Here is a 72,089-nt window from a genome sequence, read left to right on the forward strand (position 1 = left end):
AATATAGTCCAGAAGTAATCAATGAAGCTAAACAAGAGGTAGATAAGAAAGTAAGGAGGGACCTCTTAGAATATAAAACAAAAGATATCAAAGAAAATCGAGATGAAATTAATGTGCCCTTTATAACTGAGTTCAGTCATGACAACCTAAACATCCAAAGAGTTTTAAAAAAACATTGGCACTTAGTACAAACTGATCCCATCATAGGGGGAAAAGTGGGGGAAAACCCAAAAATAATATATAGGAAAGCACAGAATTTGAAGAGCCTACTAGCTCCCAGTCAATTGAAAAGCATAAAGAAGAAAGACACTCAAAGGTGCCTAGACGGAAATCCTTTAAATGGTTTTTTCCCCTGTTTTAGATGCCGGGCCTGTAAATTTAGTAGTAAACAAAAGATTTTAAAATCAAAAAGTGGAAACTTTACTTTCAAAATAAGAGACACAATTAGATGTCAAGATAAAGGCGTTATTTACGCCATTCAATGTTCATGTAAAAAAATTTACATAGGAGAAACAACCAGAATGCTCCGTGAAAGGATAAGGGAGCACCTCTCTTGCATAGATAGGGGTAACCTTGACCCTTATATCTATCGCCACTTTAGGGAAGTACACAACAACAACCTTAAAGATTTTAAATATTGGGGAATTAAAAAAGTTCACCCCGACTGGAGAGGGGGAAACTGGGAAAATAAACTCCTAAAGGCAGAAGCTGAAATTATATACCTAATGAATACCCTCCAACCTGGAGGCTTGAACTCTGAGATAGACATTTCCCCCTTCTTATAAAAGTCTCTTACAATATGCGAACATTTTCCAGGTTAAATCAGCCACTTATATAGAAAATACTCACATACATTAAATAAGCAATAACATTTCAATTTATCTTGGGCAAAGATAGTACAAGCCCTATATAAATTCATTTTTCTAGTAATTAAAAAGGAATTTTTATCCCCCTAAAATAAATAAATTAATTGAATAAGCCATATTTTTACCCACTAGCAATAACTCTAGTTATGGGATTGATAATTTCTGATTTAATTGTACATCCATTTTTAAATTGTTAATTTATAAATTGTTGAACTTACCATCCTTTGTTGAAAAGGAATATGTATATATTGTTAATTTTTACCCACTAACAATAATTCTAGATATGGGAATGATGATTCTGATTCTTATATTTTCGTTTCGTACATTTTTAAATTGTTACAAATTTATAAATTGTTGAACTTACTATCCTTTGTTGAAAAGGAATATGTATATATCGTTAATTTTTACCCACTAACAATAATTCTAGATATGGGAATGATGATTCTGATTCTTATATTTTCGTTTCGTCCATTTTTAAATTGTTACAAATGTATAAATTGTTGAACTTACTATCCTTTGTTGAAAAGGAATATGTATATATCGTTAACATTTACCCACTAACAATAATTCTAGATATGGGAATGATGATTCTGATTCTTATATTTTCGTTTCGTCCATTTTTAAATTGTTACAAATTTATAAATTGTTGAACTTACTATCCTTTGTTGAAAAGGAATATATATATATCATTAATTTTTACCCACTTACAATAATTCTAGATATGGGAATGGTAATTCTGATTCTTATATTTTCGTTTCAGTTTAGGTAATTTTAAGTTTGCACGATCTAAATGTATATTATCTAATAAAGGCACTTTAGAATTGAAATATATAAGTTGAATTGTGTGAATGCTAATAAAGCAGAAATGATAAGTTCTCTTCCTTGTGTATCATGTAACTAAATAACAACACAGAAACAATCATTACCAACTTAAATAAAGTCCACCTTTACATTGGAAGCCACACAGGTGTTGATAGAAATCAAAAGGAAATGAAGGAACCAATCAAAACACATTCATACCTTTAAAAAGCCAGAAGCTAGCAGGATAAGCATTCTTGATAAAGCCCAGAAGGGTGAAACGCGTTGAATGGGACCTGCTACACTCTACTAAACTTCATTTACTACTGTCACAAAGCTGTGTGACCCTGCAACTTTAAACTTTTCTCCTGACCCTGCAAGTTAAAATCTACCTTTGGTAACTTCAGGGAATACGGTGTTACTGCTAAACACTGACCAAAGATTTCTTCAAACCTTAAGAAGTCTGAGGGAACCCAGATGAAAACAATATTTGGGCTATAAGAAGAAAGGAAAACAAAAAAAAGGATAACTACATCACCAGAACGGATCATCACCCCTGACCTCTGAATCAAAGAGAAGGTCAGGTGACTTATCAGAAGCACCAGGAACAAACAGTCTGTGAATCCCTCACAGTGAAGATAATCAGGGGTTGCAACCAGGACAGATTAAGGTACCTCTACACTAATTTGCACTACGTTTTTTAAAACACGCAAACTGAACTTTAAAGACATCAAGGTATTCATCTGTTAAATTAACCATTTCCATTAACCACGATTGCTTTGGCACCTAAATCAGAATATTGGCTGTTTTTTGCCTTTTTAACTATCCAGCACACCTGAGCCAATTATATGTCCAAGGAAAGTAACTGTGTAACTTTATAACTGAATTTGTTACTGAAGAACTGTAAAGCTATTAGGATTGATACATTTGTGCCTTTTAAATATTTAATTCACCATTTATCTTAGAAATTTGTTGCTTGCCATATGTTATCTATAGAATTAATTCCTTTATACCTGAAATTCTAGGATTATATGGTTCTAGTCTGTTTTTATAAGTGTTGTATAAGGGAGACGTCCCTTTATTAATTAGGAAAAGCATTTGCTGTTGTTTTTATGTGTTATAAGAATTTTTAAATAAAATAGATTGTATTAAACATAAATTAGATTGGTATCATCATTTCCTAGCTTTTTTTAGCGCTGCTAAATAAACCCCATTTTTTCTTCTGAAACAGGTAGTTCCCCAGGAAATAAGTTCTCCTTTAGACCATGAGAAAACTGGATCATGAAGCTGCAACCAAGGTAACCCCAGAATCAATGGTATGTGGGGAGAAGAGATGACATCAAAACGAATAATTTCAGAATCAAGTATGCCCACAGTCAAAAGAAGAGGAATGGTAGAATGTTGTATGATACCAGTACCTAGAGGCTGTCCACTGACAGTAGTTACCTTAATTAACTGTTTCTTGGCTTGAAGAGGAATCCTGAGAGAGTCAGCAAAGTTTGAATCAATGAATACTCCAGCAGCTCCAGAATCGATGAGAGCTTGAGCTCGAAACTTGGTGTTTCCAAAAGAGATAGTTACAGGAACAAAAAGTTTACAATTGAGGGAAGACATGGGATTCTGGCTTAACTCTGTCCCTCTATCAAAAGTTAAGCCTTGGCTTTTACTGGCCGGATAGGACAGTCCTTCAGTAAATGTCCTTTGGTACCACAATACAGACATAACCCAAGAGTACGCCTTCTATGGCATTCAGCTTTTGACAATTTAATAGCTCCTACTTCCATGGGTTCCACAGATTCAGGAGATTGGGAATTATTATTAGAAAGACTTGAGGTTCAAATAGGAGGACGAAAAGAAGATTTAACAAAGGATCTCCGATTCCTATCTCTCTCCTGAAGACGTTCAGAATGCCGGGCGTCAAGAGTAATACATAAATGGATAAGACCCTCCAATGAATCGGGGAGTTCCCGAAATACAAGTTAATCCTTAAGGCGTTCGCAAAGTCCTTTGCGAAAGGCTGCCCGTAAGGCTCCATGGTTCCAATCAGTTTCTGCGGCTAAAGTCCTGAATTCAATAGCATATTGAGCTACCAAAAGGGATCCCTGTCTCAGATCCAACAATCCTGCCTCAGTAGCTGCAGACCTCCCAGGCTTGTCAAAAACAGAAGAAAAAATGGACACAAATAATTCCACATCCTGTAGTAACGGATCATTCTTCTCTAAAAGAGGGGACACCCAGGCTAGAGCCTTACCCTTCATGAGGGAAATAATAAAGGTGATTTTGGAAGTAGAATTGGAAAAAACTTGAGGATTGTTTCTGAAGTGTAAACGACACTGATTAAGGAATCCACGGCATTCTTCAGGATTACTGTCATATTTATCTGGAAGTGGGATTCGTGGTATATTCTGTCCAACAGTTTGAGGTGGATTAAAGACAGCATTGGTGCTAGGAGCAGTGGCAGCAGGAGTCGCCGTAGCTTGAGAAGGAGCAGAGAGGTTATGTAGCAGAGCAGTAATCTGGTCAAGCTTGGAATCCAAAGATTGCAAATGAGCAGAATGATTTCCTAGAAGTTGCCCTTGTAGAGCCACAGCCCTGGATAACTCATCAGGGTCCATATTATGGCCCCGTTTGTACTGTCAGGTTAGGAAATGTCCAGAAGAAGAGGTGAACTTAAACAACACCCTTGCACTCTGAGTTTAATCCAGGACGTGACCCCACGACAACCTCCAAAAAACAAAGTACTCACGATATGGAGCAGGGTTAGCCTGTTCCAAAGTAATTCAAGATATCAGCCAGATAGACTTCTGAATAAGGAACTGGTTTCAGGAAATGTCTTCCACAGAATCAGGAGAGCAGGGATAGTCCACTTATACTCAGACAGAAGAAGGGTAAAACAGGAAATAGTTAATAATGCAGGAGTAGGTAATTTGTTATCAGGCAGTCTGAGGGTTAACATTGTGTAGACAGTCTTTGCAGAGTATGCAACAGGAAATCAGGCAGTTTGAGGGTTAACACTGAGTAGACAGTCTTTGCAGAATTAACAACATGTAATCAGGTAGTTTGAAGGTTAACACTGTGTTGTCAGAACTTGCAGAGATAGCAACAGGTAATCTGGTAGTTTGAAGGTTAACACAGATTACTAACAGTATTTGAATAGTTTGGCAGTACACAGAGTAGTCAGAATTTGCAGGGTTTGCAGCACGTAAACAGGAAGTTTGAAAGTTTCACAAAACAAACAGTACTTGCATTGTTTGGAGACAGGTAATCAGGAGGTTGAAGGTTAATCCAGCATAGTAAATCCTTGAAGAGATTGGCAACAGAAAAGCAGCAGTTAGAGAGATTCCTCAGCGAATTTCTAACAGAAGCCACAAAGTTAAACAAGCAAACGAGCACTGGAGAAAGAGGAAGCCCAGAATAAAAAGCCTGGTTGTGACATCATCAGGAAGGGGTGGCTCAGACACCTGTCAATCAAGCACACAGAGAGGACTGCAGAGCTTCCCAGCAGCCGAGTGTGACAGTAGCTAGCTTGGGGTTTATTTTATAGGTAAGTATTTAGTTTTAAATAGGAATAATTTAGTTAATGATATTAATTTTATTTAGATTTATTTAAATTATATTTAAGTTAGGGGGTGTTAGGGTTAGGGTTAAACTTAGGTTTAAAGGGGTAATAAATTTAGAATAGTGGCGGCGACGTTTGGGGCGGCAGATTAGGGGTTAATAAGTATAATGTAGGTGGCGGCGATGTTAGGGGCGGCAGATTCGGGGTTAATAATATTTAACTAGTGTTTGCGATGCGGGAGTGAGGCGGTTTAGGGGTTAATATGTAAATTATAGTGGCAGCGATGTCCGGAGCGGAAGATTAGGGGTTAATAATTTTATTTTAGTGTTTGCGATGCGGGAGGGCCTCAGTTTAGGGGTTAATAGGTAGTTTATGGGTGTTAGTTTACTTTTTAGAACTTTAGTTATGAGTTTTATGCTACAGCATAACTACTGACATTAAAATGCGTTAGGAATCTTACCGCTGTACCGCTCACTTTTTTTTTGGTCTCCCAGGACAAACTCGTAATACCGGCGCTATGGAAGTCCCATAGAAAAAAGCCTTTATGGAATTTACGTAAGTAGGTTTGCGGTAAGGCCAAAAAAGTGTGCGGTACACCTATACCTGCAAGACTCGTAATAGCAGCGGGCGTAAAAAAGCAGCGTTAGGACCTGTTAACGCTGCTTTTTTACCTTAACGCAAAACTCGTAATCTAGCCGATAGTTTTTATATTAATATACTTTATAACCTACAACATCTCTGCCTGTTTCTAAGACCCTGCAGGACATCTCATATCTCAGTACATGTTATCAGCTTTTCACTGCCAGACAGTGCTAGTTTATATGTGCCATAAAGATAACATTGTGCTCACTCCTGTGGACTTATGCAGGAACCAGCACTAATCGACTAGAATGTGATATATATTTTTTTTTTTTAAAACATAAGATAAGGTGGCAGTTTGCAGAGGTTTAGATACAAGGTAATCATAGAGGTCTAAAGTAAAAATAAAATATAGGACCAGATTATGAGTGGAGCACAAAATTGCTCTTTCGTGAGACCTGTTGGGTATAAAGCTTTGAATATGAAAATCCTTTCTGCTTCTATATAAAGTAGTTTTTTTTCTAAATTTCCACCCCTTAGGTCTTTTTTAAATTTAATGATGCCCCCAGTATTTCATATCTTTAGCGCTCGGATTATAGTACTCTTTAAAAATGCTTTGAGAGTAATTGTTTTTGGTTTCTGTTTTTTTTATATTGGTCAAATTCGCTCTAATTATTTTACATAGTTCCCTAGTCGTTTCACCTAAGTACTGTTTGTTGCAAGAAAACTCTATTACATAAATTTCATTTTTATCTCTACAGTGAATCATGTCATTAATCAGTTGCTGTCACTTTAACTTCCTTAGTTTTATGGCTATGGTCACATGCCTTACATAGCTGGCAAGGAAAGAAACCTTTAAAAGTGTTCCCTTTCTAAATCAGTATTCCTTATAGTTGTATCTTTTGTCTGAAAAGGAAAAGGTGCAAGGTGATTTTTTTAAATTCTGTGCTCTCCTATATACAATATTTGGCTGAGAATTTTACAAGGTTCCCTAAAATTGGGTCATTTTTCAAAATATGCAGATATTTATGTAGAATCCCTTTTATCTGTCTATGTTGTGTATTATACAATGTTATAAAGAGTATCACTATTTTGTCATCTTTATAATTCTCATTTCTTTTCATTTTTTATTCTGATAAGACAGTAAATCTGCCCTCTCTGTTGTCCTGGGTGGTGAAATTGCATTTTTGACAATATTTGTATTATATCCTTTATGAACCTATTCTATAGAGTCAGAGGTTGTTCTTCGAAAGCTGCATCGTCTGAACTGTTTTTTTTTAACTCTTAAAAATTGCCCTTTAAGTGTGTTGTTTATCCATTTATTTAAATGACAGCATTGAATGGACGTAATTGTTAGTGTCCACCTTTTTGAAATAAGTTTGTGTTTCACTGATTGTTGTTAATATTAATCTCAAAATCTATTTTATTTTAGATATTGAGATTAATATTAACAACAATCAGTTACACACTCAAACATCCAGGAATAATGCCAAACAATTTAAATGTAATTGTTTTAATAATTCTTAGAAGAATATTCTAATAAACACATTTTTATTCTTTTACATTTCATGTTATGACTCATGATGGTTGATGCTAGAATCACAAGCAAGAATAGAGAGGACCATGCTGGCTTGCCACATGCGGCGTGGATTTCTCCTGGATCATATGTTTGCGCATACTGCTGATTGTGCAGAATATGGAGGCAAGGCTGTAAGTTCCAGGTGCAAAAACTAGAGCCCAGGATAGGAGTGAGAAACATGAAAGTGGAGGAGCTAATGGGGGAACCTCAACTCCTCACGTCCTGTTTGCTATGTTTTAAAGTTTTTGGTTTAGAATTGAGGGGGGGGGGTTTGTGGTCTAAAACTGGTTAAAAAATTTAAGTGCACAATGGTACTATTTCACCTTGTCACCTGGGTTAAAGGACTGACCTATACTATTTCCCCTTGTCACCTGGGTTAAAGGACTGAGCTATACTATTTCCCCTTGTCACCTGGGTCAAAGGACTGAGCTATACTATTTCACCTTGTCATCTGGGTTAAAGGACGGAGTTGTACTTTATCACCTTGTCGTCTGGGTCAAAGGACTGAGCTATACTATTTCACCTTGTCACCTGGGTCAAAGGACTGAGCTATACTATTTCACCTTGTCACCTGGGTCAAAGGACTGAGCTATACTATTTCACCTTGTCACCTGGGTCAAAGGACTGAGCTATACTATTTCACCTTGTCACCTGGGTTAAAGGACTGAGCTATACTATTTCCCCTTGTCACCTGGGTCAAAGGACTGAGCTATACTATTTCACCTTGTCATCTGGGTTAAAGGACTGAGTTGCACTTTATCACCTTGTCGTCTGGGTCAAAGGACTGAGCTATACTATTTCACCTTGTCACCTGGGTTAAAGGACTGAGTTGCACTTTATCACCTTGTCGTCTGGGTCAAAGGACTGAGCTATACTATTTCACCTTGTCACCTGGGTTAAAGGACTGAGTTGCACTTTATCACCTTGTCACCTGGGGCAAAGGACTGAGCTATACTATTTCACCTTGTCACCTGGGTTAAAGGACTGAGTTGCACTTTATCACCTTGTCGTCTGGGTCAAAGGACTGAGCTATACTATTTCACCTTGTCACCTGGGTCAAAGGACTGAGCTATACTATTTCACCTTGTTGTCACCTGGGTCAAAGGACTGAGCTATAATATTTCACCTTGCCACCTGGGTCAAAGGACTGAGCTATACTATTTCACCTTGTCACCTGGGTCAAAGGACTGAGCTATACTATTTCACCTTGTCACCTGGGTCAAAGGACTGAGTTGCACTTTATCACCTTGTCGCCTGGGTCAAAGGACTGAGATGCACTATTTCACCTTGTCACCTGAGTTAAAGGACTGAGTTGCACTATTTCACCTTGTCACCTGAGTTAAAGGACTGAGTTGCACTATTTCACCTTTTTACCCTCTCTCCTGGCTCCAAGAATTTAGTTGTACTCTTTCACCCTGTCACATGGGTCAAAGGACTGTGTTACACTTTATCACCTTGTCACCTGTGTCAAAGGACTAAGTTGCCCTATTTCACCTTGTCACCTGGGTCAAAGCCTGAGTTGCACTACTTTACCTTGTCACCTGGGTTAAAGTAATGAGTTGCACTGTATTACCTTGTCACTTTTTTTCTTCTTTATGAGTATTAACACTAACAATATTTAATTAGACTCATCTCTGAAATTGGATATAGTGATTATTAATTAAAAGTGTTACAGTGTTGCATGTATGAAAGCTAACCACAGAATCCCGTGGCAGCAAACCCGGACATAAATAATTCAATATATGTTATAAAAATAAGACTGCCTCTTGTAAATAGTTCTTATTAAAAGGAGAATTGTATTATGTTGTAATATATTAGTTTTAAAACCGGTGAGCATAATTTTATTTGACCAACAGTGGCATTTATAGAAGGGACATTGACAGTATATACATAACAATCCTAATACGTTTGAATATTTAGCTGTGTATAATCATTCAGCTACTTCCCTCTTATAATCCCTAGAACTTTAACAGAGATCTTTCCTGATAAGGGAGTCATAGGTTTATATGGTGTAACAACTTATTAATATCCCAATAAATATTTTCACTCTAAGATAAGAGTGAATCCTAACATGAGCTGTACTAATTTATGTAACAGCAGCTAGACATATTCATAGGGATACTGTGAACATAACCTATTTATTTAAGTGGCTCCACCTTAAAGGGAACATGTAGTGTAAACATAACCAATGTACAAATAAAACACAACACTCAATGATGGTGTCTTTATATCTATTACATGAGATATTGAATGTGGATATTGAACCTACTCAATTGACAGTTTGAAACATTATTATTATTATTATTATTCTTTATTTATAAAGCGCCAACAGATTCCGCAGCGCTGCCCATGGGTACAAGGATAACAGTACAGTGGAGAAACAATACGATAAGACACAAAATTTTACAGACAAATACAGGGGGGATTGAGGGCCCTGTTACCGTGGGAACTTACAATCTAGATGGGTAGGAGGATTGGAAACAGGAGGTGGGGACTGCAGAGGTGAGAATGATATTAGTGAGGAGATAGAGGGCAACTGTTAGTTAATTGGTTAGTTTGTTAATAAGTCGGGAGATAAGCTTCCCTGAACAGAAAGGTCTTTAGGGAACGTTTAAAGGAGGAGAGGTTAGGGGCAAGTCTGACATCTCGAGGAAGTGCGTTCCAGAGGGTTGGTGCCGCACGAGAGAAGTCCTGTAGTCTAGCATGAGAGGAGGTGATGGTAGAGGATGCAAGAAGCAGGTCATTGTTGGATCTTAGGGGATGGGCAGGAGTATATTTGTTGATGAGTGAGGACAGGTAGGGTGGGGCAGCATTGGTGAGGGCTTTGTAGGTCAGGGTGAGAATTTTGAATTTAACTCTGTTGTGAATGGGGAGCCAGTGAAGGGACTCACAGAGAGGCGCAGCAGAAACAGAGCGTCGAGAGAGGTGGATTAGTCTGGCAGATGCATTTAGGACGGATTGGAGGGAGAGAGGCGGGAGAGAGGGATTTAACATATACTATTACTGTTGTGGAACAATATATAATACAATTTGAATCTAACAATGTAGTTGATTCTTGAACCCACTAATAGGGAATCTGATTGTGCACACTCATTAGACATTCATATCTATAAGTTTAGTTATATTGCAGCTGTTAACTCAGATACCTTGATATCTATTTTGGATAATTTCTATTGAGCCATTTCTGTGTTTTTAATTAATTGCTATGTTTTAATTGATTTAATAAAAGTTATGTTTAATTTATGGCCTTTCTCTGCACAGCACTCTAGATTATTAAATCCAACAGATTTTTTTTTATTATAGGGCATTTCCACCCAGATTAGTGTAGTGCCTTTGTATCTCTATTTAGAATGTAAGACACATAAAACTTACATAGTTTATAAAGTACACATATAAACATCATATGCTAACATTAACTATGCTACATATGTATGCAAATTAACTTTTGAATTATTTACATTTAAATCAAATCATGATCATAAAAAAAAATGATAGTACTATTTAAGAAAGAAAACAAAAACATTGTTTACAATTATGGAAATTCTATGTAAATTACATTAAAAATAAGCTGGAATAAAAGCAATAATAATATTTGACAGTACAATTATTATTTAATATTTACCGTAACACATCTCAAATAAAACCATCATTAGAAAAAGTGTATATAGATATATAATGACAACTGAAGCACATGCATATTTAGATATCAGGTTTCTGACATTGAGCTCATATAAAGCATGGACAGCATTTGCTGTGAAGGTAATATTACAGAGGCATGGTCACAAACAGTGCTAGGTATACACTGACAACTGAAGCACATGCAACAAACAAAAAATAACACAACTAAATTAAAACTAATTTGATATAATGTGTTCCCTTGTTTCCAAGACTACAAGGGTGTCTGCCGTATTCTCAGAGGAAACACTAGATACATCCTCATCTGGCACCTGACCCTGTTCTTCAATATTCCGAATTTCCTCTCAATCACTGCCCTGGCTTTTGTGTGAGCTTTGTTGTATCTGATCTGTGATTCTGTCTGTTGGGAACCAGTTAGTTGTGGGAGGGATACGGAAATAGATAGATGATAACATATTTGTTTGAGACATAGAAGCCTTGATCACAACCTATTGGCTCAAGTTTTTTCCGCTCTTGTTCTGGTCAAAAAGGCTACTTTTGTATTCGACACGGTCACAATAGAGCATTTTCAGCTCTTTTTCTGCACTTGAAAGCATGTTTTCAGATACTTGCTAAAAGCCATATTCCTCCTATGGGGCTGAAAACTTCTCAGCAATCACAATCCATTTTCAAGTCACGTTTCCACATCTTTTCAAGGACAGTTTTACCTTCCGAATTTGACACCTCAAGGCACTTGATAAGTCTTTGAAAGGACATTTTGAACATTTTCACATATTTTTCGCCGCTATATGCAAACAGTCTGTTATCTTGCACATGTGTAAAACTCTCTGAAATAGCCAAAGGAGACATTACAAATAGAGGTCTATTAACATACATTGTATAAATTCATTTTAACTTTATTCATCATTATGGTATAGTATACAGCGGACAGGGCACACATTTACATATGAGTACATGATATTCTATACAGCTAAGGGGATTTGCAGGAAAAATCACTTAAGGACCTCAATATCTACAAATGTTGTGTTTTTATTTGTCTTTTAATTATTTGGTTGTAGTACTAACAGTACTGGCATATTTAAAATTGTGGTTTAAAAGGAGATTGCACAATTGCTGCTTTCATAGGAACCTATTGTAATCTGTTTCCATCCGCACCACTGCTAAACCATCTAAATGTATCTTTTATGTTGTCATGATGGGCCGACTTTACACCATTTCTTTCACTATATGATTGCTTTTTAAACAAGCATTGTTTTTAACAAATATTTATTTCTAATGTGTGTTAAATAGCCGTTTCCATTTTGGCGTGAACTGATAACGAGATGATGACTACAGGTTTCTATTAAAAAGACTTATCTTCAACCCACTGCCTTGCAACATTGTATCTGCCAAGGAGACCCTTAAAGGAGACTGTGCCTTTATGACTGGGTCTAATCACGGTCACAAGGGTGCATTTAAAAGTGATTGTGCCTACATTATTGAACTTGTAAACTGGAACGTGACTTAGTGATGTGAGTTTAGAAATATGCAATGTATTAGCCCTAAAGCGGTTGAGAAACATGTATCTTTAGTTTTTAATAAAACTTTTTTATTTTTTGTCACTTTTGCATGTTGTTCATTGGGGCATGGTGAATGCCTGTTTTATGCTGTTCCTGAGGTTCCTGTATTACCTGGATATCAGTCAGCTGGGCGACTGCAAAGTTCCAGTCTGTGCCTAATGCACTTTGAGATGCTATAATGCTGTGTGTGTTCATCAGACAGCAGCGCTAGTCATACAACCTAGCTTTGCAACCTTCTTTGCAGTGGTTAAAAACATAGATTTGCAGGGTCCATAGTGATAAAGACACATGCTCATTCTCTCAAATGAGAGCATGTAATTTTTTTCACTATAAAGGCCCTTTAGCAAAACAAGAGAAAAAAAGCTACAGATATCCTAAATAGAGAGTGTAAGTGAGTTTGACAGCACCTGGCAGAGAGTGGAATTGGAGGATTTCTCGGATTAATTATTTGACTGATCTGTTCAACGTTTGATTGACATTGACTTTGACTCTGGAACTGATCCAAATAACTAGTCCTCAAGGGAGCCGGTAACACATGTAGTTCGCACAATATGCACTTTTATTTATTCTATTTATTGTTTTTATAAAGCACTTTTATTGTTAATCAATTATTCATTTTATTAGGCGATTATTGGTTTATTTTTGTCATATTTTTGTTATAATCTTTTAATTTTCTTGGGGTGACTATATTGTCGTATTGTTATTTTTGTTCTCAACACCCACATCTATTCTTTGCTCTATATCTAACAACTGAAGCCATCAGTTGCGCTGTTAATATTTTGCTGTAGAATAAAGGCCCTTTAGAGTCAACTCTAGAGCAGCAATGCATTAATGGGACCTAGCAAAACACATCTGCTGAGCCAATGACATATGTATGTAGCCACCAATCACCAGCTACATCCCATTAGTGCTTCTGATACCTAGTTATGCTTTTCAACATAAATTAAGACAATTAAGTACATTTAATAATATAAGTAAATTGAAAAGTCTCTTAAAATTCCATCCTCTGTCTGAATCATGAAAGTATAATTTTGACTTTTATTCCTTTAAAACATATATATATATATATATATATATATATATATATATATATATATATATATATATATATATATATATATACACACACACACAGAGACTATATGTGTATTTTTATGTTGTTCTAGACCGTTGCAGTTTGTTTGGTGAGATTTAATAAACTTAGTTCTATAAATCCAAAATCTCTATATTATATGAGCATTAATAATTTAGTACTTGGTGAACAGAGAGTCATAAGGGAAGTTTAAGATAAGAATAAATATGTAACACAATAATGGTGTAAATTGCAAGTGTTGTAATAAAAAGACAAAAACGACAGTTAGAAGTAGTAGTAGATTGCTGCAGCTCATATATTTTTTATATAGATAAGATAAGCTACTGATTCTGTGGCTTTTACTTGTGTAAGAAATGTAATGTTATCTTCTACATATTATAATGTTGTATTGTAAAAGTAAAAAGGAACCCTCAAATATTCTGTTTTATTTATCAAAATCAACAATCTTTAATTTGTTATTTTATAGAAAACCTGTGTTCCCTCTTCATTCTTATTTTCCTACTTCAACACCTCTCTTTACACAAACACAATAGAAAAAAGATGTCGGCTTTCTGGGAAAATAAAATCTTTATTCTTCATTGACAAGGATAAAAATCATCCAAGGTAAAAACAAAACACAAACCTCAGAAGCACCTTCAAGACGCATTTCGGCTGGTAGTTTTAATCATAGACATATGCAAACATCACTTTGTACTTCTCATTAAGGGCTGATATTCCATCTGGTAGTTACAACCCCTTTAAACTACACTTATTTATTTACTCTAATAATAATAAACACACGGACACAGAGAGCTGGGTATAAGACCATATCATGGTCACGTTTATTTAACCTTTAAATAAACCTGACTTCAACTGAAGTGATAACTAAACGTTTAACTCGTGGCGGCATTCGAGGTATAGTAAAGTATTAATAACAGCTCCATATGACTAGAGGTCGCAGCCAGGTGTTATGGAATTGCAAATTGCAAAGGGGGCCACAAAACGTGGCTCCACCCCATTCCTTCTAGGAGGCGCAGACGTCCTAAAGGATCTTCAGCCAGCAGACCCGCGGGGCAGGGGCCGCCCAGGTCCCGACCTGAGGACATCTCCCCCGCCCATTAGCCCGGCTGTCACCCCTACAGACTCTGCCCTCAGGTGTTTATGGCCACGACCTCCCGCCGCTAGGAGATAAAACTTGTCTTTGCTTCTATCTATAAGGCAACTGGTAGGAAAAAGCCTTGCAGCAATTACCACCAGGAAGCAACTAAATTACTGCTAAGGTCTTACATCGATTAGGCCAACTAACCCTATCCCCGCCTTTAGCCTGCTAAAGAGCCAGCAACCAAAAGAAGCCATTCGCCTGAATGACGCCATCCAACTATTATCAGTATAACCAATGAACACAGGGGGTTGGGAGGGAGGGAAACTTTCTTCGTTGAAAATCCCAGGAAGGAATCTTCCAGAACTTTCCTTATAAACTGGTAAGTCTAAGACCTCCCCTAACCTTGCAACATTGTTGCTAACACACTGCACTGGGATTTTCACTACCCTGGCAGGCCCAGGCCCTTAACTCCATTACAGGAGACTTTGCTACCTTACATTCCCCATATAGAGTACTGAACACGTACTGCTATTAAAAACAGCTAGGTGTGTATTATCCCTTTAAGATAAAAAGGAAACATCTGTTAGAAGATACGTACAGAAACTCAAAAGGGACTTTAACATTGTGTCCTCTAACTGTGACCATAGTGAGTTTATAAAAACAAACATTACTTAATAAATGAACATCCATTGAGATGGAAACTTACAATAGAGAATATACTTAATATACACTGAAAAAAACTATTTGATATGCTGGAGAGAAACATTTACAAATATTATGAATTGCTAAACATACTGTTACCTTATATGTACAATATACTATTGCCACCAAAGAGCAAATATTAGCACTGACAGAATAAGCCCTAAACATTAATGTTACATATGAAATAGTTTATATTCTTATCTCCAAGACTAGAACTGTCAGCTCTCTATACACAATAGATTAAACACTTTTGCAGTGGGTAAAATAAAAGTATTACAATAATGTTGGGAGATTCATATGGTGTCCTTTGAAAGATATTGGTTCCCATGACTTGTCAGGATCACTAACCTGTAAGTCAACGGAGGGCCGGACTAACCCTATAGTAACCCACAGAAGAAGAATGACTGTGCTAATACAGAGCTGGGTAACGTCCCAGAGACAGGAAGCTTTGCAGCAAACAGGGGACTGAGGACCACCGTAATCTATCATTCGGCTTCTAGACATATCGCGCTGTGCTAAACTTGAATACCCACAGTTTGTATAACTGTCGTGCAGTAAGAAGTGCGCTATTTCCAATCAACAGGCACAGTGTAAGCACAGGAATATGTACTAGGACTTATATATCTATATATATTTATATATATACAGTATATATATATATATATATATATATATATATATATATATATATAATCTTGGCACGCTAACCTCTGCACGTTTTCTGGATTCCTACTTCCTTCAAACTTCCAAGGTAAAGCCTAACACCACTTCATTAGAAACAGTTATATTAGTGCTTTGTTTGTGGAAGGCAAGCAAAAAATTCCTCTTAATGGTACATGCAATTCAAAATGTGTATATTTAAGAAAGGAAAATAAAAGAGCTTTTCAGTTAACATTCCTTATCTATTTGCTCTGTCTGTGCTGTAAAAACCTCTGTAATCTTAAACAACGTTCCAATTTACCTCTATTATCAATTTGCTTTGTTCTTTTGGTATCCTTTGTTGAAGAGTAAACCTAGGTAGGCTCAGGAGCAGCAATGCTACTTGATGATTGGTGGCTGCTTTTATATGCCTCTTATATTTGGCTCATTCAAATTGCTCAGCTAGCTCTCAGCAATGCATTGCTGCTTTGGAACCGACTTTTCAAGAAAGGATATCAAAAGAGCAAAGCCAAAATAAACAAAGCAAATGTAATAATTAAAGAGAAATGAAAAGTTGTTTAAAATTGTATGCTCTATAAGAAACATGAAAGTTTAATTCTGCTATACTATTGAATACAAATGGCATTATAAAGATATTTTAATATTGAACAGATATGTTTGATTTCAGAAGAAAAAGAGAAATCAATTTTACTGATCATCATAGCTATACCTACAAATGTACCTATTAACAAATGCAATTTCTTAACTGATAGACAATAAGGCGGTTGATTTATTAAATGTTGAGCGGATATGATTCGCTGTAGCGAATCATCTCCGCTCAACTGTGCTAAGTACGAACAGCATATGCTGTCGGCATTTAACATTGCACAAGCAAGCAGGAGCTGTCAATCATTCCGATCGGATCGGGATGATTTCAATCCGCCACCTGAAAGGACGACCTCTGCTTCTTAACTTACGCTTCAGGCAAGCGTGAAATTATGGGACTCCGAAGCAGCATTGATTGTTGAGCCATTGCAACAAAAAGTTTATACTATGAAATTTTATCAGATCAAACTATTTGCATCCTTTTAAAATTTTACACAACTAGGAAATATTTAGTAACATAGTAACAAAGTATAGATGAGGTTAGAAGAAGACAGAAGTCCATCATGTTCAATAAATACAATTCCTACCTGATTTATAATAAAGAAGCTGCCAATTGAACTAACGTTAATACAATTAAAAAGCTGACCCATTTAACTCAAGCAATCATATCCCTAAATTCTGCTTTTATCTGGAAATGTATCTAAGCCATTTTTAAACATATCTATGGTATTGGCATTCTCTAGCTCCTTAGGCAAAGTGTTCCACAATTTTATTGCTTTTATAGAGAAAAAACAATAACATTGCTGGAGATTATGGGGCTGATTTACCAAATGGCGGGTGGACATGATTTGCTGTAGCGAATCATGTCCGCCCGACATTGCTGAATGCTGACAGCATACGCTGTCGGGATTTAACATTGCACAAGCAGTTCTGATGAACTGTTTGTGCAATGCCGCCCCCTGCAGATTCACAGCCAATCGGCCGCTAGCAGGGGGTGTCAATTAACCCAATCATATCCGATCGGGTTGATTGCTCTCTGCCGTCTTAAAGGGACAGTCTACACCAGAATTTTTATTGTTTTAAATGATTGATAATCCCTTTATTACCCATTTCCCAGTTTTGCATAACTAACACAGTTATAATAATATACTTTTAACCTCTGTGATTATCTTCTATTTAAGCCTCTGCAAACTGCCCCTTTTTTCAGTTCTTTTGACAGACTTGCAGTCTAGCCAATCAGTGCCTGCTCCCAGATAACTTCTCGTGCACGAGCACAGTGTTATCTATATGAAATACGTGAACTAACACCCTCTAGTGGTGAAAAACTGTTAAAATGCAATCTGAAAGAGGTGGGCTTCAAGGTCTAAGAAATTAGCATATGAACCTCCTAGGTTAAGCTTTCAACTGAGAATACCAAGAGAACAAAGCAAAATTGGTGATAAAAGTAAATTGGAAAATTGTTTAAAATTACATGCTCTATCTGAATCATGAAAGTTTATTTTGGCCTAGACTGTCCCTTTAACTGCTGTTTCTGGCGAGCCTGAAGGCTCGCGCGGAAACAGGGGCATGAGGGGCCATTTGGCCCTTGATAAATTGGCCCCTAAATCTCCTTTCCTATAGTCTTAAAGTATGACCTCAAACAATTGCCTTGAATAAACAGAATTTCTGCAAACTCTGTGCATGGGCCTTAAATATTTTTGAATATAGTAATCAAATCACCTTTCAAGCACATTTTTTCTAAGGTAAGCAGACATAATTTGGCTAACCTCTCCTCATAGTTTGAAGCCTTCATTCCCATTATTAGGGATTTATATAGCAACAGAATAATGCTTCCTTCCCTTGCATCTATTTCTCATGTAATACTTGCTAGTACCTTATTAGCCTAAGAAACAGTTATTGGTATGGGCTTGTATGTTCTAGTTTGTTTCAACGTCTCTCCCATGGGTTCATCTCTTGTGTATACTGAAGAAAATAAATGGATAAGTACCTCAGCCTTCCCCAGTTACTGTTAATCATGGAATCCTTCTCACATTTAATATACCTTTATATTAATTTTTAGATATTTTTTTTTTACAGTTAAAGGGACAGTCTAGTCAACATTAAACTTTCATAATTCAGAAAGGGCATTCAATTTTAATCAACTTTTCAATTCACTTTTATCAGCAATTTTTTTGTTCTCCTGGTATTCTTAGTTGAAAGCTAAACCTAGCTAGGCTCATATGCTATTTTCTAAGCCATTGAAGGCTGCCTCATTTTTCAATGCATTTGACAGTTCTTCACAGCTAAAGGGCATTAGTTCATGTGTGCCATATAGATAACTTTGTACTCATGCCCATGGGGTTACATATGAGAGGGCACTAAAATGCAAGTCTGTCAAAAGAACTGAAATAAGGGGGCAGTCTGCAGAGGCTTACATACAAGGATAAGGCTATCTTATTGGTCGACACGGAGAAGGCCTTTGATCGGGTCGGTTGGGACCATCTGTTCTTCGCTCTAGACCAATTCGGATTCTCAGGATACTTTACCAATTACATACGGTTAATTTATAGCGCTCCTTCATCTGCGGTTATTATCAATAATACGTCTACTCAATGATTTGACTTATTCAGAGGGACCAGACAAGGCTGCCCACTTTCCCCTTTCCTATTTAACATCAGCGTAGAGCCTTTGGCCATCCGATTAAGGCAAGAACTTGATGGGATCTCATTGGCGGATGAGAAATTGGTCCTGCTTCTTTACGCGGATGATCTTTTATTCTATCCAACCTCAAGGTTACTTTACCTATCTTGCAGGCTATTATTCAAGAGTTTGGGGAGATTTCTGGATTTAAGATTAACACCTTAAAATCAGAACTAATGTGGTTATATAAAAATCCCTCACACTATATCAATCACCCCTTCTTAGAGGTCTCCCAGATCACATGTCTCGGCCTCCGATTATCCAGAAACCCGGAAGAGTGGTATAAGTTAAACTATAGGCCGGGGCTGGATTATTGTAAAAAAAAATTGGAGGAATGGACTATGTTGCCCATATCTCTATCTGCTCGTGTGACTTTGATTAAATCAGTCATTTTTCCAAAACTTCTGTACATTTTTCAAAATATCCCTTGGTTCTTACATAAAAAAGATATCATTATATATAATAGAGCATGTTCCAACTTTCTATGGAAAGGAAAGAGGCCGCGGATTGCCTCCCATAGGCTCATGAACTCCAAGCTGTCAGCTGGCCTTGCACTCCCTAACATCCAGATGTATAACCTGGTTATTATATCTAGATTTGCAATAGATTGGTTAACTGGAAAGGATCAAATCTCCTCAGTTACCTGGGAATCCCAGATAGTGGCCCCTTTTCAGCTGAAGGCCCTCCTGCATTGCCCACTCACCTCACTCCCATCTAATATATTTTACTTGTCTACTTTCAAGAATGTTATTGTGGCTTGGCAGAGACTATGTACGGAAATTGATTGTTCCCCTTACGTTTCACAATATCTACCTATTTGCGGCAACCCTGATTTCGGTCCAGGTCTTTCCAACCAGATATTCAAAGATTGGGAGTCAAAAGGTCTTAAAACTATGAGTCAAATACGGGATGCAGAAGGCCATCCATTATTGTTTGCAGAAATTGCAAACAAATTTGATTTAGGTGCACGCAAGTTCTATGCCTACCTTCAAGTCAGGCACTTTTTTCAAGAGCTGCTTACAAAACATGGGAATAACTGGACTATGGGCAAATTACAGACCAGGATTTCTATTTACGCTTCAGGAATGCACGCAATTTCCCCATTATATTTACTTATAAACCAGTAAGCGTCAAGCCTACAGGTGAGTGACATGATTGCAATGTGGGTCACTCAGTTTCCAGATATAAATGATCATACTATTATTGGAAGCTTTAAAATAACTCAACAGAGTTGGGTTCCGAAATCATGGAGGGAGTCGCAGATAAAAGTCGGTTTACAGAGATACCTCACACCTGCTATTCTTTCAAAGTGGTACAATACAAGGGTTCTCTGTTCTAGATGCTCGTCAACAGAAGCAGATCTATTTCACTGTTTATGAAGCTGCCCTAAAATATGCCAATATTGGAGGAAAATCTCTTATTGGATGACTGTAGTCCTGGAATTGGATCATAAGCTATCCCCAATTGAAATTTTCTTTCTGGTGAAATTCCAAGGAATAATTAAGAATTATAGTCTGATAAATACTATAATTTTAACGGCACGTAACCTCATATTCAAATCTTGGAAGGCCTCTTCAGCACCTACAATGACACAATTTAAAACGGCTTTGATTAATCAATTCACGACAGAGCAGTTTAATATACCATATCCACAAGATAAATATTTGGCCGTATTTTTTAAAAAGTGGGAAACGTTTGTAAGATCTCTGCCCTTAGTACACCTAAAAAAACTGATTAAACCATTTAGAGACTCTGAGTTTGTTTTGATAAATATTCTGGCGGGTCATTTTCCTGGAGACTGGGCAGCTGGCATTGAGTGAACTTCCTGGGGGAGGTGGGGAGGTGAGAGAGAGGGGAATTTTTCTTTTTTTTTTTTTATTGTATTTTTTCTTTGGGGGGGAAAATAATTGTAAAAGAAAAAGAAAAGGGGAAGAACGGTTAGTAATATGATACACTTGTATTTGGTTATTTCATGCACTCGTAGTTGGCCATATATATGGCCGTCCTGTATCATCCTCAGGACATGTATTAATATATGGGGTCTTTTGACTCTTACTCTGACACTTATTGCTATTATTCAAATATGTATGTAATGTTTTATCAATTGTGATGCAATGTTTTACTCCTTGTAATTTATTTTGTTGTAACTCTCCTATCCTTTGCTATAAATAAAGTATAAAAAAAAAAAAAAAAGATACAAGGTAATCACAGACGTTAAAAAAATATATTAATATAACCATGAAACTGTAACCATCAGAAAGATAGTAACAAAAAACAAAGGCGCCCTCCACAGGCTGTCGTAGAGGATAGATGATCACCAGGGTAAGCTCTTCTTAAGAATTGATGGAAAATCTGAGAAAAAAATAAAAGAGAAAAAGGCGCTCCAATGGTGCAGAATGTTAAAACACAGCTAGATCTTCCCCAGAAATGATCCCCTTACAAATAAATGGGTACTCACAAACAGAGCGCACTATAATGCAGTGTTATTCTTGCAAGCTGGAGTATTCAGAGCCCACCAGCTAGCTCCCACCAGATTCGATGTGATCTTGAGTCTGGGATGAAAGAACAAAAATGGGGAGGGAACCAGGGAGACTCCAATGGTGCAGATGGTCACTAATGCTTTCAAAGCCCCCAATATGTGCCCCTTCTGTGATGGAATACTCACATATGCTGCGCACTATAATGCAGTGCAAGTAGTGCAAGCTGGTATATCAGAGTCTACCAGCTGACTCACTCCAAAGAACATGATCCACAGTCCAGCAAAGGATATGAGACCCCAAAATGAAGCTCGCAAACCAATAAAATAAATTAAAATATCCCAAGGCAAGGGATATATTTTATTAAAAAGTAGTATAAAAACAATACAAGAAATTCTGCTACGTGTTTCAAGATGCTGCTGGCACCTTTTCATCAGGCAAAACTGGGGAATGGGTAATAAAGGGATTTTCCATATTTTTAAACAATAAAAATTCTGGTGTAGACTGTCACTTTAAAAAAAAACAAAAAAAAAAACATTTAAGGTTTTTCTTAGAATCTCCTACATTTTAAATTTTGGCTAATCTCATGGCTCCTTTGCATGCTTTGTTACATTGCTTATATAATTTAAATAGCCTACTGTTTTTCCTAATTTCTCTTAACACATTTGTATTTATTTGTATTTTTTTTTTGTACTTTTATAACTATGTGTTATGTGTTTTTTTTTTATCTATTCTACATAGTTAATGTCATGTTTTATCATACAGCTTCTTTCATCAGTACCACTAATATCATCATAGTAAATCATACTCAAACCCACAACTTCCCAAAACTAGAGTATAAATAGAGAGAGAGATATACCTAAAACAGGATGATATAGCTACAACTGAAAGCTCCTAACTTACTGAACTAAACAATTTGCAAATACCTGCTGAGAAGGTAATATACAGCTATCAATGTGAGATTGATATATGTGATAATAGGTATACTGTATGTATATTGATATATATATATATATATATATATATATATATATATATATATATATATATATATATACTATATATATATACTATATATATACTATATATATATATATATATATATATATAAATACATACACAAATATACATTGAGAGAGAGAGGGAATCAGAAAGAGTAAGAGGCAAAGAAAGAAAACCTATTTTTATATTTCTATTATAATATGCTTTTATTTCCCCAACAGGGATGTCTCATCTTTTTTTCCTGCTTCTTGTGGTTGGAGCTATCTCTGCTCAAGAATCTGGTGAGTTGACATAAGAAGCAGAACTTCTGCTATGTGCTATACTTATAGATTGACAATCTCCTTTTGGGGGATTTTTTTTTTTAGAAAGATCTATATGTTTTCCAATAACTTTTAGGTAATGTCTCTCTTTTGTAATTATGTTTAGGAGACTTTTCTTCAGGTGAATCTCCAGATGACTTTATTAGTGATGAAGAACCAACCATCTATGATAATGACCATGAAACACCTGATGAGTTAGACAATGATTCTCCTAATGACTGCCACATGGAGAACTACCACAATGTAACAGTGGAATTTGATGAAGAAGTGGCAGATGCTAAAGTGTGTCCTGGAAAAGCTGACTGCTCTTATCGTTATTTTATATCGGCAAGATCATTCTACCAAGCTCGGGTTAGTAAGCCTTTTCTATATATAGTACCATATAAATATCCTTGTGTCAGCAGGTAACAATGTATATAAATGCTCATTAGGTGATTGTTACAATTGTATTAATTAAAGGGACTCTAAACCCAAATGTTTTCATTCATGATTCAGAAAGAGCATGCAATTTTAAGCAACTTTCTAATTTACTCCTATTATCAAGTTTTCTTCGTTCTCTTGCTATCTTTATTTAAAAAGCAGGAATGTGATGCATAGGAGCCGGCCCATTTTTGGTTGAGAACCTGGGTTATGCTTGCTTATTGGTTTGCTAAATGTAAGCCTCCAATAAGCAAGCGCTATCCATGGTGCTAAACCTAAAATAGGCTGGCTGATTAGATTTACATACCTGCTTTTAAAATAAAGATACCAAGAGAACGAAGAAAAATTTATAATAGGAGTAAATTAGAAAGTTGCTTAAAATGTCATGCTCTATCTGAATCATGAAAGAAAAAAATTAGGTTCAGTGTCCCTTTAAACATTAAATAATGCAATATATCTGCTAAATATAACAATATAATGTTAGTATGGTTGTTGTAATAAAGTGCAATATTGTTTTAAATGAGTTGGAATATTATATATTTGTTAGTGCTGTGGGTTCATTTCTAGCTTGAGGAACCATAATGTCAGATCAAAGTTTACTTAATGTGTAATTCCTGATAAAATCATAGTATTATGGACATAAGTTTATACATAAACAAATAATTTGGAAGTTGCACTCCCAAAACTGAAAAAAAAACTTTCTTATTGAAGCTCAAATATGAGCAACGTTTTGGGCCCTTTTTAAAACTTGATAAAGAAGCATGTGCCCCAAAACGCTGCTGATGTTTGAGCGTCAATAAAGAGGGTTTTTTTCAGTTTTGGGAGTGCAGCTTTCATATTAACTGTTTATGGTTATTAATTGGGTCCATGGAAGAGACCCGGGAGGTTTGCAATACTAATGAAGTCCATATTTATGCTAATCTTCAACCCTTTAGCTCTACCTCGAGGCAGATATTGAAGATGTGTTAGCAATGTACTTAAAATAACACCTTGTGCCAAATGAACATAGGTAATATGTCACACAGTACTTTGCCCAGAGTACTGTGCTGACTTAGTACCTATGTCCAGCACAGAGGTGCATGGTGCAGTCCCCACTCTCAGTTTAGTCAGTGGGGTACTGTTACTAGGGGACTGAAGGCATCTGCCTTCATATTGTAAGGGAGCACTAATCATGCTCCCTTAACATATGAAGCAAGATCCTCGATCTGTATGTGTTATTTTTTTTTTAAATTATCCATTGGTGCCAAGGGGAACTGTGGGAGGGAAGTAGGAAGGTTGGTGGGCAGCCCAGTGGAGGAGGGGGGAGGGAAGGGCAGGGCTCTCTACACAACAGCAAAAGGTTATGAAGGGAGACGAAGGGATGAAGCCCCACAGTGTGGAAAAATATTGGCGGGCGTGAAGACCCTACAGTACAGAAAAACAAACATGGTGGGGAGCATGGCTGCCAGTAACAAACATGGTGGGGAGCAGTGGGAGGGTAAGAGAGCTGTTTGGGAGAAAGGAGGGTGAGGAGGGATCTACACTACAGAAATATTAAAAAATAAAAAAATTATTAAAAAAAGAATAAATAAAAGCCCTGACAGACTGTCTGCCACTGCCCAAGATGGTGGTGACCATTAGGGGGGGAGCAGTTTGGGAGGGATCGGGGTAGGGGGGTAATCCATACACTAGAGTAACGGTACTTGCCGGGAATTTCAGAAGTATAGTGCGCAGCTGCAATTAGCGACCTCCTAATTCCCAAAAACCAATGGCAAAGCCATTTATTTCTGCTGTTTCTAAAAAAAAAGGGGCTCCTAGAGAAGCTTTTACAACCATTGTTTTATGACTGCAGTAATTGTTTGTAAATAATTTCAGTGAGAAACCCAATGTTTGCAAAAAAGTTACCGATTTTTTTATATTCTCATATTTGGCGGCCAAATAGTGGTATCAAATATACAATAATGGGCCTAGATCACTGGTTTTAAAACATGTCCTCAGACCTTCCTAACAAGCCAGATTTTGCAAATATCTGAACTAGAGCACAGGTGAAATATTCAGCTGATTAGTAAACATGGTTATTTTACCTGTTGTCACCTAAGGTAATCCTGAAAATCTGGCCTGTTAGGGAGGCCTGAGTACAGGTTTGAGAACCAGTGGCCTAGATCAATACCTTGGGTTGTCTACTTTAATATATATATATATATATATATATATATATATATATATATATATATATATATATATATATATATATATATATATAATTTTTATAGGTAAATAAAAAAACAAAGGCTCTATTTCTGTTTAAATGATGTGATAGCAAAAATCTAAAAATTCTTTGGTATGTTCGGCAAGTTTTTCTCTGAAATCCCTGGTAGCGAAGGGTTTAATGCTTATTTTGTTGATATATTCACAGAGAGCTTGTCGTTGTAGACGTGGGCAAATGTCATCTATTCACAGACAAAGTACTAATTCGTTGCTGGCTAGAACGGCAAGACGGGCTAACAGGCGTACTACGTTTGCATGGATAGGTGCGAGGAAAGGCTGGTGGGTAAGTAAACTGTATTATATTATCATAATATTAGGATAGTGAGCATTTAAAAGGACATATGTTATGCTATACAGATGTAACATCATTCAGTATTGAATATTTTCCTACAATATTTAAATCATGTCTTTTTTTAATTGTGAAAATATGGATATTTAAATGTGCCTTTAATTATTAAGGGCCAGAGTAAAAATAATGCGCTAATGATAGTGTGCGCCATGATAAACAGTGTAGTGCTGCGCTGCACTTACATTAGCGTGCAACTTGATATTACAAGTCTATGGTAAATTATTTACTAGCACAACATACTTTCAATGGATATCGCGACCGTGCTAAATAGTGCTGGTATTACAAGATGAAAGTTATTATTTGCGCTTGAGTGAAGGCTGAAACTGTGCTACAATATTTAGTGAGGCTTGAAACGTTAAGTAAAGTGTAAAGGTTAAAAAAAAAGTTTCACGAAACACATCACAAGCACATTAAAGTAAAGTATTACACTCTAATATGCACTTTTTAATAAAAAATATATAATTTAAGTATTGCTTAAAAGATTTTTAAAGGTGTAAAAGGGATATGCATATATATAAAACACCACTCATGTCATATATTTGTTGACATGTAAATGGTGCGATAAACAATATGTAGGACGCACTAAACGCCCATTGCGGGATAGAGCCCTCCAACACTTAAGAGACATCAGCAACCCTGACAGTAACACTCTAAGAGCCAAACATTTTAGACATGAACATCAGTCAAACTACATGTTTTTACAAATGCAAGGAATTTATCATGTACCTAGACATATAAGGGGTGGATAAAGGGAACGACTGTTGGAACAGAGAGAGGTTCTATGGATTTTTAAGTTACAATCTAAATACTTAGATGGTTTAAACTCAATTATGGATGTTAATTAATTTTATTGAGGTCATATCACAAACATATTATTTTTCATTTTTTTTTCTAAATTATAGAACTTTTGAGTTAAACCAAAATATGTATATATAGGTATTTATTCAATGATACTGCTATTTCATGTGTGTGTGTGTTTTGTTTGTTTTGTTCTCTTTCTTTTTCTCTCTTTGTTTTTGATGAAATGTTGAAATTTAATTTATATATGTATAAAGTATACAAATAATATACACAAACAAGATTTCAATGTTAACCATGAAATGTAAGAATATGTCCCTTTAAGGATTAATTAAATCAGGTGTCTAGTTGTAGACATTTTGCTTTAAATAGCCGTCTGGTTGGAGTCTGTGTATATGCCAGTGATCAAGGGCTAGGGGAAGGCCCGAAACATGTTTGGCACTCTTTTCCACCAGACTGTGGATTTTTTTCATTGATTATATGGCTTTCTGTACTTTTATTTGTTCATATTAAAAATCCTGTTTTTTAACTTTTTACTTTTGACTTCCTTCATATGAGAGTTGCGGATAATACTCTCTCTCTCTCTCTCTCTCTCTCTCTATAATATTCGTTCTTATCAACATTCTATTAATTAAATCGAATTTCTACAATAACATTCGTTCTAACATTCGAATTCGAATATAAACACATTCGCCCATCTCTAGCCGTGATAAATCGTCTCTGTCTTTTGTATGTTTTTGTTTCTCTTTGGTTGATTGTCTTTTACTCACCAAGTCTTTATCTGATTTTTTTTCTTTTTGACAACAAACTTCTTGCAGAAATGTAGTTATTACTTTGTGGATGGAACTCGATTTGACTATACTAACTGGGCATGTGGATACCCTAAGGCCAATGGAAGATGGTGCATTGCAATAAATGTTAGAAGTGAGTAAACTTAAAAATTCAGAAATGTGAACACAAAGATAAGAGGAAAGGAGAAAGAGGGAAGTAGAATGTTATATACAAAAGGAACAGAAGGGGCTATAATCATGGATTGCTATTTCCATTGGACCATAAATATATAATATTCCAGCCTCTTGTATTTTAAAGCCAGACATTTAGTTTCACTTTTCTTTATTGGGCTCTAACGATCTTGGATAATTTCAGAGACATGGATAACATACATGAAGAGCCCTTAAAATCCCATATACATTGAAAGATTACATAAACAATGTGAACAAATTCCACTGCACCCTAATAGTAAAACGCAATAATACTTAAAGGGACACTAAAGTCAAAATAAACTTTCATAATTCAGAAACATCATGCACTTTTAAGAAACTTACTAATTTACTTCCATTATCAATTTCTACACAGTCTTTTATATTCACACTTTCTGAGACACCATCACTTACTGAGCATGTGCCAGTGGCAGCTCGTGGGTTATTCAAATGGGGGTTCACTATACTGCCTCTCCTCTCACTTGCTCCATACAATGACTTAGTGTATAGTGTCCCTTTAATAAACTGTATTAATGACTTAGTTTATTGTGTCCCTTTAATAAACTATATTAATGACTTAGTGTATAGTGTCCCTTTAATAAACTGAGCAAAGGTGGTTGAGTATTTTGCAAGGTTTAATTTTAATGGGAAATATTATACATAGAAACACATAGGTCATAATTATGTCACATGATCTAGTTTACCACTCAGGATGCTATGTGGGTTATATTTTTGAGCTATGTTTTGTTTGTTGAACCACACTGTATTGTTTATCCTGCTATTCTTGGGCTACCATTTTTTAAATCATTATTTTAATATAGTTGCTTTTTCAGGATTAGGACAACTAACCAGACCATGTATTATTGCATTTGCATCGCTATAACTTAGTTTGGGTTTTTTGTAAACACTGAGACTTTTGTCGGGTCACCATCAGATTCACAACACGACCCCCTCCCAACCAATATCATCAATGGTCAACAAGCTCAACAGTAATATTTTATTTGGTATGGGGTTTGGTCCTGCGTAAAAAATAAAAAAATAACATATGTTTTAAAGTAAAAGTATGATCCAAAAAAATCTTATATACTGTATGTTTCTTTTTCAGACTCACACACTTTCTTCTCAAGTTCCTCCACTCCCTACTCTAATCTGTCTATCTGCTAATTCTAACAAAGTCTTCTCTGGTCACTGTTTGACTCTAATTAATTTTGCACTGCTCACCTCTCTGCTAAATCAATAAGCTCCTCTCCGCTCAATGGCTATCTCCACAATGAGTTTTTTGCGCCGTTGAGGGGGAGGAGCCTCGTCAAGCGTGATGACGTATTGGAGCACAGGCTGAACTGAACACCACCCCACTCGCACAGTATAGCCTGTGCGATTAAGCCTGTATAGGGATGGCTTGGAGGCTGGGAGGGGCAACTGCAGGGAAATGCATAGATCACTATGAAAGGCATGTAGGGCTCTACCGCACGTGCATTTAAAAAAAAAAGTTACAATTTTTTTTTTATTTTTTTTAAAATAAGTCTGGATTTGAATTTTTGGGTTACAAATACAATATCATTTTTCCAATAGGGGGGCTATTGGAAAAATTATATTTTATTCAGCAAAAAAAAAATTATTTTTCTTTTGGATGGGGGTTTACGTGCGGAAGTGCACATATGGAGGAGCATCCACTGGCATGTGCACAAGTTCACAGTGTTTACGTTAACTAGTCTGTGGTTGGCTAATGGATGTCATATGACACAGGGAGCCAGCAAATGGGGAAAATAAATAAATTTGTCAGAAAAAAATCTACTGCTAATTTGAAATTTAGAGTAGTGCATTGTGTTTTTATTATGCACTTTTTAATTATGCAATTCTACTGTATTTAGTGGTCCTTTAAACTCTAATTTGAACCTAATTAACGCTATATATGTTTTTTTGCAGCTGGTAAATGGGTCTCTCTAAGATGTCATACTCGTCTACCCTTTTTCTGTACCATCTAAGCATTTGGATGAATTGCAGATGTGTTTATTTCACAATGACAAATTCGCTACACATAACTTTGATGATTATCTAAACAATAAAGCATATTGAAAAATTATTTGTTCATGTTTCGTGTATTGTCATTTACTGAAACAATTATTTTTATCTTTGTCATAATTAAAGTGACAGTCTAATCTAAAATAAACTTTCTTGATTCAGATAGAGAATGTAATTTTAAACAATTTTCCAATTTACTTTTATCACCAATTTTGCATAGTTCTCTTGGTAATCTTAGTTGAAAGCTAAACCTAGGAGGTTCATATGCAAATTTCTAAGCCCTTGAAGACCGCCTCTTCTCTCAGGGCATTTTGACAGTTTTTTACCACTAGAGGGTGTTAGTTCATGTGTGTCATGCTGTCGGCATTTATCGATGTACAGCGGACATGATACGCTACATCATATCATGTCCGCTCGCACATTAATAAATTGACCCCAAACGGTGTATTTTATATAATTGTGTTGGTTATGCAAAACTAGGGAATGGGTAATAAAGGTATTATCTATCTTTTTAAACAATAAAAATTCTGGTGTAGGCTGTCCCTTTAAGTTATTTTGAGGAAATTACATTATTTTGGTTGCATAGTTGTTAAAAACTTTTATCGCTGAAGCACATGAAAAGCCGTAAAAAACATTGATTATGTTCATGGATATTAGCATCATAAATATGTACTTCTCTTTATTTGATAGCATTATGTATAATATTATTAATCATATTACTGATTATGTCAACTTTTATATTATCAATTAAATCACTTTGAAAATCAAATTAGATGAAGAAACAACAGTAAATTAAAAACAATCACAGTTCCATGAAGGGCGGTTATTGTCCTCCCTTTTCTTATATCAACACTACATATCATCAAAAGCACTTGAGTGAAATAGCTGTATACTGCAAAGTATGTTGTTATCTTGCACCATCATGATCTTGTCTTAATCTCACTACACCGTGAAGCTAGCATTGCAGCATATATCCCAGCATATCTAGGTTGAAAGCATAAAGCATAGCTTTGTCGTCCTGGTGCTAGATGTGAATTATCTATTCAAAGGGCTGTTGAAATCAAGGCTGGGATATGGCAGACTAGGTGGGGTTTGGAGGTCTATAGCTGGGGTTTGGTTTGTCTAGTTAGGTTGGGTATAACTGATATATGGTTCAAATGTAGGAGACAATTTGGAACAGCCAATTACTGTTGCAAGATTTCTGTTCAAAGCCTATAAAATATAGTGAGTGACTGTGGGACATAGGAACCTATTCAGTGGTGGACCCAAGGAATTTGTGACAATTGGCACCTGTTGTAGCAAAACATTCTACCAGATTCACTAAGATTGGAAGACTCTAACCATACTTTTAATATGTAGTTTATTCTATGTAGTCTTTTTATTAAAGCCAATTCATCTTTCCATTTTAGTGATTAGGCTGGAAATAATGATAAAGAAAGAATGAAATTAAAGAATTTGGAGATCCCATGATGTCTTAATAAATCTATGGTACTCTGTTAATTATCCAATAATCAGTCTATTGCTTTTCACAAAAAAATGCATCCAATTTTAACTTAACAGTGAAGTAAAAACTCTGGACTAGATCCTATGGATGTTGCTATAATGGAGCTGCATAATGGCATCATTAACAGTGGCCTTGGTGCTCAGTAGCCACCAGGGGGGAGATCCTTGTGGGTCTGCAGCATAAAACAATAGCTTGCTTCCAAACAGTCGGGTGGGTGCTGGAAGCCATTTTACCACCTTGAATGTCACAGGAGCCCAATAGTCTTTAAAGTATCCTTACTCCACATGCCCAAAACAAACCAAAGGTCCAAAGCACATGAAAGGTCTAATGATGTTATAGTAAATCTATGGTATCATTAACAGTGGCCTTGGTGCTCAGTAGCCACCAGGGGGGAGATCCTTGTGGGTCTGCAGCATAAAACAATAGCTTGCTTCCAAACAGTCGGGTGGGTGCTGGAAGCCATTTTACCACCTTGAATGTCACAGGAGCCAAATAGTCTTTAAGGTATCCTTACTCCACATGCCCAAAACAAACCAAAGGTCCAAAGCACATGAAAGGTCCAATTTTTTTTTAAAAAGTTTAAAAACAGACAATGATATAAAAATATACATCCACAATACATTTTTGGATCTTAATGTGATGCAGTCCTTTGGTTTGTTGTGGGCAAATGGAGGGTGGATGCCTTAAAGACTATTGATCTTCATAATTACCCTGTTTTAAGGATCTGATAAAATATACTATAAGTAGCTCACTAAATAGCAGTTGTCTACAACTGATTTTCTTTGACCAGCTATGAGGAAGTTACTGACCTCAGCCACTGTAATACTGGTACCTATATTATATAGTAGTGCTAGCACATTAAACTTAACCTTGACATCCCCCACCAAAAAGAACCCTAACAGACACTCATCAGATATATCCCCAACCACTATTAACTCCTTAATTACTGCCCATCCAAACTAGTTATAATTTGATAGCTTTTTTTTAGTTTCATAGTTTTTATATAGGCAGCCTCTTAGTAAACAGCTATGTTATGGCTGTTCATTCAGTATTTTTAGAGTTTACATATTTTTTAAACTATCTATAGAATTACACATTTTTATACACTTGACTGACATCTGTATCCTACAGTGAAATGTAACCCTTACTTAAAGGGACAGTCTAGGCCAAAATAAACTTTCATGATTCAGATAGAGCATGCAATTTTAAACAATTTTCCAATTTACTTTTATCACCAATTTTGCTTTGTTCTCTTGGTATTCTTAGTTGAAAGCTTAACCTAAGAGGTTCATATGCTAATTTCTTAGACCTTGAAGGCCACCTCTTTTCAGAATGCATTTTAACAGTTTTTCACCACTAGAGGGTGTTAGTTCACGTATTTCATATAGATAACACTGTGCTCGTGCACGTGAAGTTATCTGGGAGCAGGCACTGATTGGTTAAACTGCAAGTCTGTCAAAAGAACTGAAATAAAGGGGCAGTTTGCACTTTGCAGAGACTTAGATACAAGATAATCACAGAGGTTAAAAGTATATTATTATAACTGTGTTGGTTATGCAAAACTGGGGAATGGGTAATAAAGGGATTTTCTATCTTTTAAAACAATAAAAATTCTCGTGTAGACTGTCCCTTTAAATGATGTCTATTCTAATTACTAATTTATTAATTACATATCATTAATTCAATCAATATGTCATTGTGTATAGCAGCATCTAGAGCCGTGATTATCATTCTTGCTTTTAGGTGACAGACATAATAGAAAATAATGGTTGTCCTGACAAGCATCAGGAATATCAAAGAAGGCGTTTTCCTGGAGCTGTATAAAGGGCTGACATAACAGTGTCCCCCATTACTTTATCAATTGTGATTGTGCTGACTATAACATCTCTGTCACTGATATCTTGTCACATATGTTTGTAACGTAGATATTTCTTAGATGCTGGAGATGGCTTTAAAGAGAAAACCAGCAATGTGCAATGGTTTTTCTCCCCAGATGTGGACTCGATCCCTCAAGGATAGGGAGATGGTGCGATGGTCAGTTTCACCAGGGAATTAATATTGATACTCTACAATGAGGTCAGCAAAGGTCTTGAACTATCAAATATGAGGGCACATGCTATCCCATGAACAGTGAAACTGTTTGTGTTACATTTCTCTGCTACAGGTTCATTCCAGAGGGTATCCAGCATTTTTATTGGAATTAGCCAACCAACATTTTCACTTGACCTTCACACAGTTATAAACACACTCCTTACAGTTTTTAGTCAGTAAGTCAGTTTTCATGACCTTTAAAGTCGTCAATCCCCGGCCCAACATAATAACACTACATTACTTATATAAATAAGACTTGTACACAAAACTTTTGGTATAAAATTGGCCGCAGCCATTTTATTAATAACAATAATTTAAATATTAAATATTAAATATAATAAAACATTTCAAACAGAACATACCTAATGTTCTTAATTAACATTAACATTAAACATATTGCCAATTCCCCACAGCGGTGCTAGTTCCCAAACCCACAAAAAACAACATTGCCGTCATTCAAAAAACTGGACTCAACTATATCCACGTTGAGTCCGTACCAAGCACACCTCCACTTTAATAGGGAACCCCTTGTCCCTATAATAGACCAGTTGCCCGCTCACCCCATGGAGAGGCAACTTCTTAAAATCCTCCAAATCACTTGGCCATATTGCTTAAAATATTTGTCTGGGAACTAGCACCCCCGCCTTGCTGCGACAAACACAAAACAAGGAAGGAACACCACATATTCAGGGAGGGAGGGAGGGAGCACTATTCAAAACAATTTTACTGACAAGCTGATGACAGATTCTCCCGCTCTTTTCTTAAGTACGCCGTGGCGCGTGCTAACCCAGCCCATTACCCCTTAATACCCAATCAGAACAAACCAGGCCTATTCCTCCAAAGGTCAAGGCCCCTTCCCGTTTTCCAAAAGACACTTATCTTGATCCCCACTGCTTCCTGATGTTAACTCTCTATCAATACCTTCCTCTTTTAGAGACTCAGGATAAGCTTCATGATACTTTTGAAAATGTCTTGCTACGCTTGTATCCCTCTGATATGTGATATTGTCTCTGAGTTCTCTAATTCGATCTTTTATTTGTCCCTTCCTTTTTAACCTGGGGCAAGAACAGTGTAAAAGATATACCACCCCAATTTTTTCAGTTTATAAAGTGCATAATATAGTAATTATTTTTTTCCAGGATTAAAGGAGTTTGTTCTTTTCATGAATGGACAGTATACACATTTCTCACATGGGAAGTTTCCTACCACCTTGTGTTTCAATAGCCAATTTCCCTCTGATGGAGAGCTCACATTATTGCTTCTTACTAATGCATGTTTTAAGCTTGGAGCTCTTCTTGCTATTAAAGAGGCGTCCCCTATCAGTTTCCTAATATCATTATCTATAGTAAGATAATGCCAATTGTTTCTCAGTATAGATTGTATATTTTCCTACTGGCAATTACATTTTGTAATGTATCTTTTTATTGAATTTTCTGTCTTTCTTTTCTCCTCTTACAATAATTCACCTATGTCAGTTTTTCTAGCCCTAGCTCTTGATTTTTTAATCATTTTTTTTTTTTGAGTAACCCCTTTGCAGAAAACGTTTTTCCATTAAATCTATCCAATCCATCAAATTTGTCACACAAGGAACAGTTCCTTCTAAGCCAATGGAATTGTTCCTTTTGGATTGGCACTAGATGTCTCTAATATGCTGTTTGAAGCTGTTGGATTCCTATAGTTCTCAGTACTGATTCAATTGCCTTTTTTCTTTATTTTAATAGCCAAAAAAATAGGCTCACTATCATCAGCCTCATAGGTTAAGAAGATGTTGTGATGATTTTTATTTAATTCATTAATTAATTAATTGTTTCAATACTTAAACTGTACCATTCCAGAGGAAGTCAACAACATAACGGACCCATAATTGCACATATTGTTCCACAATGTTCCCATGTTCGTCAAACACCCCCGCCATTTTCCATGCCCACAAATGAAGGCATGCATATGTGGGGGCACAAACTATGCCCCCAAATCTGCTCCTTTTAATTAGTGGTGCAGCTGGTTATCGAATATGAAGACATTGTTCATCATCACAAATTTCAAAAGAGTAAAGGTAAACTCTATGTTTTTCATATTGTGAACCACGGTTCTCCAAAAATGTTATACTGCGTTTAAGCCTACTTCATGAGGAATTGATGCATAAAGGCTTTCCACATCCATGGAAACTAGGAGTGTTGTTTCTAAGACAAATAGACCATCCAATTTTTTTAGACAATCAAAAGTGTCTTTAACATCTGATGGTAATATGACCAAATAAGGCCTTAAAAATTGGTCAACATATTTTCCACCTTTTTCTGTGAGACCACCAATAACTGAGACAATCAGAGGTCCTAGTGGATGAGAAGCATTTTTATTCAATTTGGGAATTATATAGAATACTGGAGTAGTAGGAAACTCTTCAAAAGTATATTTTAGTTCCTTATAGGTTATTAAACCTTCAGTTTTTGCATCATTCAATATTTGAAACAGTTTAGACAGCCTGTTTTATTGGATTATATATTAACTTTTCATACTGTAATTTATCATTTAACTGAAGCTTAGCAGTTTCAGACAGGTTGCTGGCTATATTGAAACATTTTTTGTCTTGTATGTATGTTTTTTGTGTGCACTTTTTACCTTATGAATTTATAATTGTTTTATACTAAATTAAAAAAAGAGTGCTGAATTTTCTATCTTTTGGTTGAGTATACAGTTTCTCTTTTTCTACTATAAAATAAATATAAATTAAATACAAATATATAAATATAAACATATATATATATAAATGAGTATGTGTATTATGTGTGTGTACACATATATGTGTCTGTATGTATGCGTGCAATGTTTTAAACTGATGTCTCAATAGAAAATCATAGTTAAAAAATTTGTAAAAGAAAACTCCACTATGTGACCAGTACTTAGCACGCCTTCAGTTTAATGAACTTTTGGCTTAGTGCTTGAATGATAGCCGAATTAGGGCTCATTTCATTCATAGGGCAAATTTGGTTTGCGTGCACTAGCAAACCAATAAATATGCTGTCGGAAGCCATATCGATTATCGACTGCTTCCAACGGCCCGTTATAACCCGATTTCGACTCTGACTGCCGAAAACATTATTGTTTCCCATCTTTAAATTATACCAGGTTTCCAATGCCCACATAATCTGGCCTTTAGCGCAGGAAGACTATTTACATAGATTCCAATGCCCACGCAAACCGTAAATACACTGTTGGAGGCTGCCAATACACTAACAGAAATTACACCCAGCCCAACTAGGTGTAAAGCAGGAAAAAGGTGCTCTTTGAGACCTTTTTCCCATTGAAATCTAATCTGACACTTCTAAACCCCTCTATCCGCCCCCCCCCCCACATCGCAACTTATAATGAATGTATTAACCACTAAACCGCCATGCCCCCACATCACAAAGTACCTATTTAAACTATTAACCCCTAATCTGCAAACCCCCCACATAGCAACTTATAATAAATGTATTAACCTCTAAACTGCCATGCCCCACAACGCAAACTATCTATTAAATCTATTAACCCCCTAATCGGCTATGCCCCCACAATGCAAACTATCTATTAAATCTATTAACCCCTAATCCGCCATGCCCCCAAAATGCTATCTATATAAACTATTAACCCCTAATCTAAGAACGGCGACCGCGGAACTCTTCAAATCACTTAATATGATTTCAGTAGCTCTCATCCTAATGGCTGATTTGAATTTGAAGAATCAAATCAGCCAATAGGAATGCAAGGGACGCCATATTTAATCGTGTATATTAAAGTCACTATTCAGTGTACGGCGGCGATTGTACGAAGAGGATCCTCCACGCTCCATGGTTCCGCAGTCGCCAGGTCTTCAGTTCTGCGGTCCTGGATGAAGATAGAAGAGGTTGCCTCTTGGAAGAAGACTTCATCGCCGGCCTTCAGAAACCGTGAGTACCTATCTGGGGGTTAGTTAGACTTTTTTCATTTTTTTTTTTTATTTTTTCGATTAGGGATTTGGATGCTGAAAAAGAGCTGAATGCCCTTGTAAGGGCAGTAAAAGAGCAGAATGCTCTTACTGTTTTACTGTTAGATGGGGGACTTAGTATTTTGTAAGGTAAAAGAGCTGTGTAACTAAGGGCAATGCCCTACAAAAGGCCCTTTTAAGGGCTATTGGTAGTTTAGTATTAGATTAGGGGATGTTTTTATTTTTTGGGGGGGGGGTTATTTTCATAGTGATTAGGTTTAAAATTTAAATTTTTGATTATTTTGTTTATTATTTTATGTAATGTTAGACTTTTTTTATTTTCTGTAATTTTAGCTTAATTTAAACTTAGTTTTTTTATTTTTTAAGTAATGTTAGCTTTTTTAATTTAATTGTAATTTAGGATTATTTTAATTTATGTAATGGGGTTAATTTAGGGGGTGTTAGGTTAGGGGGCTTAGTGATTAGTTATTTGCGTAGTGGGATTTGGCGGTTTAGGGGTTAATAGATTTATTAGGTTAATTGTGATGTGGGTTAATTGTGGATTAGGGGTTAATGGTTTAAATAGATAGTTTGCATTGTGGAGGAATGGCGGTTTAGGGGTTAATAACTTTGATAGATACTTTGCGGTATGGGGATTGGCGCATTAGGGGTTAATACTTAGTTATTGCAGTGGGGGGGTTGTGGTTGAGAGGTAGATATCACGCATTCGTTAGGTGTTTGATTTTATTTTAGCAGCGAGCGACGGGTAAAATATACGGAGCCGCCCTTGTATGCGGCACTGTATATGCGTTTGAGTGTAGAGTAAGGTCGGGTTACCATAGTAAGCTATTAATGTTTTAGAAATCTGGCATTGGGTGGAAGCGTTAACACAACGCTAACTGACACCTACACGAAAAGAGCATCGGCTCGCAAAGCGGAAACCTTTATAAAAATGGAGCCGTAAATAACTTTTAGCTGTTGGCCGCTTCAGTAGCTTACGGCTCCATTTTTAATGGCTCAATGGAAGCTAACCCTAAAAATTTTCAGCTGCCCCCATAGAATTCTAATAAATATGGAATTTAGTGTATACAAGCTATCCAACCTACATATGTTAGCGCGCCATAAACTTTTACTCAAGTGCTAATATTTAACTTTTAACTTGTAATATGAGCACATAAATAAAAGCACTATTGATTTAAAGGGACAGTCTACACTATAATGTTTATTGTTTTAAAAGAAAGCTAATCCCTTTATTACCCACTCCCCAGTTTTGCATAACTAACACGATCATATTAAAGGGATATGAAATGCTAAAATGAATAATTTTTCATTGTATAGGTTATTATCCATTGAAAATATGCTCAAATGCCTTGAGTTGTCTTTTTTAAACTGTTTCTCTGCAATCTTCATCTTGAAATAGGCGTGTTTCCAAACCCACCATGATGCTAATTTCCAAACCCACCATGATGCTAATTTCTATTAACCAATCATGGTAAAGCAAATGTCCACAACACTAAATTTGCAACAATGATTTGCTTTATTCTTTACTTAATAAAAGCATCAATGCACACAACAGCAACAAATGCAGGGTTTTGGGTTATTCACCCTTAATCATGCTAATCATGCTAATCAATCCTTTAATATACTTTTTACCTCTATGATTACCTTGTATCTAAGCCTCTGCTGACTGCCCTCTTATCTCAGTTCTGTTTACAGACTTGCATTTTAGCCAATCAGTGCTGACTCCTGCAAAACTCTATGGAGTGAGCACAATGTTATCTATATGCCCCAACTGAACTAGCACTGGCTAGATGTGAAAAGCTATTAAAATGCACTGAGATAAGAGACGGCCTTCAAGGGCTTAGAAATTAGCATATGAGTCGATTTCGGTTTAGCTTTTGCTGGGAAGCATTGCGCTCACAAAAGCGCACTTCCATAGGCTCCTAAGGGAGCCTTATTCTCATGCCAGGAGACACGGCATGAAAACCTTGCGCAGCGAAGGGGGTAAGTAGCGCGGCGATGGCAACAAAGTGTAAATATATATGTATATGATTATATACATATATATTTATGTGAATATATATGTATATACACATATTTACACATACATTTATATGTTTATAAGCATAACACATAAATATATATGTATATAAGCATATACATATATATTTACAGGGAAGACACAGTTCCCATAGACTGCAATGTAAAGTCATTTTTCAGTGACGTTTTTTTCTGTTACCCCCCCCCCCCCCCCAAATTCTGCCTAGTGCAGTTATTTTATTAAAAAATAAAGATGCTGCTATCTTTATTTTTTAATAAAATACACTACACTGTATTTTGGGGGCATTGGGGCACATTTATAAAATTAACCAGAGATCTGATCTCTGGTTAGATTTAAAAGCACTAATTGGTACAGTGAGCTCGCGCTAGCAATAACCAGCCACTTGTAATGGCTGGTTAATTATCACGCAGCTGCAAACGGGCAAATTTGCCCATTTGCAGGTGCGTGATAATTTAGCGCTCCACTTGTCATTGTGCCTATAAAAAATTGGTAACCTACAGCCATAGCTCCCAACCACTGCTGTGTGTTCTCAGTCCTGCTACATCTCTCCAGTGGTCTTGCATCTTGTCCTTTGTCTGTTAGAATTATTCTGCTCTTCACTCTCCATGTCCTTTTAATCCTCCCAAATTGCTATTATTGTCCTACAGATAAGGTCTCACTTCCTGTACACTAGGTCCCTTCCTATGTACAGCGAACAATTCTTAAAGGGACAGTCAAGTCCCAATTAAACATGATTCAGATAGGGAATAAGATTTTAAACAATTTTTTAATGTACTTTTATCATCAAATTTGCTTTGTTTTCTTGGTGCATTTTTTTCAGTTTTTCACAGTTAGACAGTGCTAGTTCATGTGTGTCATATAGATAATGTTGTGCTCACTCCCGTGGAGCATTGATTGGCTAAAATTCAAGCCTGCCAAAGAACTGAGATAAAGTGGCAGTCTGCATAGGCTAAAAAGTGTATTAATATAACAGTGTTGGTTATGGAAAACTGGAGAATTGGTAATAAAAGGATTATATATCTTTTAAAACAATAAATTATTTTCAAGTAGACTAACCCTTTAAAGGGATAGTGTACACTAGATTTTTCTTTGCATAAATGTTTTGTAGATGATCCATTTATACAGCCCATCTGGGAGTGTTTTTGTAACAATGTATAGTTTTACTTATTTATTTTTTTTTTTTTTTTTTAAATATTTTTATTGAGACAAACAAAACAGAGTAAAGTAATACAACTCCACAAGAGTATGTGCATAAGAATTACAAACATATAAAGGTAAACAATTAATCTTAGATATTGGTATGATGAAGATTAGTTTGCTCTTTCCACATACGTAGTTTTTCTTTTGTTGGAGAGCATAGGGGTGGGGTTGTTCGGAAAGAAGTATGGGGTCTCTTTTTAATATTATATAGGATATTATGAGTATAAGTTAACAAAGTTATATCCCTGCTTCGAAACGGGATAGGGCGAAAAAACCACTCCCTGTAGACTGAAGTGGGTTTTGAGTAATATTATGGTGAGAGATCTGCGAGTCCACTTGTGGTAAAAGATACATTTAACTAATAGCTGGTGGGGACCTTTGGATTAATCATGGAATCTGTATCGGTGAAGGGATATAACTTAACACAAATATTGTGAGAGAAGGAAAGATTACAGCGGACAAGAGCCGCTTGAATTAAAGAAAAATGGGTATAGGACCCAATATGGGGGGGGCGGAGCTATGATAAAATTCTCTACATGGAATGTAGCTGGTATAAAAATATAAAAGTATAAGAGGGGAGGCAGATGAACCTGATAAATACTCTGGATATATGTTTGAAGTCTAAAGGGCGAGGGAGGGAGACTTGCTGGTGCATAACTAGGTGTTCCCCACTCTCAGCCATGATGGATTTGCAAAGACTTACAAAATAAGGGATAGTAGGTACATTCAACCAAAACTGAGTCTCTAGGGTGGTAGATATTAATACCTGTAGGCCTAAAAATACATTATTGATAAACAGAGTCCCATGCTAGATGAAGTGGCTTTATAGTGGGCTGTTCTATAATCTCTAATATGAAAAGCCTTAAGTGATTTAGTTGTACAATAAATTAGTTCTAGCATGTAGGTTACAAATAGAACAAAAGTCAGAAGTCTAAACACCTGAGCTAGCCTAGAAAACATATTAGACATTTTAACCAAAATCTCAACAGGAGACCATATGGGGAAACCCTAAAGATCAAATTTAATCGCCTAGGGCTTGCACTAACATCAGGCCCATTTATAGTTGTGAGGTTGAGTTTAATTAGATTAGGCTTTGTATTATTATGATAGAATAAAAGGGCGTAGGCTATAGCATAAGGGCTGCATTTATTTCCTATAAGATTACTACAGACCCTCATGAGTAGTGCCTGGTTTTAGTAGTGTAAATCATCATATTATATGTATGTAAATAGAGGAGCATCATACAATGCAGTGGTGTGGCTGTCAATGTGTGAGGATAGAGCACATTTCCAGGGGAGCATATGTAAACAGAAGGCATCAAATAAGATTGCAAACATGCAGTTGTCATACCATTGATCCCTCGTGTTAATAATGGATATATTATCCACTAGAAACATACCTATATAAACTAGCACTATATGGAGGTATTATCTCTGACTGCAAAGAAATATAATGGATCTCCTTTTTCTCTTGTTACACTCACTCTAACCTAGCACACTTGTCAGACAATAAACTATCAATTATAGCTCTAATGGTCAGCGTAATATTGTCAGATGCACATTTCCTTAACAAATACCATTTTATCACAATGAGTACACATTTTACAGGAATAAACACATATGCGGCCAGACCTAGCTGTGCAAAGATATATGCTGTATATGGACCGCTCTTACACATAACATAGATTTGTGTGGCTGTAAAATAGCAATGATAAGAATGCCTATTTGAATGTGACATTGGTAAAAGTACATTACGTAAGCATAAGCTTTAATTAGCTGAGTAAAAGTTCTGTGCCATTGTGAGCTGCTAAAGGTTGGTCATTGCGTTGTCCTGTGTCAAGCCGGGAAAGGAAATAAGTACATCACCGGTCCGAGTTTATCTGATCCCAAGTCTGTCCACCACTGGTACAGTGTTCATCTGAGGGGCCGGTACAATCTCACCACGGCTTGCGGCTCGATGAGCATAGACATTTGTCCATCTCGGGGACGATTGACCTGACCCCGCTTCACAAATCAGCCCAAGTGATGTCATTCTCTCTTGGTCCTCCAGGCCAGCGCTCAGCACCGGATCCTCAGCTGGCGTAACTGCCGGAACACTAGACTCAGGCCTCAGCTCTCTCAGGTGATCCCGTAGCCTCTCGCAGCTTGTACTGCATTGCTGCTCGCAGACATCGGCCATAATAGCTGTGGTTCTCGGGAGAGCAGCTAGTTCCGGATCACTGAAGGACTGGAAGCAGACCGTGCTAGAAGGTCGGAGTATATTGCCGCCATCTTACCTCTCATGTGGGACAACGAACAGTTCACGGAGCTGCACAAGCAGATCTCTCATTTCCGAGAAGTGATCCTCCAAGATCTCACAGCAGCGGTCCTCAAACTTGCGCAGTGCGGTCTCCAGGTCCATCTTGTCTGTATCAAGGTAAGAGTTCATCTGGATCTTTAGCAGGGATTGTACTCTGACTGCTCCGGCAGATATACCAGGCCCCAAGACCTGATGCGGCTGAAATAATGTGGTATGCCCCCTAGTAGAGCTTTGTGTGCAGGTCAGTAAGCAGGCACAACTGCCCTTTACTTCCAGAGCGTGTGTAGGGTTAAGTTACTTAAGAATAACATTCATACTCATCTTTAATTTTAATTATAGTATGGGAGCTCTATGGACACATGTCTGCTCTTCTTGTCAGTTGGCTCCGCCCCCCCTTTACTTATTTTTTTAATAACATTGTGCAGATTTTCAGACTCCTAACCAAGCCCCAAAGTATCAGATGTAGACCCAGGTCTACAGACTCCTGCTGCTCCTGTTTGTCTAAAGGGTCTTTTTATATTTAGGGAAGGGGGGAGGGTCTACTCTTCCTAATTTCCCAGAACCTTTCACTGGGTGTCCCAGCTTAACCTCATCAAGAGTGCTAAACTTGGAGCTTTTAAAGGGTTAGAAATTGTATCATATAATGACATCAATAAAACACCTTATTATAATTATTATACTATATGGAATAAAATAAAAAGTATTTTTTTTAAAAACAAAGTTTCTAAATCCCTTATTTTTTTTTGTAAACCACCATGAAAGAGCAGTAACGACCACCCACAAAAGGAGGCAGACTATCACCTAGATTACGAGTCTTGCGTTAGCCTTAAAAAGCAGCGTTGAGAGGTCCCAATGCTGCTTTTTAATGCCCGCTGGTGTTACGAGTCTGGCAGGTACAGGTGTACCGCTCACTTTTATTCCGCGACTCGAGCTTACCGCAAATCCCCTTACGTAAATTGCGTATCCTATCTTTTCAATGAGACTTGCATAATGCCAGTATTACGAGTCTTGGAGAAAGTGAGCGGTAGGCCCTATCCTGTCAAGACTCCTACCGCATTTAAAAGTCAGTAGTTAAGAGTTTTATGGGCTAACGCAGTAACATAAAACTCTTAACTAAAGTGCTACAAAGTACACTAACACCCATAAACTACCTAATAACCCCTAAACCGAGCACCCCCCCCCCACATCGCAAACACTTAAATACATTTTTTAACCCCTAATCTGCCGAACGGACATCGCCACCACGTTAATAAATATATTAACCCCTAAACCGCCGCACTCCCGCCTCACAAACACTAGTTACATTTTATTAACCCCTAATCTGCCGTCCCTAACATCGCTGACACCTACCTACATTTATTAACCCCTAATCTGCCGCCCCCAACGTCGCAGCTACTATATTAAATTTATTAACCCCTAAACCTAAGTATAACCCCCTCTAACTTATATATAATTTAAATAAAACGAAATAAAATTACTACAATTAAATAAATTATTCCTATTTAAAACTAAATACTTACCTATAAAATAAACCCTAAGATAGCTACAATATAACTAATTTTTTACAGGCAACTTTGTATTTATTTTAACTAGGTACAATAGTTATTAAATAGTTATTAACTATTTAATAACTTCCTAGTTAAAATAAATACAAAAGTACCTGTAAAATAAATCCCAACCTAAATTACAATTACACCTAACACTACACTATAATTAAATTAATTTACTAAATTACCTACAATTAACTACAATTAAATAAAATAAACTAAAGTACGAAAAAAAACCCCACTAAATTACAGAAAAAAATAAAATAATTACAAGAATTTAAAACTAATTACACCTAATCTAATCCCCCTAATAAAATAAAAAAGCCCCCCAAAATAATAAAAATCCCTACCCTATACTAAATTACAAATAGCCCTTAATAAAACCTAACACTAACCCCTTGAAGATCACCCTACCGGGAGATGTCTTCACCCAGCCGGGCACAAGTGGTCCTCCAGAAGGGCAGAAGTCTTCATCCGATCCGGGCAGAAAAGGACCCCCAGATAGGCAGAAGTCTTCATCCAGGCGGCATCTTCTATCTTCATCCATCCGGAGCAGAGCGGGTCCATCTTGAAGCCAGTCGACGAGGAGCATCCATCCAGACCGATGACTACAGGACAAATGACGGTTCCTTTAAATTACGTCATCCAAGATGGCGTCCCTTGAATTCTGATTGGCTGATAGGATTCTATCAGCCAATCGGAATTAAGGTAGGAAAAATCCTATTGGCTGATCCAATCAGCCAATAGGATTGAGCTTGCATTCTATTGGCTGATTGGAACAGCCAATAGAATGCAAGCTCAATCCTATTGGCTGATTGGATCAGCCAATAGGATTGAACTTCAATCCTATTGGCTGATTGCATCAGCCAATAGGATTTTTCCTACCTTAATTCCGATTGGCTGATAGAATCCTATCAGCCAATCCGAATTCAAGGGACGCCATCTTGGATGATGTCATTTAAAGGAACCGTCATTCGTCGTGTAGTCGTCGGTCTGGATGAATAATCCGCGTCGGCTGGCTTCAAGATGGACCCGCTTCGCCCCAGATGGATGAAGATAGAAGATGCCGTCTGGATGAAGACTTCTGCCCATCTGGAGGTCCTCTTCTGCCCGGATCGGATGAAGACTTCTGCCTCTCTGGAGGACCACTTGTGCTCGGCTGGGTGAAGACGTCTCACGGTAGGGTGATCTTCAAGGGGTTAGTGTTAGGTTTTATTAAGGGGGGATTGGGTGGGTTTTAGAGTAGGGTTGGGTGTGTGGGTGGTGGGTTTTAATGTTGGGGGGGTATTGTATTTTTTTTTTACAGGTAAAAGAGCTGATTACTTTGGGGCAATGCCATGCAAAAAGCCCTTTTAAGGGCTATTTGTAATTTAGTATAGGTTAGGGATTTTTATTATTTTGGGTGGCTTTTTTATTTTATTAGGGGGATTAGATTAGGTGTAATTAGTTTAAAATTCTTGTAATTATTTTATTTTTTTCTGTTATTTAGTGGGGGGGTTTCGTTTAGTTTATTTTATTTAATTGTAGTTAATTGTAGGTAATTTAGTAAATTAATTTAATTATAGTGTAGTGTTAGGTGTAATTATAACTTAGGTTAGGGTTTATTTTACAGGTAAATTTGTACTTATTTTAACTAGGAAGTTATTAAATAGTTAATAACTATTTAGTAACTATTGTACCTAGCTAAAATAAATACAAAGTTGCCTGCAAAATAAAAATAAACCCTAAAATAGCTACAATGTAACTATTAGTTATATTGTAGCTAGCTTAGGGTTTATTTTATAGGTAAGTATTTAGTTTTAAATAGGAATTATTTATTTAAGTGTAGTAATTTTATTTAGATGTATTTAAATTATATTTAAGTTAGGGGCGGTTAGGGTTAGGGTTAGATTTAGATTTAGGGGTTAATAACTTTATCATAGTGGCGGCGACATTGGCGATGGCAGATTAGGGGTTAATAAGTGTAGTTAGGTGGCGGCGACATTGGGGGCGGCAGAGTAGGGGTTAATAAATATAATGTAGGTGTCGGCGATGTTGGGTGCAGCAGATTAGGGGTTCATAGGGATAATGTAGGTTGCGGCGGTGTCCGGAGCGGCAGATTAGGGGTTAATAATATAATGTAGGTGTCGGCGATGTCGGAGGCGGCAGATTAGGGGTTAATAAGTGTAATATTAGGGGTGTTTAGACTCAGGGGTTCATGTTAGGGTGTTAGGTGTAGGCATAACTTTTCTTTCCCCATAGGAATCAATGGGGCTGCGTTAGATGCTGAACGCTGCTTTTTTGCAGGTGTTAGGTTTTTTTTCAGCCGATTCTGCCCCATTGATTCCTATGGGGAAATCGTGCCATCTCACCGCTGCTACCGTAAGCAACGCTGGTATTGAGGTGAGATGTGGAGCTAAATTTTGCTCTACGCTCACTTTTTTGCGGCTAACGCCAGGTTTAAAAAAGAACATAATACCAGCGTTTTCTTAAGTGAGCGGTGAGAAAAAACTGCTTTTTAGCAACTCCACCCTGTTATCGCAAAACTCTTAATCTCGGTGTATGTTAATTCAGCTACTGCACCCCATCCAATGGAGAGGTAGCTGCAAACAGTGATTTAAATATTGTAATTGCTCCACATCGCATGTGCACTTGTATTTATAGGGCATCGCATGCGCAATGTCTCCAAAGATTTACAGACAACATATATTTTTTTTTCCAACCATCACAGGCGCAGATGAAGTCCCACACATAATCCCCATATTAAAAAGAATTCACCTTGATCGTTGGTCTAGGGGCAGTTGGCATACTTACCTGTCTTATTCTTCTGCAGCTGCTGCTCTGCCCCCGCACCTTCAAACATCTCCTCTGTAGCGCGCAACTCCCTCCAGCATCACAGTCACGATCCGGTGCATTGGAGGCGGAGCCTGGATAGTGATGTGACGGAGAGAGCAGATAAGGGTCTGCATATGCGCATGCGTCTGTCAGGAGCCTGCTGAACTGCGCTTGCGGGCCGCCATGATGTTTCTACCTAGGTAGAACATCATTATAATTTGCATAATAATGGCTTTGGCAATATTATATATTCTTATTAGAAATTTCATGAAAACCAAACAAAATGTTTAATAAGTGTTAATTGGAAAGGTTGATATATTATAAAGCAGATTTAAGTGGGGTTAAAAAAGTTTTGTGTTTACTATCCCTTTAAGTAAGCTTTTTAAAGGTTTTATACTGGATTTTTATATCAGCATCTATGCATATTCTTCTTTATAGTAGTGTTTATTAAATGCAGTTATACAAAAATTAGTTTACACTGTCCCTTTAATATAGACTTTTAGAAATTATTTTAAGGGGATATTTAAGTGAAAAAGTAAAAATTCATTATTTAAAATAGTTAAATTACAGATAGTTACTGGAAGTGCATGTGTGTGCCTAACTATTTTTATAGCACAGAAACTTCAGGACTGACTTTGCAGGGGCAGTGTCATTTTTTCATTTGTGGCTGGGTATCAGGGACACTGGAGGAGGTTGATTGGGGCTGTCACTATTTTGTGGGTGGAGTTGTTTTGGGAGGGGTTGGATCATGGGTGGTTAGTGGGTTGGGTTTGTTGATGTGTCTGGCCGGTCGGTGGGTTGCCTGGTCAATTTGTGGGTGTTTCTGAGTGGGGCTAAGGGAAATTATGCAAATTGGGATATTTGGCTCTCTGAAAGGGACAGAAGGACGGATCTCTGAATCAGGGACTGTCCCTCTCAAACAGGGACAGTTGGGAAGTAAGCCACTGGGTACTTGGCAGAGTTATTCCTTATATGATAGCATTATCCTTGTATATATTGAAAACACTAATTTGTTGATCCAGTTATACACTTAGGCCTGCATTTATCAACTGCTGACTAGACAGTGTTTGCTCAAATATTGCAGCAATATGCTGCATGTATTTAACATTGCACAAGCGTTTACTTGTGCAATGCCTCCACCTGACCACTCTAGCCCAATGGCGTGCAATTAGGGGATTTTTAATCCCCCCAGGGCGAATGTACCCAAGGTTATTTAATTCGCCAGTTCATAGCTGGCATACTGGTTAGGAAGATGCGGTCTGATGACCGCTGTTTCCTAACTTTCGGCTGCAGGCTCAGTCATGCCATCCTGCAGCGCTAAGCCCCAGAGCTTCATACACAGCTTAACAAATGGAGGCCTAAGATGTGACTTTGTTGGAGTAAAGTATTCCTGGAATATTTTGTTTATATGCACAAAATCATGATTTAAAAAAGCATGTTCTATGGAATACTAATAACTTTTGTAGTAGCTTTCTTTGCAAATAAATGCACAGTCAATGCACGGAAACAACACACAAATAGAAAAAAATGTCTTGCATAAAACTTTAATTTTTATGAATGATACAAAAGCATAAAAGTTAGACAAAGCAAAGGGCTTGTGAGGAATAACAAACTATATACAGATATCTTTCTCATTATGTGTAGTTTCCAGTCAGCAGCAAATATAGTTTTTTTTTTTTAACTAAAGGACACTGACTTACTAATGGACAAAAAATAACATTTGTAAATATTTCTAAGTATTAAAATATGTTTCAGCATCTGGATAACATTGTAACATGACTTTGCTTTTATATTAGCATTTATCAGTTGACAGAGGACTAATATAAAGAGTCTTAAAGGGACACTGAACCCAAATTTTTTCTTTTGTAATTCAGAAAGAGCATGCAATTTTAAGCAACTTTCTAATTTACTCCTATTATCAATTTTTCTTCGTTCTCTTGTTATCATTATTTGAAAAAGAAGGCATCTAAGCTTTTTTTTGGTTTCAGTACTCTGGACAGCACTTTTTTATTGGTGGATGAATTTATCCACCAATCAGCAAGGACAACCCAGGTTGTTCACCAAAAATGGGCCGGCATCTAAACTTACATTCTTGCATTTCAAATAAAGATACCAAGAGAATGAAGAAAATTTGATAATAGGAGTAAATTAGAAAGTTGAGTAAAATTTCATGCTCAATCTGAATCACGAAAGAAATTTTTTGGGTATAGTGTCCCTTTAACGGGATATAAAACCCATTTTTTTATTTCATGATTCAGATAGAACATTTAATTTTAAACAACTATCCAATTTGCGTCTTTTATTAAATTTGCTTCATTCTCTTGATATCCTTTGCATAAGGAGCAGCAATGCACAACCAGGAACTAGCTGAACACATCTAATCAGCCAATCATATGAGACAAATATGTGCAGGCACCAATCACCACTAGCTCCCACTATTGTAAAATATGTACATATTCTTTTTCAACAACGAATAGCAAGAAGAAAAGGTACATTTGAAATAGAAGTCAATTTAAAAGTGTCTTAAAATTACATGTTCTGTCATAATCATGCAGGTTTAAATTTGACTTTCCTATCCCTTTAAACCGTGTTTTTCTGTTTCATTAAAGGGACACTGAACCCAAATTTTTTCTTTCGTGATTCAGATAGAACATGCAATTTTAAGCAACTTTCTAATTTACTCCTATTATCAATTTTTCTTTGTTCTCTTGCTATCTTTATTTGAAAAAGAAAGTCCAGTACCTTGGACAGCACTTGTTTATTGGTGGATGAATGTATCCACCAATCAGCAAGAACAACCCAGGTTGTTCACCAAAATGGGCCGGCATTTAAACTTACATTCTTGCTTTTCAAATAAAGTTACCAAGAGAATGAAGAACATTTGCTAATAGGAGTAAATTAGAAAGTTGCTTAAAATTGCATGCTCTATCTGAATCACAAAAGAAAAAAAAATGGGTTCAGTTTCCCTTTAATAACTAATAGTAATATATAATGAAATAAAATGTTTAACATTGTTTTAGCCAGTTGTCCATTTTCTAAATAATAAAATATGATTTAAGTTTTCTTATAAAATGTTTGATTTTTTTATCAGGGTACTGCGGCAACAAAAGTGAGTGAGATCAGACATTTAGATGGTACAGATGAAGGGTAAACGGGTCCAACAGTTTACAGAAAACCACTGACCAGCTGTGAAACAGAAAACAATATTACTCAACATTGTATTTATTGTTATAGATAGTCAAAAATAACAATAATGGCTTTTAATTATGATATAAATGAGCAAAGTATCACATAATTTTTAGAAACATATTTTGAGAAACCAGCCACAAAATCTTTGTTTCATTTTTCCATGGATTCTTTCTATTTCATCATCACATACAACCACTAATGGTGAAAGAGGATATACTTTGGAGTTAAAGGGACATGAAACCCCAAATCTTTCTTTAATGGTTTAGAAAGAACATACGATTTTAAACAACTTTCTAATTTACTTCTATTATCTAATTTGCTTTATTCTTGTGATATCCTTTTCTTAAAAGCATATCTAGATAGGCTCAGTTGCTGCTGATTGGTAGCTGCACATAAAGTCCTCATGTGATTGGCTCACCCATGTGCATTGCTATTTCTTCAACAAAAGATATCTAAATAATGAAGCAAATTAGATAATAGAAATAAATTGGAATGTAGTTTAAATTGTATTCTCTATCTGAATCATGAAATACATTTTTGGGTTTAGTGTCCCTTTCAAGGGATATGACCCCCCCCCCCCAAAAAAAAAAATATTTTGTGATTCAGACAGAGCATACAAGTTTAAAAAAGTTTCCAATTTACTTCTATTATCAAATTTGCTTTATTCCCATGTTATTCTTTGTTGAAGTGATACCTAGGTAGTTGTTTGGAGCACTACAAGGCAGGAAATAGTGGTTTGACATTCTTGCAAAACTGCTGCCAGATGACCTCATGTCCATGCTTTTTAAAAACAGATACCAAAAAAAAATTAAGAAAAATTGATAATAGCAGTAAATTAGAAAGTTGTTTTCCATTGTCTGCTCTATTTAAATCGCAAAATTTTTTTGGGGGGTTTCATATTCCTTTAATAGAATAAAAGATTGGTTATTGGGAACAAATCTCTACTGGTTCCCTATAACATTTACATTCTCGTAAATTCCTATGCTATTCTAAGCAGGTTATTTACTGACAAATGGAGTAGTGTTGGATTTGAATGAAATGGCTATGGCCTCAATTTATCAAGGTCTGTCGGACCTGATCCGACAGTGCGGATCAGGTCCGACAGACCTCGCTGAATACGGCGAGCAATACGCTCGCCGTATTCAGCATTGCACCAGCAGCTCACAAGAGCTGCTGGTGCAACGCCGCCCCCTGCAGACTCGCGGCCAATAGGCCGCCAGCAGGGGGGTGTCAATCAACCCGATCGTACTCACCAGAAACACGGGGCATCAAGCTCCATTCGGAGCTTGATAAATATGCCCCTATATATAGATGACACTGATGGATCAGAGAACTTGCTACTGACAAGGTCTGTCTTTTTAATTTTTGATATTTAATAAGCGATAAGTTTTTAACCCTTATATTATTGAATGGATGTATAGTGCACTTACTTGTGGTCATAGTGCTCTGTTTACATTGTGTTTACATCTAATCAGTTGTACTAATTTTTCTCATTAGTGTATATAAGGGATGGGCAAATGTGTCGAAAGTATAATTTGTTTGGTTAAACAAATAGTCCTGTGGACATTCATTTTGGACAAACTAATGTTGAGAAGGACAAAAAAAACTTAAAATTGATAAAACTAATTTTATTTCTGATTTTTTGAAGGTTACTTTCATTTTAAAATGTTCATAATTAGATGGAATATCCAGATTGAATATCCACATTTGAAATTTTGAATGTTACATTTGATTTAACGAATATTATTCAAAAGTTCAATAGTTCATGTGGTAGGAAATTTAGTAAAATGATACATAATAGATACAAATATATTGATTTGGATTTTTCTATTTCGAATATTGCATTATTTAAATATTACATTTAAGGGGACACTGAACCCAAAAAATGTTTCTTCATGATTCAGATAGAGCATGCAATTTTAAGCAACTTCCTAATTTACACCAATTATCAATTTTTCTTTGTTGTCTTGCTATCTTTATTTGAAACAGAAGGCCACTAAGCTAGGGAGCCAGCCAATTTTTGGTTCAGTACCCTGGACAGAACACTGGTGGGTGAATTTATCCACCAATTAGCAAGAACAACCCAGGTTGCTCACCAAAAATGGGCAGGCATCTAAACTTACATTCTTGCATTTCATATAAAGATACCAAGAGAATGAAGAAAATTTGACAATAGGAGTAAATTAGAAAGTTGCTTAAAATTGCATGCTCTATCTGAATCACAAAATTAAAAAATTAGGTTCAGTGTCCCTTTAAAGGTAGCATTAGAAATACTATTACATTAAATAAATCTTAGAATGTTGTACAAACATTTGAAATTCGAAATGAATGAATAAATGTGTTAAATGTGTTAAAATTAGTTTCCTTTTTTCGAATACTGCAAAACATTTGCCCATCCCTAGTGTATTTGTGCCACGTACATTGGTCTGTAACATGGATGTTGTGGATCAGCCTCAGCAGGTCAAACCGACTGCTTTGTTTTGTTGAACTGTCATTGAGTACATGAAATCATTCTTTTCTATGATTTTAAATCGGCTATAAAGACTAGCACAGGAGATACATGAGAAATTTGTGAATTATGATCACTCTCTACCACCCACTTCAGCAATTCCTGCATAACTCTGTAGTACTGGTTATGGTCTAGGCAACTATATAAATTTGTCCTCAGGAAGCTCTCATCAGAATATTTAAACCTTATTACAGTTAGTTTATCTATGGCTCCAAAGTTCTTTGATTGGAATGTCTGTTTATAGTTAAAGGAACAGTTTAACCTTAATTTTTCTCCCCTTTAGTTTGTTCCCAATGATCCATTTTACCTGATTGTGTGTATTAAATTGATTATAAATAGCTCCTTAACCCTTATTTCAGCATTTGAATTAGTGGATTTAGCCTGTGGTATCCCTACCTATACTGAAAGATTATATACTTAAATAAAGGCCATTGACAAGCTATATAAACACATCCAGCAAGAGAAATTACACTCCCAGTGGGGTGTAGGAGAGATAAGTAATAAAATGTCAATTTCCCATTGTTCTCTTTAAGGTTTTGGAATAGACAGATATACGATAAGGACGCATGTGTGTGTACAGAAAGTGATAATATTATGATATCTGAGGGTATCTGCAAACTCAACCCAATTTAATGGGTTGCGATTTCAAAGAACAAACCCAACTATTTCATATACACAAATAAACCTAAACAAACTATTTATCATACATGTTATACTCTGCAGCTGGTATATGTCATATGACACTGTCCCTTTAAGGATAGCCTCAAATTCTGACCCATTTGGGTTCCATAAAAGTTTGTTTCAAAAAAGTTAAATTAGCTTAGAAATAATGAATATTTAAATGCCTTTATTAAGTTACAAGCATTTTGTGATTTATTTGTAACAGACAGACAGATAGATGTTTCTAGAACAACTATGAGTGGAAAATGTAATGTAAACCCAGAATTAGTCATTTACTATATTTATCAGATTCTCTAAATATTATCTCAAAGGGGCAGTCTAGTCAAAATTAAACTTTCATGACTCAGATAGGGCATGTAATTTTAAACAACTTTCCAATTTACTTTTATAATCAAATTTGCTTTGTTCTCTTGGTATTCTTAGTTGAAAACTAAACCTAGGTAGGCTAATATGCTAATTTCTAAGCCCTTGAAGGTCGCCTCTTATATTAATGCAATTGACAGTTTTTCACAGCTAGAGGGACTTAGTTCATGTGTGCCATATAGATAAAATTGTGCTCACTCCCGTGGAATTACTTTATGAGAGGGCACTGATTGGCTAAACTACAAGTTTGTCAAAAGAATTAAAATAAGGGGGCAGTCTGCAGAGGCTTAGATACAAAGTTATCACAGAGGTAAAAAGTATAATCATATAACTGTGTTGGTTATGCAAAACTGGGAAGTGAGTAATAAAGGAATTATCTATATTTTTAAACAATAACAATTCTGGAGCAGACTGTCCCTTTAATACTATTATGAAATCGGACAATTATTTATATTTGTTAAATATGTTATATATATATAAATATATATATATATATATATATATATATATATATATACTGTATATATATATATATATATATATATATATATATATATATATAATGATCCACAATGAAGGGCACTCTCCGGTTTTAACAAATGTAATAATTTACTGTATAAACTCACACCTTTACCCCGAAAATGTTTATACAGTAAAATATTACATTTGATAAAACCGGAGAGAGTGTTTTGTTGTGGACCATTGTGTGTATGTGTGTTTGTTTAAAGTGCACCCGAAGGATGTATTGATGAGTGCTGGGTCTTCAACGAACTTTCATATCTCTCTCTATCTATCTCTCTCTCTCTCTCTCTCTCTCTATATATATATATATATATATATATATATATATATATACAGTATATAAAACATCTCCTCTTGTTACTCACTTCTCACATTGAGAGCAGTGCACCAGGTTCCATAACGATAAGGTTGTCCAACTGCCCAGTTTGTGTAATCTAAACGACTACAATCCACATTAAGGTATCTGCCAATCTAAAAGACAATAGTGATCAATATATATTTACAAGTACCCAAAGCTAGAACAACAATGATAAAAATTAGACATTCGTGGTGTGTAAAAATGGGGTTCTAGAACAATTATTTCAAAGTTAAATGTCTGAAATACAGGTGGTATTGGGGATGAACCTCATCTTTTACTGATTATTCCTTTACTTTTCAAAATTGCCCATCGCCCGCCTTTGTCACTTGGAAAGAGCACTGGGCATCTTTGAGGTGTTGGGTAGTTACAATAATGAACCAACACTGGTAAGAATTATATGCAGTTAATAAGATGGAAGAGAGAGAGACTATCCCTTATTAAAGCATCTTAAAAATATGTTACACATTTAATTCCCTAATCTTATGCCTATAAAATAATTATTGCTATTGACTAGAAAATTATCAGAGAAAAACTAAGAATAACAGTAGTGCAATATGACACATTACTGCTAGCTATAGACTTAAAGGATTACTTTCTGTTATAATTTTTAAGCTAAACAACTAACATATTAAAGTTAATAAACATTAATTAAAACCTACTGACCTATATTTTCTCCAAAACGAAGTTTCATAACGTTCTAAAAGTTATATCTTTTATTCGCCGATGATGTCACGTTATCCTGCCCACTATTTTCAGCACTGCGTGTTCAAAATACTTAAACCAATAACTTTGTGTTTAAAGCGCCATTTTGAAACCTAGGTATTGTAAACGGATTGGTACAGAGCAAAGGATACCCACCGAGTGGGTTTGGAAAACAATTAAATTTGCAGACAAGATTTCTGATATACGGTAGAGATATGTTAATGAAATGCTATTGATAAAAAGCGTATTTGGGGTAGTTAGTTAGTAACAAGCATAGAAAATATTTACTTACAGTGGCCCTTTAAAACCTACTTTTTTTGGTGATTATTATTATCAGTTATTTGTAGAGCGCCTACAGATTCCGTAGGGCTAAATATGTTGTTATATAAGAATTATAGAGTTAACCGAAAAGAAAGTATTTATTGGTCAATTGATTAGTTACACTCATGCAATCTGGTAACAACTATGGGAGTGTTTATAGATTTGTCTCATTATAATGGTATTAAAGGGACATGAAAGCCAACATTTTTCTGTCATAATTGAGATAAAACATAAAATTGTAAACAACTTTCCATTTTATTTCTATTATCTAATTTGCTTAGTTCCCTTGCTATCCTTTGCTAAGGCTCCAGAGCTGAGAGCTAGCTGCTAATTGGTGGCTGCACATATATGTCTATTGTGATTTGCTTACTCATGTGTTCAGCTAACTACCAGTAGTGCATTGCTGCTCCTTCAATCAAGGATACAAAGAGAATGAAGCAAATTGATCATAGAATTAAACTAAATAACTTTATTTCTAGCATTCAAATTTTTTTTTGTTTTTCTGTCTGTGTGGGTAATTAGGGGTGGGATTATTTTCACCTGTTTGGGCCTTGCAAGCCTATAAATTTAGCACATTTACTCTGTGAGCTTGCTCTTTTAGGCTTGCTGTATTGATTCTCTGTTCAAGTAACATTGTCTGTTTAAGTATAATAGTTAGCTAACCAAGGTAGTTAGGCAAACAAGGTTTTGGGGTAACCAAGGGGAAATATATTTATTTTATACTTTTAAGTTAAACCTTTTATTAAGAATGTGTGAGAATCTCATTCAGTGTACAGCTTGCCACATGTTTGCATCACTGGAGCAGCCGCTTCTGGGATTATATGTTTGTGGCAAGTGCGAGCATATTGTCTCTTTAGAAACTCGTATTGGGGATCTGGAGGAACGAATTGCAACACTACATGAAATTCAGACACTTGAAAGGGAAATGGATAGGACTGAGCTGGTTGTTAATGGTTCCAGCAGTGGGAATGGGGAGGATTCAGATGAGGAGACTCCAGGATGTAGCTGGGTCACAGTTAGAGGGCGAAGTAAGCGGAAGAGACAGGCCAGTTCTGAGCTGGTACACCCCAATAGATTTGCAAGATTAAGTGAAGATGTTGGGGATATCAGTTCAGGGGTGGCAGTGTCAGAGAGGGCCGTGTTGCCTAGTATAGTGAACAGTCCTTTAGCTGTGGAAGAGGAGCATACTATGGTGGGCAGTCCTTCAGTCATGGAAGAGGGGCATACAAGTCAGGGCCAGAGGCAGATGTTGGTGGTAGGAGACTCTATTATAAGGAAGGTTGATAGGGTAATTTGTCATCCAGACCCTTTACATAGAACAGTTTGCTGTCTTCCAGGGGCTCGTGTTAGGCATATTGTGGAGCGTATTGATAGATTGTTAGAGGGATGCGGGTCTGATCCTGCAGTCATGGTGCATATTGGTACTAATGAAGAAATCAGTGGGAGATGGAGAGTCCTAAAAAATGACTTCAGGGAGTTAGGTAGCAAGCTTAAAGCAAGGACCTCCAAAGTAATATTTTCTGAGATATTACCAGTGCCGTGTGTTAACTCAGTAAGGCAGAAGGAGCTAAGGTCTGTTAATTCATGGCTAAAAACATGGTGTAAAAATGAGGGGTTTGACTTTTTAGAACACTGGGCTGATTTTTCACTAGGGTACAAATTGTACAGTAAGGATGGATTGCACCTGAATGACATGGGTGCAGGTGTGTTGGGGGAAAGGATGGTAGCACGTTTAGAGAACCTTTTAAACTAGGCAAAGGGGGGGAGGGTCAATTAGAACAAAATAGAACAGAGAGATCAGTGTCTGAATATGTCACTCCCTTAATATCTCAAGGAAGGGATGACTTAAGAAATGTCACATTAGAAAGTATAGAGGAAAGTACACCAAGTAGCAGCAGAAAGCACATGAAAATTAAATGTATGACAACAAATGCAAGAAGCATGACAGGTAAAATGGGGGAGCTGACGCTCTTAGTTGCAGAAGAGGACTATGATGTTATCAGTATAACTGAAACTTGGTGGGATGATTCACATGACTGGGCAGTTAACTTAGAGGGGTATACATTATTTAGGAGGGACAGGAATAATAAAAGGGGTGGAGGAATCTGCATGTATATTAAACCTGACCTTAAACCTACAATAAGGGAAGATATTTATGATACAAGTGACAATGTAGAGACCCTGTGGGTTGAAATAAAGAGTGGGGGGAAAAATCCTAAAAAAATATTACTAGGAACATGCTACAAGCCTCCCAACATTAGTGACCCGGAGGAAACTCAACTACTTATCCAAATAGGTAAGGCTGCTAATAACAGTGCTGTAATTATGGGAGATTTTAACTACCCTGATATAAACTGGGCCAATGAAACTAGTAGTTCAGCTAAGGGGGATAGATTTTTAAATGTTCTCAGGGATAACTTCTTGTCACAATTAATAGAGGAGCCAACTAGGAGTAAAGCTATATTGGATTTAGTGCTATCAAACAATACAGATATAATATCAAACATAGAAGTTAAAGAACATTTGGGTAACAGTGATCATAACATGGTCACATTTGAAATCTCTTTTCATATGCAGTGTTTTAAAGGCTTAACTAAGACTTTTAATTTCAAGAAAGCAAAATTCAACGATTTAAGGAAATCATTAAATAATATAAATTGGGACAATGTATTTTCTAATAAAAATACAGAGGATAAATGGATAATATTTAAAAATTTGTTAAATAAATATACATATCAATACATACCATATGGTTATAAAAATAAAAATAAAAAAACTAAGCCGTTATGGCTAAATAAAAATGTGTTAAAAGAAATTAGGAAAAAACGTAGGGCATTTAAATTATTAAAAGAAAATAGTACAGACTCAGCATGCAATATTTATAAGGAATGTAACAAAGCATGCAAAAAAGCAATCAAATTAGCCAAAATTGAAAATGAAAAATTAATTGCCAAGGATTCTAAGTCTAACCCTAAAAGGTTCTTTAAGTACATAAATAGCAAAAAGTCTAAGAAGGATAATATAGGTACATTAAAATGTGTGGAGGGTAGCATGATAAATAATGACAGGGAGAAGGCTGAGGTACTAAACCAGTTTTTTTCTTCAGTATACACAAGAGAGGAACCATTGAATGATACTTTGGAACAGAATAGAACATGCCAGTCCATACCACTAACTGGGTTTTGTTTAGAGGATATCAGGAAAAAACTAAAAAATATTAAGGTAAATAAAACTCCAGGCCCAGATGGAATACACCCAAGGGTGTTAAGTGAACTTAGCACTGTTATAGACAAACCTTTACTCTTAATTTTTCAAGACTCATTATCCTCAGGCATGGTACCCCAGGATTGGCGTAAAGCTGATGTGGTGCCACTCTTCAAAAAGGGAAGCAGGGATGATCCAGGAAGCTATAGACCAGTTAGTCTGACATCAATAGTGGGGAAGATATTTGAAGGGATTATAAGGGATTATATTGATGAGCATATTCGTGTAAACAAGATTATGAGTTCTAATCAGCATGGCTTTAGGAGAAATAGATCATGTCAAACTAATCTAATTAGATTCTACGAGGAAGTAAGTAAAAATATAGATAAAGGGGAATCAGTTGATGTGATATACTTAGATTTTGCAAAGGCATTTGATACAGTGCCACATGAGAGATTAATGCACAAAATTAAGGGACTGGGAATAGCTGAAAATGTTAGCTCATGGATAAATAACTGGATAAAAGATAGGGAGCAACGAGTAGCAGTAAATGGATCATACTCAGATTGGACAAAGGTAATCAGTGGCATTCCCCAGGGATCAGTACTGGGCCCTGTTCTTTTTAATATTTTTATAAATGACTTGGAGCAAGGATTAAATAGCGACATCTCTATTTTTGCAGATGATACTAAGTTAAGTAAGGTCATTAGGTCAGAGCAGGATGAACTCTCTTTGCAAAGGGATTTGCTAAAATTAGAACTATGGGCAAGTGAATGGAAAATGAGATTTAATACGGAAAAATGTAAGGTTCTACATTTTGGAAGTAAAAATAAGCAGGCTATGTATTTTTTAAATGGGACAAGACTTAGCCAAACACAGGAGGAAAGGGATTTGGGAGTAGTAATAGATAACAAGCTAAAGATGAGTGCACAATGCAGGGCAGCGGCTTCAAAGGCTAATAAGATACTAGCATGTATTAAAAGAGGCATTGATTCAAGGGAGGAAAGCATAATTCTGTCATTATATAAAGCCCTGGTAAGACCTCACCTTGAGTTTGGAGTGCAGTTCTGGGGACCGATTGCTAAAAAAGATATTGCAGAACTAGAAAAAGTTCAGAGAAGGGCCACAAAGCTAATAAGGGGATTGGAGAAATTAACCTATGAGGAGAGGCTAGCCAAACTGGGTCTGTTCTCTTTAGAAAAAAGGCGCTTGAGAGGTGACATGATTACTTTATATAAATATATTCAAGGCCCATATACAGAGATGGCAGAAGCTCTTTTTATTCCAAGAAAATTGGTTCTGACAAGAGGTCATAATTTAAGGTTGGAGGAAAGGAGATTTAATCTCCTGCAACGGAAACGTTTTTTCACTGTAAGAGCAATAAAATTGTGGAACTCATTACCAAAGGAGGTAGTGAATGCCAATACCATAGATACATTTAAAAATAGTCTGGATAAATTTCTGTATATAAACAAAATTCATGGATATGATTGCTAGTATTAAATGGGTCACATTTTAATGGGGTTATTTAAGCTTAACTGGAGCTTTTTGTAAGTATTTTAGATTTGTATAGGTTGAATTCGATGGACTTCAGTCTTTTTTCAACCTTATCTACTATGTTACTATGTATATGTTCTATCTGAATCATAAATGAACATTTTTGGGTTTCATGTCCCTTTAAGCATTACTTTAATGTTTAGACAAGTGAAAGAACAAAAAAAATGCAGTATTACTTACCGTACATGGTTTCCACATTCCAAGCCACACTAGGGATAAACGTGCATTTTGCCTTTTTTACCATACGCGACAAATAGTTGTTAGTGCGATGGTTGTGTATAGAGGAAAGTTGACCACGATAGCGATAACAAAAAAACTATTGGTAGAGAAAATGTTGAATATTTTAAAATGAAAATATGCAGTTAACAGACTAAAATATATATTAGTAACACTAAATTCTAGAATATGAAAATTCCATTTCAATCTAGAGTGTTGGCTTGTGTGGTCTTGCTGTGGCTAGTATTGTTTTGTAATTATGTGATATCATCCCACCCTGTACAATAATCAAGCATACTGTATTTCTGTCACATACTAGTATAAAATTCTCTACAGAGAAAAGATGAATAGAGAATATGTATGTAGCATAATGTAGCATGAATTATAGGTCAACTAATTTTCGGTTAATTGACTGCCAAGAGAAGGCTACAGAATTTCCAAAAACTATACAAGGAACTTGCCACTACAACATATATAAACCATCATATTGTGTAAATATATTTTTGTTACATTTGAATTAAAAAGATACTGAACTCAATTGTTTTATTTTATGATTCAGATACAGCATGCAATTTTAAGCAACTTTCAAATTTTCTCCTGTTATCAATGTTTCTTCGTTCTCTTGGTATCTTTATTTGAAAAGCAGGAATGTAAAGGTTAGGAGCCCGTCCATCTTTGGTTTAGCACCTGGGTATAGCTTGCTGATTGGGGGCTAAATGTACCCACCAATCAGCAAACGCTATCTAGGGTGCTGAATCAAAAATGGGCCGGCTCGTAAGCTAACATTCCTGCTTTTTCAAATAAAGATACCAAGAGAACGAAGAAAAAATTGATAATAAAAGTAAATTAGAAAGTTGCTTAAAATTGCATGCTCTATCTGAATCATGAAAGAAAAAATCTGGGTTCAATTGCAAACAAAATATGACATACTTACAGAAGCAGAATTAAATATCTGTAGGCAGGAGAATAAGCGGTAACGACAGCTTGCTTTGCCAGGACACATTTGGTCACGTGTCATTCCATTTGGCATATCCAGAGTGACATTGTGACATTTCTCAAATTGGAAGTCACTTGAGGAAACATCTTCTACTGGGTTTGGGTTGTCACAGTTAACTGTGCTCATATCTGGGGATTTCTCACTTATGATGTCATTCTGAAAGTCATCCCCTAAAACACAAAACCACCCAAAATAGAAAACATTCTGTATTTTTAAAAGACAATAGTTAAAAAAAGGGGTTAAATATAATAAAAACAGAAATTGCAGTAGATTAGGTTACCAGATTCTTGACCAAAGACGGCTCCAACCATGAGCAGCAACACAAAAAGAGAAGACATCTAGATCAATAGAGATTAACTGTTATAATAAGAAATTTGTTTTTTTTTATTCAAATGCATTTAAATTTAAATTTGCTCACCTTTTCAGAAGATGGAATCTCTTATGAAATTTTAAATATTCTATGCTTTCTTTTTATATTACAAATTGGGGAAGTTGTGGCATTGGTGATTTTTTTTATATCTGTTAATATGATATTAATATAAAATCGTTATTGCATAAAGTGGGGGAAAAAAATCTGATAACACATGATGTAAAGTACATCCTCAGTATAATCTGAAAAGCTAAAATATTTTTGGCTAGATTATGAGTGGGCGCTATTTAGCGCTCCTACTCTCACGTTTACTTCGCTAGACGGAAGCTTTTTGTGTGCGTCGGGTAGCGCTTGTATTACAAATTGAAAGTAAAAAGTTTGCACTTGGGTGAACACGTTTACTGTCAACTTGTAATACATGCACTACTTCGGTCGAAATAAGACGATATTGCATGCAACAGTTAGCGCTCCACTCGTAATCTAGTCCTTTATCCTCAAGAGTCAACCAGAAATCAACATTTTCTATTTTACCTCCGTTTTTTATTATCCAACTTAAAAGTTACTAGATAAATTCTATTACCTAGTTTACAAGTGGAGCACAACTGATAGCCCAGGGTGCATTATTCTTATCGCAACTATGTGCTAAGAATAGACCACAATCTGGTATTACAAGTCAATAGTAAAAAAAGTTTACCAGAGAATCTTAAAATGGCCGACATTATTTTAGTTCACCTATAATTTGAATGGATAGTCAGGTGCCATTTTATTGCTCATATTACTAGTTGTAAATTAAAGGGACAGTCAAATCAAAATTAAACTTTCATGATTCAGGTAGGGCTTGCAATTTTAAACAAATGTTCAATTTACTTTTATCATCAAATTTGCTTTGTTCTCTTAATATTCTTAATTGAAAGCTAAACCTAGGTAGGTTCAAACTGATTTCTAAACCGTTGAAAACCACCTCTTATCTCAGTGCATTTTGATGTTTTTTCAAAGCGCTTGTTGGTTCTGCAGAACTGTAGAATGGGTAATAAAGGGATTGTCTGTTTTTTTAAGTAGACTGTCCCTTTAAGTGTTTCACTCAGCAGCCCCAAATATTTATATTATGTGAGTAATTTTTCACACCCTTGTTATCTAACATCCAGATGTTAGTGTGACCTAGACTTTCACTCGAGTGCTAATATATTACTTTTAACTTGTAAAATGAATGCACAAACAAAAGCCCTATTGATTTAACTTGAGCTTTGTTGGTGCACAATAGCGCTAATATTTTTACACTCCACTTGTAATCTAGATCTATATAAAGTAAGTAGTAATTATACATTCACTAACACCTTTTGAAATGTTTGATAAATATATCATATGTGAAAGAATACATAGTAAAAAGGTGCAATATGAAATGCAAATGAGCGCATATCAAATTCAATTACATGCATTTTTGTTATGTAATTAAAGTTATCTAAGCTTTTATGCTAATTATTCTTGTGCATGCAACCTGTGCATGCAACCTTCCAATACAGCAATAGGTTTTTGAAGAATTAACAAATATCACATAGGAAAATCAACAAATGAGACATTATTTACTGAAAAATACACTTTATTCAACAATTTGGTACAGCAAATATCTTCATACAAATAATCTTCATTCACACAGTCTAGCTTAATATATTCAACAACTTTATGCAAATCTGTGAATTTTATTTCTCATTTAAAACACAGTCGCTTACATTACAGGTTTTGCGTTATTATACCCTCCAAAGCGCTGCCATTACAAGTTTCTAAAAAGCCGCCTTGTGCGTGCGATATGGTGGCAATAAGCTCCATACCACACATAATCCAAGGGCTGAGAATACGTGCTTGTGCACACTTTCCTCATAGACATCAATGGGGAGAGAGTGTTAGAAAAAAAAACTAACACCTGAAGCACGAAATGGCAATTGCCGTAACGCAACCCCATTGATGTCTATGGGGAAAAAAAGTTACGTTTAAACCTAACACCCTGACATAAACCATAAGTCGAAACACCCCTAATCTGCCACCCCCGACATCTCCGACACCGAAAGAAAGTTATTAACCCCTAATCTGCCGCTTCAGACATTGCCGCCACTAATAAAAGTTATTAACCCCTATTCCCCCACACCCCAACATCGCCAACACTATAATAAACATATTAACCCCTATTCCTTCGCTCCCCAACATTGCAACCACTAAATAAAGTTATTAACCCCTAAACCTCTGGCCTCCCACATAACCGCCACTAAATAAACCTATTAACCCCTAAACCGTCAGCCCCGCGCATCACAAAAAATTAAAATAAACTATTAACCCCTAAACCTAACAACCCCCTAACTTTAAATTAAAATTACAATATCCCTATTTTAAAAGAAATAAAAACTTACCTGTCAAATAAAAAAAAACAAAGTTTAAACTAACAATTAACCTAACATAATTATTATACTAAAATTAAAATAACTACCAATTAAATAAACTAAATTACACATTAAAAAACCTAACATTACTAAAAAAATTTAAGTCTAAAATTACAAAAAATAAAAAATACTAAATTACAAAAAAACAAACCCTAAATTACAAAAAATAACAAACACTTAATTACGAAAAATAACAAACGAAATTATCCAAAATTAAAACAATTACACCTAATCTCATAGCCCTATAAAAATAAAAAAGCCCCCCAAAATAAAAAAAAAAACCTTAGCCTACAATAAACTACCAATAGCCCTTTAAAGGACCAGTAAACACAGCAGATTTGCATAATCAACAAATGCCAGATAACAAGACAATACAATAGCATTTACTCTGAATTTCAAATGAGTAGTAGATTATTTTCTAACACATTTCAAAGTTATGTATATTTCCACTCCCCCTGTACCATGTGATAGCAATCAGCCAATCACAAATGCATATACGTATAGTCCAAGTTCTTGCACATGCTCAGTAGGAGCTGGTGACTCAAAAAAAGTGTAAATATAAAAGACTGTGCACATTTTTTTTAATGGAAGATAATTGGAAAGTTGTTTAAAATTACATGCTATATCTGAATAATGAACATTTAATAAAAACTGAGAGTCCCTTTAAAAGGGCCTTTTGTAGGGCATTGCTCTAAAGAAATCATCTCTTTTACCTGTAAAAAAAATACAAAGATCCCCCAACAGTAAAACTCACCACCCAACCATCCCCCCAAAATAAAAAACCTTACTCTAACAAAAACCTAACCTTAAAAGGGCATTTAGCTCTTTTAAAAAAGCCCAAACCCTAATCTGAAAAAAAACCACCCAAAAAAAAGTTTAAAAAAAACTAATACTAACCCCTGACGATCCACTTACAGTTTCTGAAGTCCAAACATCAAGGCGGCGAGAAGTCTTCATCCAGGCGGCGAGGTCTTCATCCATTCAGGCAGAGTCTTCTATCTTCATCCAGACATCATCTTCTATCTTCATCCCGGCGGCGTCTTCTATCTTCATCCCGGCGGCGCGGAGCAGGTCCATTCATGAAGAAATCCGGCACGGAGCGTCCTCTTCATAGGTAAAAGAGATGATTTGAATAGTCAATAGAATTTCAGTAGCTCTCATCCTATTGGCTAATTTGAACAGCCGAAAGGATTTCAGTAGCTCTCATCCTATTGGCTGATTTGAATTAAAAAAATTAAATCAGCCAATAGGAATGCAAGGGACACCATTTTGAAAAGGCTCCCTTGCCTTGACGATTCAGTGTACAGCGGTGACCGTATGAAGAGGACCCTCCGCGCCCGATGTTTTAAAAGATGGACCTGTCAGGGGGCCAGGAATCAGACTGAGACGAGAAGTGCAAAAATAATCACATCTTTATTAATAGCAAAAAATAATAAAAGAGCCCACAAGTCAAATAACAAGCCAGGAGTCAAAACCAGAGCTGGTAGTCAGACGAGCTGAGTCAGGAGCCAAAGCAAATAGTCAGACGAGCCGGAATCAGGAACAAGGAAAACAGCAGAGTCAGGAACAAACCAAGGATCAGGAACCAGGAAGGACGTCAGGCAGCCAGGTAATACACAGGAACTCTCACAAACAGGTCTGAGACAACGCAAAAGCAAATCATACTGAACAGAGGCCCTTTAAATAATAAGTGATGACATCACAATTCTGAGACTGCATCCTGTCTCACATGGATGATGCACACCAGTCCATAGAAGGAAGTGCAGGAAATGCACACCAGGCCATAGAAGGAAGTGCAGGAAATGAGCAGCATCCCCCATAATGCACCATAGTCAGGAAGAGAGGTGAGTAAAATGGCTGCCAGCAGCACATGGCAAACACAACAGGAAAAAAACCCTGACAGTACCCTCCCCTTATCAACTCCTCCCCCGCGGGAGGACAAAAGGCTTATTGGGGAAATAGGCATGGAGGAGGGCGGGAGCATGAACATCAGAGGAGGGAACCCAAGAACGCTCCTCCGGACCGTAGCCCCTCCAGTGAACCAAATTCTGTACACAGCCCCTGGACATACGAGAGTCAATAATGCTGCTGACCTCATACTCCTCATGGTTGTCAACAAAGATAGGATGGGGACGAGGCAACACAGTGGTAAACCGATTACAAACCAATGGTTTCAAGAGGGAGACATGAAAAACATTGGAGATGCGCATAGCAGGAGGAAGGGCAAGAGTGTAGGCCACAGGATTAACCCATCGGAATATTCGAAAAGGACCAACATAACGGGGAGCCATATTATTGGAAGGCACACGAAGGATCAAGTTGCGGGAGGAAAGCCAAACTCTCTCACCAACCTGGTAGGAAGGTGCGGGCAGACGCCTATGATCAGCCTGGAACTTTTGGCGCTGCATAGAACGATGAAGGCAATCCTGAATCTGCACCCACATGGAACGGAGTTGCCGGAGATGCTCCTCCAAAGCCGGAATACCCTGAGACATGAATGAATCAGGCAACAAGGATGGTTGAAACCCATAATTACGAGCAAACTCTTCCCAAGGTAACAGTTCAGACCAATTATTGTGGTGATCTGAGACATAGCAACGGAGGAACTGTTCCAGAGCTTGATTAGACCGTTCCGCAGCCCCATTGGATTGAGGGTGATATGCCGAGGAGAAGGAAAGCTGGATCCCCATTTGAACACAAAAGGAATGACAAAATCTGGAGACAAACTGGCTACCCCGGTCCGACACTATCTCCTTGGGTAACCCATGTAAACGGAAGACCTCCTGGGCAAAAATTGAAGCAAGCTCCTGAGCGGTAGGCAGCTTCATCAAGGGAATGCAATGTGACATTTTAGAAAAAAGGTCAACCACCATAAGGATAACAGTATTGCCATTAGAAACAGGGAACTCGACAATGAAGTCCATGGAAAGATGTGTCCAAGGACGCTCACCATTAGCAATAGGTTGAAGAAGACCCACAGGAAGACGTCGAGGAGTCTTATTCTGTGCACAAACAGAGCAGGAGGCAACATACGCAGCAACATCAGAATGAAGACCTGGCCACCAGAATAGTCGAGTGACAGACCAAATCATTTGGTTCTTGCCTGGGTGACCTGCGGCTTTAGGATAGTGGTAAGTGTGCAAAAGTTTAGTTTGAAGATTCTCAGGAACAAAACACTTACCACTAGGTTTCGAGGGAGGTGCATTGGTTTGTGCAGCCAGGATCTCCTCCCCCAAGGGAGAAGTCAAATTAGTACGTATGGTAGCCAAAATATGGTCAGGAGGTATAACAGGAATAGGTACAGACTCCTCCTTGGACAGAGGCAAAAATTGTTGAGAGAGGGCATCACCCCTAACATTCTTAATACCAGGCAGGTAGGAAACCACATAATTAAACCGAGAGAAAAATAGCGCCCATCTGGCCTGTCGGGACAACAAACGGTTTGCTTCAGATAGATAAGTTAAATTCTTGTGGTCAGTAAGAATGAGCACTGGCACTCTAGTACCCTCGAGAAGATGCCTCCATTCCTTGAGTGCCAAAATTATGGCCAGTAATTCCCTTTCGCCAATTTCATAATTGTACTCCGCTGGAGACAATTTCTTAGAGAAGAAACTACATGGATGCAAGGAACCATCAGGCGTAGGACGTTGAGACAAGAGGGCACCTACTCCAGTCTCAGACGCATCAACCTCAAGAATGAAAGGCAGAACAGGGTTAGGATGAGCCAGAACTGGAGCGGCAGCAAAGGCAGTCTTAAGACTATCAAAGGCCTTAATGGCAGTAGGTGACCAATAGAGTGGATCATTCTCTTTATGGGTCATGTCTGTGATAGGTTTGACCAAGGAAGAAAAGTTTTTAATAAACTTTCTATTGTAATTGGCGAACCCCCAAAAACATTAAATAGACCGAAGACCAACTGGGTGAGGCCACTGCAGAACTGCAGATAACTTGTCAAGATCCATGGAGAACCCTGCAACAGAGATAACATAACCAGGAAGGTTACTTGATTCTGATGGAACTCACATTTCTCGAGTTTACAAAATAGGCAGTTCTCACATAGTCTCTGAAGAACCCGTGTAACATCAGAAAGATGAGCCTCAAGTGTGGGTGAGTTTATGAGGATGTCGTCTAAGTACACCACAACACACTGTTGCAACATATCTCTTAGGACATCATTAATAAATTCCTGAAAAACAGCAGGAGCATTACATAGGCCAAAGGGCATTACAAGATACTCATAATGCCCGCTCCTGGTGTTAAATGCTGTTTTCCATTTATGGCCCTCCTTAATCCTAACGAGATTGTACACTCCTCTCAAATCAATTTTAGTAAAGACCGTAGCTCCCTTGAGGCGGTGAAAGAGTTACGTAATGAGTGGAATAGGGTAAACATTCTTAATGGTAAGACGATTAAGACCCCTATAATCGATACATGGTCTTAACTCGCCACCCTTTTTCTTAACAAAGAAGAAGCCAGCCCCTGCAGGAGAGCAGGATTTGTGGATGACTCCCTGTGACAGAGCATCGGCAACATACTCCTCCATAGCACAATTCTCTGCAACAGACAGAGGGTACACCCGGCCCCAAGGAGGAATGGCTCCGGGTTGCAGGTCTATGGCACAATCGTAAGACCGGTGAGGAGGCAACGTACCAGCACGCACCTTGTCAAACACATCTAGGAACTCTCGGTACTCCTCTGGCAATTGAGATACCAAAGAAGTGCACAAGACTTTAACTGGTTTCCAAAGACAAGTGGAAATACATTGCGGGTACCACGGCAAAATTTCGGACCTGCTCCAGTCGAGACTGGGATTGTGCTTTTGGAGCCAGGGATAACCCAGAACAACCGGAAAATGTGGAGCGTTAATCACCTGGAACTGGAGGTTTTCTAAATGGAGAGCCCCAACAGCCATGGACAACAAAGCAGTTTCGTGTGTAACAAGTGCGGGCTGAAGGGGCCTGCCATCAATGGCCTCAATAGCAAGCGGAACGGACCGAGGCAAAACAGGAATGGAGTGCTTTCATACAAAAGCACTGTCAATGAAATAACCCACAGCACCGGAGTCAACAAGAGCCTGAGTGACTATGGAGGAGTCCACGCAGGAAAGGACAACCATGACCAAAGGTTTCTCCTTAAGCGGTTCCGGGGACGAGGATAAACCACCCAAGGTCTGCCCCCGACAGGACCTTAGGTGTGAGCGTTTCCCGGCCGTGTAGGACAAGACTTCAAAAGGTGGCCCTGTAACCCACAATAGAGGCAGAGCCCCTTCCTCCTCCTAAAGGCCCTCTCCGCCGCGGAGAGACGCGTGAATCCCAACTGCATCGGCTCAGCAGTACCTGGTGACTCGGGACCAGGAGGCATGGGAGGAGAGGGAGGCATGTGTGGGAACGAACACGTAGAAGACAACGGAACAGGAGGCTTTTGCAAGCGCTCCTTGAAAGAGGGCCTCTCTCTGAGTCTGATGTCAATTAGGATCAAAATAGACACCAAAGCCTCGAGATCCTCTGGTAAATCTCTGGCAGCAACTTCGTCTTTAAACGCATCAGAGAGCCCATGAAAGAAGGCGGCAACAAGGGCTTCATTGTTCCAACCTACCTCTGCGGCAAGCGTACGGAACTCAACAGCATACTGAGCAACAGATCTTGTACCTTGCTGAATGGTCATGAGTTGTTTAGCAGCAGAGGAGGAGCGAGCCGGAACATCAAATACCCTTCGAAAGCAGACCACAAATTCAGGGTAATTTGAAATCACAGGTTTATTAGTCTCCCACAAGGGATTAGCCGAGTCAAGAGCTGTGTCAGAGAGTAACGAGATGAGAAATCCCACCTTAGCTCTGTCAGAGGGAAACGCCTGAGCTAACATCTCAAAGTAAATGCCCACCTGGTTCAAAAACCCTCTGCACTGAATAGGATCGCCTCCATATCGCTGAGGTAGAGGTGCAGAACCAGACATGCTCCTGGTAGGCATAGGTGCAGCAGCGGAAACAGGAGCAGCCATAACTTGCGGGACACTTTGGTCCAAATGTGCAGTGCGAGTCAGCAGGGTTTGCAGGGCTAGTGCAAATTGATCCAAGCGGTGATCCTGTTCATCCATCCTGGAAATGATGGCAGGTAAAGGTGGATAATTAGCAGCATCAGGATTCATGGCTTTTGTGTAATGTCAGGGTGCCAGGAATCAGACTGAGACGAGAGGTGCAAAAATAATCACACCTTTATTAATAGCAAAAAATAATTAAAAAGTCCACAAGTCAAATATTAAGCCAGGAGTCAAAACCAGAGCTGGTAGTCAGACGAGCTGAGTCAGGTGCCAAAGCGAATAGTCAGACGAGCCGGAATCAGGAACAAAGAAAACAGCAGAGTCAGGAACAAGCCAGGGATCAGGAACCAGGAAGGACGTCAGGCAGCCAAGTAATACACAGGAACTCTCACAAACAGGTCTGAGACAATGCAAAGGCAAATCATACTGAACAGAGGCCCTTTAAATAATAAGTGATGACATCACAATTCTGAGACTACATCCTGTCTCACATGGATGATGCACACCAGTCTGGCCATAAAAGGAAGTGCAGGAAATTAGCAGCATCCCCCAGCAGCACATGGCAAACACAACAGGGAAAAAACCCTGACAGGACCCGCTCTGCGCCGCCGGGATGAAGATAGAAGACGCCGCCGGAATGAAGATAGAAGATGCTACCTGGATGAAGATTGAAGACTCCGCCTGAATGGATGAAGACCTCGCTGCCTGGATGAAGACTTCTCGCTGCCTGGATGTCCAGACTTCAGAAATTGTAAAGTGGATCGTCGGGGGTTAGGTTTTTTTTTTCTTTTTTTTTTTTAGATTAGCATTTGGGCTTTTTTAAAAGAGCTAAATGCCCTTTTAAGGGCATTGCAAAAGAGCAATGCCCATACAAATGCCCTTTTCCGGGCAATGGGTATATTAGGTTTTGTTAGAGTTAGGTTTTTTATTTGGGGGTCTTGGTTGGGTGGTGGGTTTTACTATTGGGGTGTCTGTATTTTTTTTACAGGTAAAAGCTGATTTCTTTAGGGCAATGCCCTACAAAAGGCCCTTTTAAGGGCTATTGGTAGTTTTTTGTAGGCTAGGGTTTTTTTTATTTTGGGGGGCTTTTTTATTTTTATAGGGTTTTTAGATTAGGTGTAATTGTTTTTATTTTGGATAATTTAGTTTGTTATTTTTTGTAATTTAGTTTGTTATTTTTTGTAATTT

At 37.0% G+C, this 72,089-nt stretch overlaps 1 protein-coding gene across 1 annotated transcript; it reads left to right on the top strand.

The window, feature by feature from the left end:
* The first annotated feature begins 22,699 nt into the window (after positions 1-22,699).
* LOC128639545 (proteoglycan 3) lies at positions 22,700-30,052 on the top strand. The gene is made up of 6 exons (XM_053691679.1): positions 22,700-22,790; positions 23,077-23,136; positions 23,282-23,526; positions 25,991-26,125; positions 27,808-27,913; positions 29,896-30,052. The coding sequence occupies exons 2-6, from the start codon at positions 23,079-23,081 to the stop codon at positions 29,952-29,954; spliced, it is 603 nt and encodes a 200-aa protein (XP_053547654.1). The 5' UTR covers positions 22,700-22,790; positions 23,077-23,078; the 3' UTR covers positions 29,955-30,052.
* The last annotated feature ends 42,037 nt before the right edge of the window (positions 30,053-72,089 follow it).

Source organism: Bombina bombina, chromosome 9 (assembly GCF_027579735.1).
Source record: "Bombina bombina isolate aBomBom1 chromosome 9, aBomBom1.pri, whole genome shotgun sequence".
Classification (NCBI taxonomy): domain Eukaryota; kingdom Metazoa; phylum Chordata; class Amphibia; order Anura; family Bombinatoridae; genus Bombina; species Bombina bombina.

Coding starts and splice junctions, on each gene's coding strand:
- LOC128639545 (XM_053691679.1), top strand. CDS start 23,079: ATGTCTCATCTTTTTTTCCTGCTTCTTGTGGTTGGAGCTATCTCTGCT. Junction 23,527..25,990: donor GATCATTCTACCAAGCTCGG/GTTAGTAAGCCT, acceptor ATATATTCACAG/AGAGCTTGTCGTTGTAGACG. Junction 27,914..29,895: donor CATTGCAATAAATGTTAGAA/GTGAGTAAACTT, acceptor GTTTTTTTGCAG/CTGGTAAATGGGTCTCTCTA.